The sequence below is a fragment of the Cucumis sativus genome, chromosome 7, assembly GCF_000004075.3.
Source record: "Cucumis sativus cultivar 9930 chromosome 7, Cucumber_9930_V3, whole genome shotgun sequence".
Classification (NCBI taxonomy): Eukaryota; Viridiplantae; Streptophyta; class Magnoliopsida; order Cucurbitales; family Cucurbitaceae; genus Cucumis; species Cucumis sativus.
This window is the reverse complement of record NC_026661.2, coordinates 13,577,108-13,649,196: the sequence shown is the minus strand read 5'-3', so window position 1 is coordinate 13,649,196 and position 72,089 is coordinate 13,577,108. Positions and strand designations below refer to the sequence as shown.

General features: G+C 35.0%; 3 protein-coding genes and 1 long non-coding RNA gene across 5 annotated transcripts; 2 read left to right on the top strand and 2 right to left on the bottom strand.

The window, feature by feature from the left end:
* The first annotated feature begins 6,988 nt into the window (after positions 1–6,988).
* LOC105436137 lies at positions 6,989–8,694 on the top strand. The gene is made up of 2 exons (XR_970060.2): positions 6,989–7,760; positions 7,844–8,694. It is a non-coding gene; the product is annotated as an uncharacterized LOC105436137 (long non-coding RNA).
* A 5,326-nt stretch (positions 8,695–14,020) lies between these two features.
* Positions 14,021–16,541, top strand: LOC101213510 (F-box protein CPR1). 2 transcript variants are annotated; one of them, XM_031889161.1, is made up of 2 exons: positions 14,021–14,184; positions 15,004–16,541. In XM_031889161.1, the coding sequence occupies exon 2, from the start codon at positions 15,102–15,104 to the stop codon at positions 16,341–16,343; it is 1,242 nt and encodes a 413-aa protein (XP_031745021.1). In that variant the 5' UTR covers positions 14,021–14,184; positions 15,004–15,101; the 3' UTR covers positions 16,344–16,541. The 2 variants fall into 2 exon arrangements, with proteins under 2 accessions (XP_031745021.1, XP_004139751.2); XM_004139703.3 differs by having other exon boundaries at positions 14,026–14,184; positions 15,071–16,541.
* A 21,081-nt stretch (positions 16,542–37,622) lies between these two features.
* LOC101216228 lies at positions 37,623–40,373 on the bottom strand. The gene is made up of 2 exons (XM_031888828.1): positions 38,912–40,373; positions 37,623–38,447 (listed from the first exon to the last, which is right to left on the bottom strand). The coding sequence occupies exon 1, from the start codon at positions 40,191–40,193 to the stop codon at positions 39,009–39,011; it is 1,185 nt and encodes a 394-aa protein (XP_031744688.1). The 5' UTR covers positions 40,194–40,373; the 3' UTR covers positions 37,623–38,447; positions 38,912–39,008.
* Positions 40,374–55,058: 14,685 nt separating this feature from the next.
* Positions 55,059–68,418, bottom strand: LOC101216474. The gene is made up of 3 exons (XM_004139638.3): positions 68,026–68,418; positions 61,955–62,035; positions 55,059–55,820 (listed from the first exon to the last, which is right to left on the bottom strand). The coding sequence occupies exons 1-3, from the start codon at positions 68,182–68,184 to the stop codon at positions 55,407–55,409; spliced, it is 654 nt and encodes a 217-aa protein (XP_004139686.1). The 5' UTR covers positions 68,185–68,418; the 3' UTR covers positions 55,059–55,406.
* Positions 68,419–72,089: the final 3,671 nt, after the last annotated feature.

The window sequence follows — 72,089 nt, the reverse complement described above, 5'->3', positions numbered from 1 at the left end:
AGATGACTCTGACTACGCCATATGACACTCATTCTTCGTTGGCGATTTTGGCATGGGCAAACTATCACGTTTCCCATCTCCATATTTCTCTGCGACACACCTTGTGTCTTCTCGAACACGATCCTCTCTTAGTTGCATGGCTGAGATTACTCTCAATCCTTTAGGTTGCCGAGGGGCTGTTTGCACAACGGTGGGGGTAGAGCCCGTGATCACTAGACATTTAGCTGCAGGCATCATGATCACTTGATGTTCGAGGAGGAACTCCCTTCCGAGTACCACATTAAAGTCATCCATTCCTACAACCATGAAGTCAACGAAACCGCTCCATCCTCCCAACTGTATCACCGCCCGTTTTACTACTCCAACGACGGGTAAAGTTGTAGAATTCACGGCCTTCATTTTTTCCGTATCCTTCTTCCAATGAAGGTTTAGCCGTCTGGCTTCTGCCACCGTTATGAAATTATGAGTTGCACCAGAATCAACCATAGTACTTCTTACATGGTTTTGGTTTATCCAGGTGTCCACATACATTATGCCCCCTTTCGTGCGCCCACCTGTCTCCCCTGCTCTCTTTTGAAGGGACGACAAGAGTCTTATGGCTCCCACTCTAACATTCTGAACTCCTTCTACTTGTCCAACTTCCTCCTCTGGTTGACCCGACGTGTCATCTGAGTCTGCAGCTAACGAGGCCTGAAAGGCATAGAAGGTAGCTTTATCTGGACATTCCCTCGCCCGATGTGGTCCATTACATATATAGCAACTGATAGGACGATTCAACGTGTTTGGATTATCACGTCTTCTCCAGGTGTTCCCCGTATTGGACTAGGAAGACTTGCGATCTCTATCGGGACTTCCATTTTCTCCAGTAGTCTTGGGGGAATTCGGTCGGCCGTTTCTGTCTCTTTCAAGTGAAGAGCTTTGACGACGTCTCGTCTCTTGAGTGTCATCAGACAGATCAAACAAACGCTCCGCTATTGCATAGGCTGACGCGAGGTCCTGAACTTTCTGTTCGTATAACTTAGTCCTTACCCATGGCTTCAACCCTTCAACAAAGCTGAAGATTTTATCCTTTTCGGTCATGTCGGATACATCTAACATCAGCCCCGCGAATTCCTTCACATACTCGCGAATGGTTCTAGTGTGTTTTAATTCTCGCAGCTTCCGTCGAGCCAGAATGTCGACATTTTTGGGGAAAACCTGCGAGCGGAGTTCTCTCTTTAAACTGTCCCACGTATCTATTGTGCAATGCCCCTCCTGAATGTCCACATACCGGGATCTCCACCACAACTTGGCATCTTCAGATAGATGCATGGTCGCCAGTGTCACTTTGGCTTCTTCCATATTAGTACTCGTGGCTTTGAAGTACTGCTCAATATCGAAGATAAAGTTTTCCAGTGCCTTTGCATCTCTTGCCCCACAGAAGGGCTTGGGTTATGGAATCTTTATCTTGCCAACTGTAATTGCTCCCCCAGCTGGAGCTTGATTGGCCAACGCTCGCATCGTAAGGTTCACCTTCGTGTTCACCTCTACGATTTCGTTTCTAACGACATCCAAGGTGGCTCAAAAGTCCTCTGACATGCCATTATCATTTCCATTATGTCTTTCTGCGAGTTATCTAGCTCCATAACTCGTTCCTCCATCTGGGCAACAGAGCCCGACGAACTGTCCCCACACTCATAGGTAACATTTCCAATTCTCCTGATTTGTGACTCTAACGTGTCAACTCTAGCCAACAAATCATGTATGGGTAATCCGTCCAGACAAGCGGACACCGCATCAACAACATCGACTCTCTTGGCAACTTCCTCAAGTCGTTCCTCAATAAATCGGATGGAATCAGGAACTTCCATCAGGTGGCGCATCTGCTCTTCAATCCCCACCAATCGTTCCTTATGGGTCTTACCCGCTCGTTTTGCAGTCGACGTTTTTTTGTCCAAACTGTCACTCAGCCAACTTTGTCTCTAATACCACTTGTCACAATCGTAGCGTTTCAACCTCGAGACGGACGATTGTGCGGCACTTGTTCTAACTCAATGAACAAGTCAGCCGATCAAAATCCAAGAGTTGTGGGTAAAGTCGATGTATGTCGTAACCTTCATTTGCGTTTTAGGAAAATTTTATTTATAAAACTCAGGAAAGAAAGAAATACATTGAAATAGACGTTATAATAAGCATTAAAGACTGTCAATTGCAAGAAAAAAGGGTTGTTTGCAAAGAGTACAACTAATGCTTGGGCGGGGATTCAACTGGTATGCCTCTCCTATAGTACATTTTGAACATTTTCTTCTCTAGCAGGCTTGCATATGAAAATGCCGAAACGTCACACCCAAGCTTTATGACCTAGAATGGAAAGCAAACACCTAAACTAGTTATGCAAAGTAAAGATGAGATAAACTGGGGGTAATCGGAGCATATAACCAAAGGTAAACACACTTTGGAAAAATATGTCTGTGACACACAGCAACCATCGATACTACCAAACCAGCTTTCTGCCGAGGCGAAACACTTGAGAGACTTGAGGAAATATGACCCTCAGACGTTTGATGGGTCACTAGAGGATCCTACCAAAGCTGAGTTGTGGTTGTCCTCGGTGGAAACCATTTTTAATTACATGAGGTGTCCAGAGGAGCATAGAGTTCAGTGTGCTGCCTTTCTTCTGAGGGATAGAGGTATTATTTGGTGGAGGACCACGATGTGTATGTTAGGTGGAGATGTGAGACAGATCACTTGGGATCAGTTTAAAGACTGCTTCTATACCAAGTTTTTCTCAGCTAACCTTAGAAATGCAAAAAGCCATGAATTCTTGGAATTGAAGCAAGGACACATGACAGTTGAGGAGTATGACCAGGAGTTCAACATGCTGTCGCTCTTTGCCCCTAAGCTCGTTGGTAATGAGCAGGCTAGAGCTGAGAGGTTTGTCAAAGGATTGAGGGATGAGATTAGAGGCTTTGTGCGAGCACTAAAGCCCACCACTCAGGCTGAAGCACTGTGTCTAGCAGTGGATATGAGTATTGGGAAGGACAAAGTTCGTGTAAAGAGTTTTGATAAGGAAACGTCGTCTGGTCAGAAGAAGAAAGCAGAGCAAAGATTTGTGGGAGTTCCTTAGAGGAACTTGAGGGGTGATCCTTTTCGCAGTTTCCAGCAAAGTCCTAGTGGGGCAGGGGACACTACTAGAGCAAAGATTTGTGTGGGAAATGCCATCTGGGCCGTTGTTTGATGGGAATGAGAGTTTGCTTCAAGTGCAAACATGAGGGACACATGGTTGATCGTTGTCCCTTGAGATCTACTGAGGCTAGACAGAGCAGTCAGGGAGTGAGAAATCCACAACGGGGTACAGTTTTTGCCAGTAGTAGATCAGAGGCAGAGAAGGCTGGCACAGTGGTGACAGGTACACTATCAGTGTTAGGGCACTTTGCCTTAACCTTGTTTGACTCAGGATCTTCTCATTCCTTTATTTCCTCATTATTTGTGACACATGCATGCTTAGAGGTGGAGACCTTAGATTATGTTTTGTCAGTGTCTACACCGTCTGAAGAAATTATGTTGTCTAAGGAGAAGATTAAAGCATGTAAAATTGAGATAATTGGTCATGTGCTGGATGTAACTTTGTTAGTGTTGGACATGCGTGACTTTGATGTAATCTTAGGCATGGATTGGTTAGCTGCTAATCATGTCAGCATTGATTTTTCTCGTAAGGAGGTGGTGTTCAGTCCTCCTACCGAGCCTAGTTTTAAATTCAAAAGTGTAGGAACAGTGGTATTGCCTAAAGTGATTTCAGCTTTGAAAGCTAGCAAATTGCTTAACCAGGGTACCTGGAGTATTTTGGCCAGTGTGGTGGATACTAGGGAAGATGAGATTTCTTTAACTTCAGAACCTGTGGTAAGAGAATATCCAGATGTGTTTCCAGAAGAGCTTCTAGGACTTCTGCCTCATAGGGAGGTCGATTTTGCCATTGAGTTGAAGCCAAACACTACTCCCATGTCTAGAGCCCCTTATAGGATGGCTTCTGTCGAGTTGAAAGAACTGAAGGTACAGTTACAGGAGTTGCTTGACAAAGGTTTTATTCGACCTAGTATGTCGTCTTGGAGTGCACCAGTACTGTTTGTGAAGAAGAAGGATGGGTCGATGCGTCTTTGCATTGACTATAGATAGCTGAATAAAGTAACGGTCAAGAACAGGTATCCTTTGCCCAGAATCGATGATTTGTTCTATCAGTTACAAGGAGCCACGGTATTCTCTAAGATTGACTTACGCTCAGGTTACCATCAGTTGAGGATTAGAGACAGTGATATTCCTAAGACTGCTTTTCGTTCGAGGTATGGACATTATGAATTCATAGTAATGTCTTTTGGTTTGACCAATGCACCTGCAGTATTTATGGATTTGATGAATAAGGTGTTTAAGGATTTCTTAGACACCTTTGTGATAGTCTTCATTGATGATATTTTGGTTTATTCCAAGATTGAGGCCAAACATGAGGAACATTTGCATAAAGTATTAGAGATTCTTCGAGTCAATAAACTTTATGCTAAATTCTCAAAGTGCGAATTTTGGTTGAAGCATGTGGCTTTTCTTGGCCATGTGGTTTCTAGTGAGGGAGTTTCCGTAGATCCTGCAAAGATTGAAGCGGTTACCAGTTGGTCTCGACCCTCTACAGTTAGTGAGGTTCGTAGTTTTATGGGTTTAGCAGGATATTATCGGAGGTTTGTAGAGGACTTTTCTCGTTTGGCTACTCTCTTGACTCAGTTGACTAGGAAGAAAATTCCTTTTGTTTGGAGCCCAGCTTGTGAAGATAGTTTTCAGAACCTTAAGCAAAGGTTAGTTACTGCACCGGTCCTTACAGTACCAGATGGATCTGGAAGTTTTGTGACTTACAATGATGCTTCTAAGAAAGGACTAGGTTGTGTTCTGATGCAACAAGGTAAGGTGGTTGCTTATGCCTCTCGTCAGTTGAAGAGTCATGAGCAGAACTACCTTACGCATGATTTAGAGTTGGCAGTAGTGGTTTTTGCACTGAAGATTTGGAGACTTTACTTATATGGTGAAAAGATACAGATCTTTACTGACCATAAAAGCCTGAAATACTTCTTCACCCAAAAGGAGTTAAATATGAGACAACGAAGGTGGCTCGAGTTAGTAAAAGACTATGACTGCGAGATATTGTACCATCCTGGTAAGGCGAATGTGGTAGCTGATGCTCTTAGTAGAAAAGTATCACATTCGACAACACTTATTACTAGACAGACACCGATACAATCGAGACTTTGAGAGAGCGGAGATTGCAGTATTTGTGGGGATAGTCGCCTCACAGTTAGCTCAGTTAACGGTGCAACCAACTTTGAGGCAGAAGATTATTGATGCTCAAAGTAGTGATCCTTACTTGGTGGAGAGACGTCGCCTCGTTGGATCAGGGCAAATGGATGAGTTCTCTATATCCTCTAATGGTGGACTGTTGTTTGAGAGACGTCTGTGTGTGCTAGCAGACACTACAATTAAGACTAACTTATTGAACGAAGTCCATAGTTCCCCATTTTCCATGCATCTTGGTAGTACGAAAATGTATCAGGATCTAAAATGATTTTATTGGTGGCAGAATATGAAGAGGGAAGTGACAGAGTTTGTTAGCAAGTGCCTAGTGTGTCAGCAGGTTAAGGCACCTAGACAGAAACCAGCAGGTTTTTTACAACCTTTAAGTGTGCCAGAGTGGAAGTGAGTGAATGTGTCGATGGATTTTATTACAGGGCTGCCTACAACCCTGAAGGGTTACAGAGTGATTTGGGTTGTTGTAGACAGGCTTACAAAATTGACACATTTCGTTCCAGGAAAATCCACTTATACTGCTAGTAAGTGGGCATAGTTATATTTAACTGAGATTGTGAGACTGCATGGAGTGCTTGTATCGATTGTTTCTGACAAGGATGCACGTTTTACTTCTAAGTTTTGGAAGGGACTTCAGACTACCATGAGCATGAGATTAAATTTCAGTACAACCTTTCACCCACAGACTGATGGTCAAACTGAACGTTTGAACCAAGTTTTAGAGGATATGCTACGAGCTTGTGTCCTAGAGTTTCCAGGTAGTTGGGACTCTCACTTGCATTTGATGGAATTTGCTTATAATAACAGTTTTCAGGCTACCATTAGCATGACACCATTTGAGGCTTTGTATGGAAAATGCTGTAGAACTCCTGTTTGTTGGAGTGAGGTTGGTGGATAGAGTTTGATGGGTCAGGAGTTGGTTCAGTCCACAAATGAGGCTATTCAGAAGATTAAAACATGTATGCAGACAGCGCAGAGTAGACAGAAAAGTTATGTTGATGTGAGACGGAAAGACCTTGAATTTGATGTGGGAGATAAGGTGTTCTTAAAGGTAGCACCTATGAAGAGTGTTATGCGTTTTGAGAAGAAAGGAAAGTTGAGTCCTCGATTCGTTGGACCATTTGAGATTTTAGAGAGAATTGGTGTGTGGCGTATCGTTTGACATTACCACCATCTCTCTCCGCAGTTCATAATGTTTTCCATGTTTCGATGTTGAGAAAGTACGTAGCAGATCCATCTCATGTAGTGGATTATGAACCACTAGAGATTGACGAGAATTTAAGTTATGTGGAGCAACCTGTGGAGATCCTGGCTAGAGAGGTGAAGCTGCTTTGTAATAGAAGCATTCCATTAGTAAAGGTTTTGTGGCGTAATCATCGAATTGAGGAGGCGACATGGAAGCGAGAGGATGAGATGAAAACTCGTTATCCATAGTTACTTTAGGATTAGAACTTTCGAGGATGAAAGTTTCTTAAGGAGGAAAGAACGTAACACCCTGAACTGTAAGGTATCTTACATTTAAATCAAATTGCATTTTAGTTGGAAGGTTTTTTTTAAAAAAAGAAAAGAAGTTAGGGGAGAAAAGGATTGGAAATGTTACAATAATAATAATATATATTTATTATTATATTATTATAATTTTTATTTATTAAAAAAAAATTTCCTTCTCTCTCTCCCTTTCTCTCTCACGCACGCCCCTCCCCCATTTTTTTTCTTTCTTTTTCTTCTCTTCTTTCCCTATACCCTACCTCCAGCCGCCCACCCCAATCCCTTCCTCTTCTCTTTTCTTCCTCTTCTGTTCGACACCGACCGTCAGACGAAGCCGGCAGCCATGCACTTCAACTTGCAGCCATCTTCCAAATGCGTCGCCTCTCCGTCCACCTGAAACTGCTGCTCGTCCAGATCTGTGAAGCTGCCACCATCCTTTCTTTTCCGTTCACCGAAGCTGAAACCCAGTCGTCGTCCTTCTTTCCTTTTCGCTCATCCGCCAACCACCATCACCGCCCAAATCTCCTCGTCCTGCCGTCGCCGCTGCACTATTCGCCTGAAGTCATCCTCCATCCAGGTTGCGAAGCCGCCACGCTACTCCTCTGCGTTGTTCCTTCCACCTCCGCACGCACTACAACCGAACCGTTCGTTCCCCCATAGAAACCTCCTGTGAGCCACGCGTCGCTCCTCCAAGCCGGCTTGCACTCCACTTTGTTGCACGATCTTTTCGTCTAGGTTCAATAACTACTGCCTCTTTTCTACTGTAAAATCGAAGTTGTTTTGCTGGTAACAAATTGAGTTTCGGTTATGATTATTTCAAACTTTTTCAAACGTTACGGTTGGGATAATTGGCTAAATTGTTAATGTATTCTTGAAGGTGTTGGAAGTAATGTTGGGTCCCCTGTATTCATAACCAAAATTGTGAATTTTGGAGTTCGGCTTGCCAATACTTGGTAAGCTAGAATCTACTTTGAGGAGAAATTTAGTGGAAGTGTGTATCGTGAAAGTAATTGAGTTTCATAATTTTTATGTTTAGGTATCTTTAGTTGGATATAGTTTATTCGAGAAATTGAGTTACCTTGAGGTAAGGGTTTCTCTGCTACTGGACTCAACCACCGTTATTTATATATGTATTGATGTGTATATACATAAATTGACGTAGACTTGGTGTCGAATGCATATGGAGATTGTCTGTAAGCAGGACTAGATTGTGTTGTATATAATTTTGGATGTGAACTTGTGACTTTGATTCGACTGGGTGTAGGTTGTACTAATGTGTGGCTTGTACTGGTGAACTGAGGGGCGTTATGACTTTGTGGTTTGATTGACTGATGTATTAAACTGTTACCAATGGTCTCTGGACTAAAGTGAGATAGGTTGACTGTTAGAACGTTAAGTGAGATAACTATATATGTTGAAGTAGTTGAACGGTGTTATAAATGACTGTTAAGAGGTTTAGAATGGACGGAGGGAAAAATTGTTAGCTTTTATTGGGATGTGTGCCTTGTAGGTGTCCTATGGGATTATCAATTATTATGCATCCTTCGGAAGCATTAGACTGATATGTGTTTCTGCAGAACACTAGACCGAAATGTACGCCCCTTGAGACGTTAGACATATCCTACGGGATCACAAGACTGTGACTGTGCAGGGTATCCTAATAGGACGTTAACAACTTATTTTTCCCTAACGGGACCAGTAGCGGGTCTCTTACTGAGTATCTTTATATTCACCCCTTTATGTTTAATTTTTCAGGCAAAGGTAACAAGAGTGGGAAGTGTGATTACCATAGGGAACATCTTTATTTTTCTTCAACATTATGTTGGAACATAGTTTACGAACTATTACTTTGGTAAACAGTGCTTTTAAAATTGTAGTTGTTTGAAACCGAATCCATTTAAAGTTGTTTTTCCTCGATTGTATGTTTTTCAAATGTCTTGGATTCATTTGATATCCATAAAGATCTTTTTTCAAAAGTTAATCACCTCGACTTAGATAGAAAAGTTGGGTCTTTACACTATTTGTATAAATCTATCAAAGTGAAGTTTAGTAAATTAAGAAGGTATATGTTGTAATCGATATCATCAAGAGACATTGATTATAAAAATAATATATGATATGCATATATTATATATAATCTTTTGCGGGTAGTGGATATAGTAAATTTGTGTACTTTTACTTCTCGATTATATTACAGACACATATTCGTGTAATTGATATATGCAACAAATAACTTGAAGTTCATTGATCTAAATATAATTTTATTTGACATGAGAGTCATTTTGGGTCAATAATGAAATTAATGTATGATTAGAAATATACATTGACATCCATTGAAGAACTAGAAGATTTTCTCACATAATAAATTGTTAAGGTCTCCTGTTTTCAAGAGGTTAATTACCAAACTCTCACTAGCAGAAATTGAAATTGAGAGTCCCATGCTTTTGGAAGAGATTTATGGTTTATTAATGCTTGGCGGCGCATTTTTTATTGGAAAAGATATACTTACTATTTTGTTTTGAGAATGCTAGTGAGTTTGCATCCCAAAATATTTGATAATTGATTGAGATAAGTGAAGGAATATCTTATAGCTTATGTTTGAATAGTTGAGCCTTAAATCTATATGAGATCATGTTTAAGATGATGGAATAATTAAACTTTGAACGGATGATATATTTGCTATGCAATTTTCTAGTTCTCATTAATGAGACAATTTTTCCAACATAGAGGGAGAAATTGAGAAAATGTTGGAAAATCAATTGAATGAAATGCATAAATATATTTTTTCATTTTGATCATTATACAAATTACTTTGAACTAGAAGTTCAAAAGATAATAAAATGTTACAAATCAAATGCATATGTATTTACAATTGTAAGAAAGTGACCGAGTTATAGTTGTTACAAAGACACCATCAAAGAACTATATCTCAGTGCAACAAGTTGTTAATACTACACGCTTGAACTGTGATAAACAAATGAGTTCCAAAGAGAAAGATCATCGAAAAATTAGTCAATTAATATCTCAATTAAGAATATGATATTCTAGAAGAAATCCTGAATATGAGCATTTATAAGAATCTTAAAGTAAATAAGGATAGTAAGGAAAAAAATATAACCATACCTAATAAATTGACAACATTTTTGCATACAATGTTGCTCATGATATTATTTACGAAAATAAGTAATATTTCATAAATAATATGTACTTAGCTAGACATATTGAACAATGTCGCAATGACACAGAAAAAATTGCCTTATGTGAAAAGAAACAATCTAATCAAAATAAACTTATGTTCAAATCATGAGAACTAGTGGTTTAGACATCTAGAGAATGTCGAACATGCATAATACAAATAAGTATTTATAAGAAAAACAAATAGAAAGTGGGACAAATTCCATAATAATTATCTCAAAGAACTAGTATTGGTTATATGAGAGATACATATTCTCCTATGATAGATACAATACCATTAGATATCTAAAACATCTTACTGTGTATGGAAAGCTTAACATACACCTTATAGATGTAGTCATTATACATTTATATAAATATATTAATAATTATATTTTGGAAGGATTAAAGGTTCTAAATTTATATGATTCAACGATAAAAGGTATAAAATATTCCAAACGAATATCATCATCTTATTACATTTTTGTTGATACGAGCGTATAAAAATAACTCTTATTTGTCCATATGCTTTTAAAAGAAAACACAATTTGAGATTTATTATATATTATTGATGATTTGAGTAGAAACTCTTGAAGATATTTTAAAGGCAATAGTATTTCTCTTGAAAGAATTTGAGATTATACGTTCTGTCTTCGCTTGGAAATAAAGCATAAAGCAAATGAAATTGGACTAATAAATTATTAAACTTTCATAGGGTGGTTCATTCTCCTGGCCTTGGTAAAAAGCTTGACATGCATCTTAGGGATGTAGTTGCATCTTATGGATGTAGTTACAACATATATGAAAAATGAAATCTATATGAAAATCCCTGAAGAGTTTAAGATACCTGAATCATATAATTCAAACTCTTGACAATTATATTCAATCAAATTACAAAGATCATTATACGAATTGAAATAATCAGGACGAATGTGGTACAAATCGCTTAAGTGAATATCTATTGAAATTTTTTTATCAAAATAATCTAATTTATCCATGTTTTTTTTATTAAGAAATCACATTCAGAATTTGCCATCATAGTTGTATATTTTGATAATTTAAATATAATTGAAACTCCTCAAAAGTTTTCAAAGACAATAGAATATCTCAAAAATGAATTTACAAATTGATTTACAAATTGAGCATTTAGTTGATGAAATTTTTATGCATCGATTGACATATATATAATTTTTTAAAAAAAGATTCTACATAGACAAAACACACTCATTGAACATTCCAATGGTGATTCAATCACTAGATGCGAAAAATGATATTTTTCGACCTCGAGAAAATAATGAAGAATTACTTGGTCATGAAGTACCATACCTTAGTGCAATAGATTCACTAATGTATCTTATTAATAATACGAGACCTATAGATATAACATTTTTCAATAAATTTATTATCAAGATATAGTTGTTCTCCAATAAAAAAAAAATGTTTAAATGGAGTTAAGTAGATACTTTGCTATCTTCGAGGGACGATTTGATATGAGTTTGGTTTATTCAAACAAATCAAAGTTTGATTTAGTTTGATATTTATCTAACCCACACAAAAAAAGATCTCAATCAGGTTATCTTGACGATTTGTAAAGCAAATCATTACAACCACTTCATTGAATCATGTAAAAATTCTTGCAATTCATGAAGCTAGTAGAGAATTTGTATGGTTAAGCTCAATGACTCATCATATTTGAGAAACATGTGGTTTGTCTTTTAGTAAAAATTTACCAACAATATTATTGGAAGACAATATCACATGTATAAACACAAATCAAATAATATTGTTTGTAAATATAACTATTTATGTAGATAGCTATAACCTACATAGGTTACCAATCTTAATTCATATAACTCTTCCTCACTTCCATGTTGAAATACTCATCCACTTGAATTCCATAATATAACGAATACCATGACTTGTCTTATAAATAGACGTATATGGTGCCTTTGTAAGATACACCACAGTTGAGTTCAATTGTCTTCTCTTCCCTATTATTTTCTTTGTTCTTTATTTTATAGTACTTTAAACTTTAAAAATGTTAAAAAATACTTCTATTGTTAATTTGGAATGAAACCAAAAGTACACCTGATTTTTTTTAAAATTTCATAAATACCCTGAACTTAAAAATAATTAAAAAAAATATGATCTAATTAGTTTTAAATTTATTTGAGTATTAACATGAACACAAACCAATCTTTATAGTTATCGTTGTCGTAACTACTCAAACTCTTATATTAAGTTATCATTATCTAAAAGATAAATAACAATTGACATTTTCTATAAACGTGAAAAAATAAATTTTTATTAAAATAATTTTAAATATCAGTTTGTAAAATAAATGCACACTTTTTTAGGTTAAAAGAACTATTACTAATTAACTAACCCAAACCCATTATTTTTTCTTTTATCGAAATTGATAATTATATTTAACATGTTTGGTAGAGAATTTGTGTTTTATGTTTTCATATTAATTCTGAGGTAAAAGGAAACAACTCCAATTCTCTTTTTAAAAATTGATTTAATTTTTTTTTTATTGTATGAAGGATTTAATTTTTAATTTTTAAATTTTAAAATGCATGATGTTATTAAATACATACGAAAACATTTAGAAATATTTAGAATAAGGTTTTTGATTTAGGGTTTAATGTTATAAACTTAATTTATTTTTTAATATAATATGTATTATTATTGTATTATAAACTATATTATTATACAAATATTTTAAGTTAAATTATAAGTTAGTTTATATAGTTTTAAAAATATAAAATTTAGTATCTATGATTTATTATAATTAAAGTTTAGTCCCTTTCATTTAACGAACTCATGGTAAATAGTCATATTGGTACGAACTATTTAAGAGGGTTTTTCAAACAATAAGAATGATATACGAGGTTTTATCAAGTTGTAAAAAATTAAATTCTTCCTTTCTTCAAACTATATCGATTACATTTACAATTTAACCAAATTTTTAAATATAGATTACATTAAAAAATAAATTAAATAGTTTGTTGTCAATTAAATTTTAGTAAATAAAAAGGATAGTTGTCGACCTAACAATTAGATTCAAAATAATTAAGTATATAACAACATTTTAAAAAAAATTACAAACACAGCAAAATCTGTAAAAATCTATTAAGGATAGAAGTCTATCACTATATCACGGATACTTTCTATTATATTTGCAATTTTTTAAAATTGTTGCTATATAGTGAATTATTATTTCTAAAATTGCCAAAAATTATAACTACTCTAAATAAAATGACTAGTTTTGTAATTTATAAATATACAATTTCAAACACATTTAAACATTAAAAAGATAAATTTCAAAAATACCCGTGATTAATTAACATTCACAGCCTAATATATTTGAGAAACGATGGCTATTCATCTTAGATTTTTTGGTAGACGATCTTTACATTTCGCATAAATTTGTAAAATCTCAACTATTTTTTAAAATAATTTTTTAATACCGTTGAAATTTGGTATCTTGTTTAGATTTGGCTATTTTTTAGCGGATGAAATGTTATATATTTGGTGAAAGGTTTTTAAAAAGTAAATAAAAATTTGAAAAAAAATAGCACGATCTTGAATCAAATAACTGAACAAAAAAAAATTGATATGAAGGGCAAATGAGAATATTTAAAAAGTAGGAGAAGAAGAGAAAAGACAAAAAGAAAAAAAAAATACTGCAAAGAGGAGAAAAAGAAAAAAAATTGAGGAAATAAGAGAAAAAAGAGGATGATAAGAAAAAGAATAAACCTGATTTTTTTTTTAAAATATTAAATTCTATAAGTTTTTTCAATTTGTGTAAAATATTTTGGTAGTTCTATTTGCCAAAGTTAACCTGTAGATTTTTATTTTCGGACTTTGTACCAAACTTTAATAATTATTATCATCTAAACTGTGGACAAAAGGATGAAGTGAAAGATAAGGTTATAAATTTTGGAGTCGACTTGTTTTTGCTTTTTCTTTTCCAAATAGGAAAAAGGAAATAGGAAATAGGAAATAGGAAATAGGTGAAATTATGGGTCGTTGCAAGTCAATTCCTAAATATTATAATATTCATTCGCATGATGACATCCATGACGAACCAGTCTTCCAATAAAAAGCAACTGGGCAGCACGAACTGATCTTCTCACTCGTTCATCCTCATCAGACCCTCTTCCCGACGCCTTTCTTCTTCTATTCCTCTATCTTCAGGTGAATATACTCCTCATTTCTCTTACTCGGTGATTCTTGTTTCTTTTCTTTTTCCTCGATCATTGACTCCTTGCTTTGATTTTCGTTGTTTGACTCCAACTTTTTCTACTTTCTCAATTTTCCTTCCGATTCTTCCTTTTCTCTGATGTGGGTGTGTGTGATCGGGCTGAATTTTGGATTAATTGTTTCTCTTGTGTTTCAATTCCCTGCCCTTCTGTTGTTCTTCAGAAAACGTTTTGTGATGGATCGGAATTTGACTGTAATTTTTAGCGGTTTTGATTCCCTTTCTTGTTGTTTAGAACTGTGAGCTGGAAAAGGAGCAAGTCAAGGTTCAATGTGTTACTTTCCTGTTCACTGCTACTTAAATCACCTCCACAACCAATTGGATAGATTATTTAGTGTATTTGATTTTCAGTATAACACTCAACATCTGACTATTGATACTTTTAATGAAAAAGAATGACATTAAAGTGGTTCGGAACGAAGACCCTACCTCGATACCATTCTAAACTCAAAAGCTTATCCTAGTAGGTTATGGTATATTTAATCTTTAGCATATGACTAAACATCAACTATTGATGCTAATTAATGAAAAAGAATGACATTAAAGTGGTTAGGACCTAGGATCCTACTTTGATACCATTATGAACTCAAAAGCTTATACTCTTATGCTGGTAGGTTATGATATATTTAATCTTTTGTCGTTCTACTCGTGTCTCAAAGTTCTTGTTCTTTTAGAAACATGGTGTATAAATTGTACAGATAGAAAAGTTGTCTTGCAAACTAGGGACTAATGATAATGAAATCCAAAATTGTCAGTTTTGAGTTTTCATCTAGTTGAGAAGAAGAGAATTCAAAAGGTTGTTCATCTTTCCTTGGTTCTCAGGCCACATTTCTCTGGTGTGCAAACATCGAGTATGAAAGAGGAGTCAATTTGTAAAAGAATTGCAAGTATGTCAAGATCAGCAAAAAAAAGTGAATTGGTTAGGAATGTAGAAGAGAAAAGGAAGCAGCAAGAGTCTCTTATTCCCTATGTTCATGAAGACTGTGTTTCAAATATCCTCATTAGACTCCCACTTGACTCACTTCATAGATCAATGTTTGTTTGTAAGCACTGGTTTAATATCATATGCAGCCCCACATTTGTTGAGACTCATTTCCATCGTTCCGAATCAGTTCTAATCTTCACTGCACCAACTCGTTATGAAGAAACTTCCCACCATTTAACTCCATCACTCCCACATTCTGGAAAATCAAACACCCTCTCAATTGAAGCAAAGTATATGCAGTCTTCTGAATCTCTCTCTCTGTTCCATAACTTGGAGCCCACTTCAAAGAGATTCATTCAGTTTTTAGAATTTCAAGATGGAATTAGCAATGTAGGAGAGTACAGCTTAAGTTGCTTTGGACAGATTCGAGCGACCTGCAATGGTTTGATATTGCTTGATAACAAATTGAAGATAGGGGGATTGATAGTTATTAATCCAGTGACCAGGAAGCTGACCGCTCTTCCTCCAGGAACTTTGAATTCATCACATAATGAATCTTATGGATTTGCATATGACAATATTTCAGGCCGATACAAGGTCGTTCACTTGTTTCGCGATGCATTGATGTATATCAGTTGCGAGATATTTATTCTTGGTACTGAAAACTGGAGAGCTGTAGATGGGCCTCCTTTTGGTCTCTTTGGTTGGTTTGGATATAAACCTGTTGAAGCCATAGGAGCCCTCCACTGGATCCCACAAGTTAACCACAGCGATTGCATCGCATCATTGGAAATTGAGAATGAAAAGTTTCAAACGATACCACTTCCGAACAGTTGCAATAGGTATGATGGAATTGTTGAAATTGGCTCTTCTCTAAGCTATGTCACACACATGGAGACCCACACAGACATTTGGATCTTGAAGGGCTTGTCTGGGGAAATATGGATAAAACAGCACAGCATCAACATAGGTTGCAGAATGGATATGGTTCCGCTTCTAAGTTTCAGAATAAGAGGTGACCTCATTTTCAAATCAAAAGATGGTTTTTTTTACATCTACGACTTTGAATTGCGATCGATTACTAAAGTTGAGGATAAGAAACGACTCCGCGTGTCATCAGATTTCCTTTTTCCTCACGTCAACAGCATGGTCTCTTGGAGTAGCAGTTAGAAATCTCAGGTCAGTTTGTACCGAAGATGCATCTTGGGAGATATTATTATTTACTATATTAATCTGATTAAGCCTGTCTTATTCCTTTTTAGGTTCTGTATATGTATTGCTTCAACATCTTAGGTTCGGTGTATGAGACTATGAGCTGAGTTTAAAAACTATTCTTTCTAATCACCAATTTGTTGTCCCTTTCTTTCACTTGTTTCTGTATTAACAATATTTTGGCCTAAAATATGAGCAGCTGATCATACTTTCCCTAACACGTAATAGACGAGTTAGGCGACCTTCAACTGTTTACTCAAATGTTCCGTTTGAAGCCAAACAGAATTGGAAGATAAACTTGGTAAAAAGCACCTCTTCCAGTTCTGTTTGGCTTCAATTCTTCCATGTCTGTCTTAAGGCGTCAATAATCCATTTTCTCTGTTATGAATCTCCTTTAAGATGCTAACCACTTCCTATTTTCTATACTGTGTTCTACAAAAGCATTTTCTTTCTCAATTTTTGCATCATGTTCGAACCATTCAGCCGTGGGACCTGACAAAAAAAGGAAAAAAAAGAAATGAGAAGCGGGTAGGATATATGTAATCAAAAGCTAATAGTAGCCTAGGGGCTGGAGGTAGAGGAAACCCCCTGCTAAAAAGGTAACCGGAGTTTTTTAATCTTCCATGATCATTGAAGGGCCATTTGAGATAAGTCCTAGGTTCTTATAGTTAGGTTATAATAGTCGGTATTTGAGATGTAGATTATTTTAATTTGGATTATAGTAATATACGTTGGTGGTGTAAATTATTTTAGTTTGAGAAAAAAATAGTAAACACGGGCAAATAACAAAAATACGATAAATGTAAAATAGTAAAAATTATAGTAAATTGAGAGTTTTGAAAGTAGCTATGTTATATTTAGTTGGAGATTTCTAAATAGTATGTGACTGTTAAGAAATCATAGGTAGGACACTATATAAAAAAAATAGATGTAGTAAATGAGATTTGAACCCAAAACGTTAGGGTTTTAAAGTGGGCATAACCACTATAACCGAGAAAAAATAGAAAATTATTTAATATATGTTGTAATTTAACATTTCAAAATTAATATTAAAATACGAAAATCAAGAATGTGAAGAGGTACACATGACCCCGATTTCTTAATAAATTCACCCATGATTCCAAATGACGGGTAAGATGTTGCAATTAGAAAAGAATTTTGAATGTGAAAGAGCCCACCAAGGAGCCGTATTTGTAGGAGTGTCGAAAGGGGTTTAATTGAAGGGTTTTTCATGCTTTCTTTTCGTTGTGTCCATAGATGCAACACGAGCATTCTAGTATCACAGCTACAAAAAATTTTAGTCCTAGCTTTGCCCATCAAATTTCAACCATCAAGTCCTTCAAGGAGCAATTGAGTACTCTAGGGACAACAGTAAGGTTTGATCTTTGAACTTAGGTTGTTAAAATGGAATGCAGTAAATATTTGTAGAGACTTATAGTATGTCAAACGTTTCGTTTGGGGCGAATTACAGTACTTTGTTCTTATGCGAATTTGGATGAATGATCCAAATGAGGTTGGTTGATGCTCATGGGGCTTTCAGTATGTGTTAGTGTGGTTCGTGAGGGAAAAATGAATCAGTGAAGTGTCCATTTTCAACGGTGAAATTCATCCACCAATTTTATTAAAGGTAATTTTAAACAAAGCACAAAGTTGGATATTTTGTATATTTTAACATTTTTAAATTATACCTAACATAAGAATAAGATTTAAAATATTGACCTGGAGGGATATATTGAAATTCTGATTTTATCGAATATCAAATTTTGGGGATCTTTATGAAAATAGATAAAAATTATTATAATTAGTTGATAAATTGTGACATATTTAAACTATAATTGACCATTTTCATCGTCATTTTTTTATAAAGTAAGACTATTTAGGTGTTTATTATAAATGTTTGTACAAAAGTTGATGCAAGAACATAAATCTAAAAGAAAATGAAAGAAAAATAACAATAAAATTTAGAAATATTTTAAGGAGGCCGGTGCAAAAGAAATCCAAACTCATATTAATTCAATTTTTTGAGGTAAAATGATCTCAAGATTTAATGAAAAAAGTTTGAATGAGGTTAAAAATAAAAGAAAATTATTGTAAATGGTAAAATTAAATATAACTCTCCATTTAATCCATGTCGTAACTTTCATTCCACTGAATTCCATAATGTAACTTATATTATGACAGGATATGCGGTGTTTTTGTAAGACACACCACAATTGAATTCAATTATTCTTTACTTCCTCCCTTTCCTATTTCTTCTCCTTGGTTGTTTCATTCTCCTTATTTAGCTTCTTTGTTCTTGTTTTATAACATATTATCATCTATACAATTTTATCATTTGCAAAAGGGAGGCTATAAAGTATTAGTTTGTTTTCTTGTTTTATATTTGTGAACATTGCATTAACTATTTCATATAAATTTTATGCATAGTTTAATTGTTTGAGAATGTAATCTTTTGAACCTATTGCATGATGTAATTTTACATATTATGTTTACAAAATTATATTTGTTCGTTAAAAATATTGTTAGTTCATAATAAGATTGTTGTTTAATTCATCTTAATTTATTTATGATTTATGTGATTGTTTATGTTGATTCTTATTTCAATTATTTTAAGATATATGTATAGTTTATAGGTTCTTAATGGTTTGTGTCTATAATTTAATTGTCTACTTTCTATTAGTATAAGTTTTGTAATTATTTTTATGATCTAAATGTTTTTATCAATTTATCTAAACATGTTGTTTTAATATATTATGTATAAGTATGTTGTAAAGTTAACATTTTTGGTGTGTATTGTTGTCACAATTTTCCATAATATGATATTTATCTAAGTTGTTTTATAATGCATGTTTATTAAATTTCTAATATAAATAAATTTATTTGTTATAGTTTTACCATGTCAAGTCTTACCAAATTAGAATTTCTAGCTCTTGATATCAATGGTGATAATTATTTGTCATGGGTGCTTGATGTTGAAATTCATTTGGATGCCACGAATCTTGGAGAAACAATTAAATAAGGAAACACGACTTCAAGTCAAGAAAAGGTGAAAGCCATTATTTTCCTTCGACATCATCTTCATGAGGGACTAAAAATTGAATATCTTATGGTAAAAGGTCCCTGTAAATTATGGCAAAGCTTAAAAGAAATGTATGATCATAAAAAAAGTGTGATTATTCCTAAAGCTCGATATGATTGGATGCACTTAAGGTTGCAATATTTTAAATCAGTAAGTGATTATAATTTCGCACTATTTAAAATTTGTTCAAAATTATTGTTATGCAGGGAAAAAGTTACTGAAGAAGATAAGTTAGAGAAAACATTTTTCACATTTAATGTCTCGAATATGCTCTTGCAGTAGCAACATTGAGAAAAAGGGGTTTAAAAAATATTCTGAACTCATATCATGCTTTCTTGTGGCTGAACAAAATAACGAGTTATTAATGAAAAACCATGACTCTCGACTAACTGGAACAACATCATTCCCTGAAGTGAATGCTGTATTTTCAAACAATAATGGTCGAGGTTGTGGTCGTGGTCGTGGTCGAAGTCGTGACCGTGGTAAAGGAAGAAGTAATTATACCTTCTGTGGTAATACTCATTCAGATTCCAAAAAAACCACGCAAATGATGATCATACAGGAAAAACTCCACAAAATAATAAATTTAAAAGTGGTGAAAATCAATGCTTTCGTTGTGGTATGAATGATCATTGGACTTGTACTTGTCGTACATCCAAGCACTTAGTCAACCTCTATCAAGCCTCATTGAAGGAAAAAGGGAAGAATGTGGAAGTAAACTTTGTCTATCAAGATGATGTCTATGACCTTTCGAATATGACACATTTGTATGTTGCTGATTATTTTGAGTCTCCTGAAGAGAAAACTGATGTTAATTAAGGAGTAGCAAATACTTTCTTTAATTATGATAATGTCCAAAACTGATATTTACATTATGTTTTGGTGTTTTCTCTATTTAGCATTTTTTAATTTATTTAAATTATTTATATTTCAACGTTGGTTTTTTTTTACCATGAGACTTATTATAATTTTTTTTAACGAAGCGTTATGAACATTTCTCATATTTTGGCTTACTCAAATGTGAATAATGAACACTTATGTTTGCAGATAGTACAACTATGCACACGATACTTAAAAGTAAAAAGTATTTTTCTACATTGATAATGCTTGAAGCAAATGTCAATATAATATCAGGTTTTACAAACTTGATTGAAGGTTTTGGTAAAGCAAACCTTATTTTGCCTAGAGGAACAAAATTCACAATTAATAATACTTTGTTCTCCAGTAAGTAAAAAAGAAACTTATTGGATTTTAAAGATATAGGTCAAAATGGTTATCATGTTGAAACTAACAATAAAAATAATATAGAATATCTTTATATTACATTTATTGTTTCACATGAAAAGCTTATATTGGAAACACTACCTGCTTTTTTTTTTCATGATTATATTATACTCATATACAAGTAATTGAAACATATGCAACCATGAACTCGAAGTTCATGAATTTAAATATGTTTACTGTTTGGCATGATTGGGTCATCTAGGGTCAATAATGATGAGAAGAATTATTGAAAATTCTCATGGACATCCACTGAAGAACCAGAAGATTCTTCAATCAAATGAATTATCATGTGTTGCTTGCTCTCAAGAAAAATTGATTATTAGGCCATCACCAACCAAAGTGGGAGTTAAGTCACCTACATTTTTAGAACGAATTCATGGTGACATATGTGGACCAATTAATCCACCAAGTGGACCATTTAGATACTTCATGGTTTTAATTGACGCATCTAGTAGATAGTCACATGTGTGTTTATTATCAAGTCGAAACCTTGTGTTTGCAAGATTACTTGATCAAATAATCAAATTAAGAGCATAGTTTCTTGATTATACAATAAAAAACATTCGACTTGATAATGCTGGTGAGTTTACATCCCAAACATTTAATAATTATTGCATGTCAATTGAGATAAATATTGAACATCTTGTAGCTCATGTTTATACATAAAATGATTTTGCAGAATCATTTATCAAGCGTTTACAATTGATTGCCAGACCATTACTTATGAGAGCAAAGCTTCCATTATCTGTATGGGGTCATGCTATTCTGCATGTAGCGTCAGTTATACGCATAAGACCGACATCTTATCCTAAGTACGCTCTGGTACAATTAGCTTATGGCCAGGAGCCAAATACTTCATATTTGCGAATTTTTTATTGTGGAGTATATGTTCCAATTTTCCCACCACAACGTACTAAAATGGGATCTCAAAGAAGGTTAGGAATATATGTTGGATTTGAAACCCCATCAGTTATTCGATATCTTGAACCCCTAACGGATGATGTATTTACTGCACAATTTGCTGATTATCATTTTAATGAGACAATTTTCCAACATTAGGGAGATACTAAAAAAAGTGATCAAGTCATATATTCCAGCTACAAATGCTCTATCTAAAATTGAAATCTCAATTCAGCAAGTTCTTGAATCCGTGTTGCGACAAAAACGTGGTAGACCAACAGGTTCAAAGGATAAAAATCCTTGAAAAAGAAAAGTGATCAATAGTCGAAATGACTTAATTCACAATAGAAACATTCAAGAGGAAGTCTTGGATATAACTAATGGTAAAAATGTTGAAGAGACTCAAGTAGATAACAATGAGATCTCGATAAATTATATCATGACAGAAAAAAGATGGCATAGAACTAATATAGTTGTGGACAACATTTTTGCGTATAACGTTGCACATAATATCATTCATGAAAATAAGGATTGTGAACCTAAATCTATTGACGAATGTTGTAACGGAAAGGATTGGCCCAAGTGGAAAGAAGCCGTCCAAGCATAATTGAACTCACTTTCGAAACGTGAAGTTTTTGGATCTGTAGTTCATACACCTAAAGGTGTAAAACCTGTGGGAATTAAATAAGTATTTGTGCATACAAGAAATGAAAATAATGAGGTCACTAGATATAAAGCACGACTTGTTGCACAAGGATTTTCTCAAAAATCGAGCATTGATTATAAGGAAACATATTATCCTGTAGTGGATGCTATTACATTAAGATATTTAATTAGTCTGATTGTATGCGAAAATCTTGATATGCATCTTATGGATGTAGTTACAACATATTGTATGGATCTTTGAAAAATGAAATCTATATGAAAATCCATGAAGGATTTAAGATACCTGAATCATATAATTCAAAATCTAGAGAATTATATTCAATCAAATTACAAAGATCATTATATGAATTGAAACAATCAGGACGAATGTGGTACAATCGCTTAAGTGAATATTTATTGAAAGAAAGTTATCAAAATAACCCAATTTGTCCATGTGTTTTGTATATGTTGATGATTTAAATATAATTAAAACTCCTGAAGAGTTTTCAAAGTCAATAGAATATCTCAAAAAGGAATTTGAGATGAAAGATCTTAGCAAAACAAAATTTTGCCTTGGCTTGCAAATCGAGCATTTAGCCGATAAAATTTTTATTCATTAATCGACATATAAAGAAAATATTTTTAAAAGATTTTACATGGACAAAGCACACCCATTGAATATTCCAATGGTGGTTCGATCACTAGATGTGAAAAAGGACATCTTCGACCTCGAGAAGATAATGAAGAATTACTTGGTTCTGAAGTACCATACCTTAGTGCAATAGGTGCACTAATGTATCTTACTAATAACACGAGACCAGATGTAGCTTTTTCAGTAAATTTTTTAGCAAGATATAGTTCTTCTACAACCAAAAGACATTGGAATGAAGTTAAGCATGTACTTCGTTATCTTTTAGGAACGATTTGATACGAGTTTGATTTATTCAAACCAATCAAATTTTGATTTAGTTGGTTATGCATATGTTGGATATTTATCTGACCCACATAAAGTAAGATCTCAAACAGGTTATCTGTTTACATGTGAAGGAACTGCTATATCTTGACGATCTGTAAAGCAAACAATTACGACCACTTCATCAAATCATGTAGAAAATCTTGCAATTCATGAAGCTAGTAGAGAATGTGTATAGTTGAGGTAAATGAATCATCATATTCAAGAAACATGTGGTTTGTCTCTCAATAAAAATCTACCAACATTATTATTTGAGGACAATACTGCATGTATAACACAAATTAAAGGAGGGTATATAAAAGAAAATAGAACAAAACATATCTCACCAAAACTTTTCTATACACACGACCTTGAAGAAAATGGTGATATCAGTGTTCAACAAATTTCTTCAAAGGACAACTTGGCGGACTTATACACAAAAGCATTACCCACATCAATATTTGAAAAGTTAGTGCATAACATTGGAATGCGACGACTCAAAGAACTCAAGTGATGTATTCATAAGGGGAAGTAGAAATACTGCAATCTTTTTCCCTTGACTATAGTTTTTCCCATTGGGTTTTCCTAGCAAGGTTTTTAATGAGACAGTTATTAATATATAAAGTGATGTACTCTTTTTTCTCACTAGAATTTTTTTTCCATTAGATTTTTCCCTAGTAAGGTTTTAACGAGAGATTTATTTTATATAATATGAATATCTAAGGGGGAGTATTGTAAATCTAATTATGTAGATATCCATAACCTACAAGATGTTACCAATATTCCTATAACTCTCCCTTTAATCCATGTTGTAACTTTCATCCCATTGAATTCCATAGTGTAACCCATACCATGACATGTACGATAAATAGAGGTATGTGGTGCCTTTGTAAGGCACACCACAATTGAGTTCAATTGTTCTCTACTTCCTCCATTCTCTATTTCTTCTCTTTGGCTACTTCATTCTTCTTATTTAGCTTCTTTGTTCTTGTTTTATAACAGAAATAAAGAAAATAAACTAAAAGAAACCACATGGCAACCAACATGGAGAATTATGGAAAAATTGTCCAAAATGACATGTTTTGGGTTTAACATTTTAAAATAGCACACTTTTTGAAAATGCATTAATATGGTTCTTCTAAAGCTATCTCGGTCGAGGTCGTCGCTAGGATTTAGGTTAATCGTTTCAAATTCAAAATAGATGCTAATATGAAATTACCGAATACCCTTTTAATCGAAGCCTTCATCTTCACTTTTACATAACCAAGTGCTCATTCTGGTGGAGTTTCAACCTCTTTGCTTTCAAAATCATTGAGATTTACTAATTTTCTCATCCTCAAACTTTTTTAGTGCATCCTTAAGCTTCAATCTTTAGAGGTATTCCACTTTGAATGATTTGATGGTTTAGGACTGCATTTTAAGTTTTCTTATAGGCTTTGTTGTGAAATCTAAGGCAGTTGGGATATAAGTAGTTGGATGTTTGCATATCTGGCTTTTAGTTTCATGTAGGTTGAGTTCATTTGATGAATCTCGATGATTAATCCATTTGGGCTCATTAAGAACATCAATCTCAAGCGAGATTGGATGAAATTGCCCTGAGATTTGTTGAAATGTGTCAAACCCCTCCTAGATCACCTTCTCTTAGTCCAAGAGACGACTTCAAAGAAAAATATATTGTTCTCCTTCTAACTATACCTATTGATCCTACTAGAACAAGAATTGAAACTAAACTTAACCCTTAACTAAACATTAGACTTGCACACATATACCACGAAAATATGAAATATGTTTTACATAAATAAGTAGTATAGCCCATACCATAACCAACAAGGTTCAACAAATATTACATAGACATATACACTACGATGTACAAAACACAAAAACTAACTCTAACAATCCACAACTTACAAACTCTAACTAAACTCATAATAGACCATATGCAACACTAGCAATAGACATACTAGTATGAAACTTAAAATACTTTAACACATAAGTAGATGTAGTCAGACATCAAATCCACAATCTCTACCTTAAAAGTAAGAAAATATTTTTTGAAAAGAGTGAGCTAAAACTCAGTGAGTAACTAGCTTTTAAAACAAATTATGCTTTTAAATCAATAAATAAAAAACTTATCAAATACATTTTAAGCAAAGCAAATACATAATTCTCAAACTTTAACAACTTTCTCAAACATTTCTCTTTCTCTTGATATACCTTGAATCTTTGTAAACTATGAGACGAAGATATTGGCATTAGCAGTGTCCTATCTCACAATGGCTACTATGAGATGGAAAATTTAGGCATCTGTAGAGGTGTCACGCTCCCACCCCAAACACGTCTCTATGTACTGAGTGCGGACATGCCTTGGACGAACCGACGTTTCGAGGTGAAATGCCAGAACGTCTACGTACTTATTTAAACTTAACTTAAATCTTAGGCGTGATTATGCTAGTGAAAGCTTCTACTATGTGGTAGGACATCAGGTAATACGAAAAGTTAGTAATCCTTTTATTAATAAGCTACTACAACACAAGCGTACAACTTACAATTAAAATGATTACAAAACTTAAGCTAACTACTACTGCGCGAGACATCAAGTACTTCGTAGCGGCCTCCTCTTGCCTCGCCTGACGACACTTCTTCGCTTAACTTAGAGAAGAAAAACTTAAAACTTAAGCTAATAGCTTAGTGAGTGACATGAATTTAGAAATACGTTTTGGGGAATGCAATTGCATAAAATAAAAATGTTTTCATATTTTCATAACTTCTTAATGCCTCACTACGTGTTAAACAACACAATAGTCACACTAGCCTCTACTTATTCTTAATGCCTAGTGGTTGGGAAAATTGTTATGCTTTCTATCAATCAACAAGTGCTCTAGAGTCAATTCCACTCAACAATGCCTACACCCAGTTGATTGACATTATGGACTTAGTGAAAAGATAAACTACAGTGTTGTGCACAGTTTATTAATTTTAAGCAACAAAAATAATGTGACTTGAAAAATAGTGTTGTTGCCTATGATGGTGTACTGTATGTGCATACTTAGTTCTCCATGATGTATCAATGATTCAGGATCATTGCATGCAAAATGCTTCTCATGAATCTCTTCATCATGCGAGTGGACATGATCATTCATGCAAAATGCTCTCAATGTCCTCATCACATATTTCTAAATCCTTGTTGTACAAGTTTTCCTATTGCTTATCCAAGTGTAAGTGAAGCAATAGGTTTCTGGTCAAACACATAGAATTTACATCAAAGCTTAGTTTTAGGATTTACTTATCAATTAGACAGTATAAAATAATTCTATACAGTATGAAAAATGTGAGTTAAGTTGTACCTAATTGTGTATACCTAAAGAATATGTAAATATAATTTAATGAATGTGGTTGAGATGGTAAAAGCGTGAACTAACTTGTGTTAAAGAAGGGGCGAAGGAATGTCTAGTGTTACTAGGCGATTAAGCTAAATGAAAGCCTTGATGCAATATGATTTTTATTTTTGTATGTGTCAAATCATTGACACTTGAATAACCAAGCACGTCGTAGAAATGAATATTGAATGTGTAACACTTCGTCCAAAACACCGTAAAAATTGTTGTTCGCACCGCCTCCACTACCTTTTCCTATTACCATAACTCCGCTATTTTATGTTGTGCGTCGAGAATCACGCTCCAACGTGTGAAATCGTACTCCACCGACAATGCATCCACTGTAAAAGCGGACATCAAGTGATGGTCTCATTGCGAGTTTGAAGATAAATCTTGAGAAATGTTTGAATTGTCACGCATTTCTGCCATAACCTAAAATCGGGTTTAGCATAAAAGTACTTATAAGTGTAAAATATGTGTAAAGTATAAAAATGCTCAATGTCACTCACTCAAAATACCATACATATAACACATACATATACATACACCATAAACATATACACATAACACATACACAATAAACATATACATACATATACATACACATTAAATGTACACATAACACACACATATAATTAATACTTACACAAAAATATAATAACCCTACATATACATATACATACACCATAAATTATACCAACACATATACATATAACTATAAATTACACATAACTCATACACATATAATTATACTAACATATATACAATAAACATATACATTAAATATACATATACATATACATATACATTAAATATAAATATACATATACATTAAATATACACATACACATAATTAAAATTATATTTAAAAAAAAACACCTAAATGCACAAAAAAACGACCTCAACACGGTAATAGGACGGTAGTCGACGGTGCGGTGGCAAGACACGACAATGGCGACGATGAAATTAAACTATCTCTCGAACTTTCTCCCTTTCTCTCTCAAAGATTTGGATTTAGAATGAATTATGAGAGAAATTGTCGAATGAATTCGGGTAAATAGGCGTTGCAGGAAATACGTGACGTCGCAGTTTAGGTTCACTTATCACGAGATCTGCTCGACCACATCGCCGAAAGTCCAAAAATAAATTAATTACATTTGACCTTCGGCGACAGTAGAGGACACTGCGTCACGGAAGGTCAAGCAACAAAATTAATGCGTTGGACTATCTGCGACGTACGTCACCATTGCGTTGCAGAAAGTCGAATCATTTCGTTGACGTTTCAACTTTCAGCGACGTACGAGGACACAATGTTGCGGAAAAGTTTATAATTTCAAATGATCATTTCACTTTCCGCGACGTCAGATGGTGCCATGTCGCGGAAAGTGTAAAAACAAATTAAATATTCAGCTTTCGCAACATGGTGGCGACATGCATTGTCACTCATAGGTTGACTTATAAATTTGCCCAATCTTCTCTTGACCTTAAATTAGAGAGTTTAATTCCAATTTAATCCTTTAAGATTAGAAAATATCCAAACTTAACTAAAATATTTCAAAAACACTAGAAACAGATAAAACATGGTGTCGACCATGGCTAGTCGTTAGGCATAGACGATAGATAAGGTGCTTGACCGCGTGCCCCATACCATCTGGCTGTGTGTTGGCCATGCCATGTGCGTGGTAAACAGGCCAAAAAACCTCTCTTACCTTCTAGACACATGCAGACACAAGCCTCACATCTTGATGCTCGACCAACCTTCAACCTTTCCTAGGAAACTTGTTTGAACCCAAAAACTTCAATCAACTTTCCAAGCACTTTTAATTCAACCATCAAAATAGAAAAGTTCCTTCTATGAAGTTGCTTAAAAATGTATTAGCTAGCTTACCTTCAAATTTCAACTTCAAATTCTAAGTATTGTATTATGTAGTCTTAAAAGACTCCACACTACTAAGAATTCCATCGAAATTGACATTCTTCCCCTTTTTAAATGGATGAACACTCTTCTCGCATCTTCTTTGTCCAAAAGCCTTGTCTAAAAAACTAGACTCCTTTAGGGTTCTTTTTAGATAAATATGAGAGAAAACACACAAGTATTTTGAGAGTAGTACTAATCGTTTGAAAATGACCTATTTTGAGAGCTCTTGCGTGGTCGAGATTGACACCTCTTACTTTCTATTTTTTGAGTCTATGCTTGTTTTATACACTTTTTTCCACTCCATAGACTTCTTTTGGACACCCAAGGTCATTCATGACGTCAAGCAACCTAACTCAACTTACAAAGTCCTTCAACAAGTCAGTCACGTGCCCTAAGCCTTCTTGTTGCCTAGCTAATCTCACAAGACTTGTGCTTGCTCTTGGCCGCATAGCTCATCACGCGTTGCTTTTCTTGGCTTGCCATGATGCCTAGGTTTGGCTAATAGAGGTTCTCAAGGCACCTTTGGGTGCCTAGTGTCACAATCGTAGCGTTTCAACCTTGAGACGGACGATTGTGCGACACTTGTTCTAACTCGATGAACAAGTCAGTCAATCAAAATCCGAAAGTTGCGGACAAAGTCAACGTATGTCGTAACCTTCCTTGGCGTTCTTGAAAAATTTGTTTATAAAACGCGAGAAGGAAAGAAATACATTTAAATAGACGGTACAATATGCATTAAAGACTGCTAGCTGCAAGAAAAAATGGTTGTTTGCAAAGAGTACGCTTGGATGGGGATTCAACTGGTATGTCTCCCCTATAGTACATTTTGAACATTTTCAGCTTTGGTAGGCTTGCATATGAAAATGCCGAAACATCACACCCAAGCTTTATGACTTGAAATGAAAGACAACTACCTAAACTAGATATAAGACATAAAGATAAGATAAACTGGGGGTATTCAGAGCATACAACCATAGGCAAACACGCTTTGGACAAGTATGACCGTGACACACTCCCCCACTTAAATAGTTGACATCTCCGTCAACTGGCAAAGCTAGAATTCTTCGATCTTCTGCTTACACGCTTCACAGTCATTGGTACGTCTTCCATTTGTTTCTTCTACGAGGAGGTTCTTCCACTTCATCATGAAGTTGTGTATCCTCCCTGTGGGTTTTCTTCTTTTCCTCACTTCCTTAGCAAGAACTTCTTCAACTTCTGCTAGTTCCTCGTGTCCTCTCACGAGGTGGTGATCTTTGCATCTTCATAACTGAGTTTGTTCAGATCGCAGCTTCACGATGACATGACCTTCCACACAAAGGTCCAAGGGGTGATGCTTCTCATATGCCCATCTTTTCGACCGCCTCGAGACTCTCTCTAGACTAACTCAAGTGATGCTTGATTCTCGCTTCCATCTCTTGGTAATCTCACGAGTCTGAGTACTCTTGTCGACACAGGAGGCACTACAAGAAATCAGAACAATTACGACGCTAAAAACGTCGGTGAAAGGTGCGTCGTCGTTGATCATCTTTCACCGACGCATGAAATGTTACGTCGCAAAAATTCTAAAATTAAATTTAATGCGTTCACTTTTCGCGACGCACACAATGGTACGTCCCAGTAAGGCACTTTCTGCGACACAGAAAAACAAGACGTCGTGAAAAGTTAAAAAAAAAAAATTTAATGCGTTCACTTTTCGCAACGCACACAATGGTACGTCGCGGTAAGACACTTTCTGAGATGCGGAGAAACAAGACGTCGCAGAAAGTCAAAAAAAATTAAATTTAATGCGTTCACTTTCCGCGATGCACACAACGGTACGTCGCGGTAAGGCACTTTCCACAACGCAGAGAAACAAGACGTCGGGGAAAGTCAAAAATTAAATTAAAGTGTATGTATTGAAGTGATAATGGTCACCTTTCCGTGACGTGTGGCAGGCACACGTCGAAAAATGTTTAAATCATTAATTCAAAGACGTCGGGGAAAGAACTTTCCACAACGTGGCACCCTCTGACGTCGCGATAAGTCTAACCCTAATTTCGTATGATAATCTTTTCACGACGCGTCTATGCAAGACGTCGTGTCCTTGTACGAAATTAAGGTTAGACTTATCGCGACTTCTGAGGGTGCCACGTCGCGAAAAGTGTAAAAACAACTAAACGATTCGAGTTTTTGCGACGCAACGGTGACGCACGTCGCGGATAGTCGAACGTATTAATTTCATTGCTCGACCTTCCGCGACGTATGTCATCTGGTGTCGCGGTAAGTGAACCTAAACTGCGACGCCACCTACCTCGTACGTCGTAGGTACCTGCTTCCCGCGACATTTTTGAAGATGTCGCGAAAAGTCTTGCCTATTTGACCGAATTCATTTTACAATTTCTCTCATAATTCATTCACAATCCAAATTTTTTAGAGAGAAAGAGAGAAAGTTCAAGGTTGCCAAATTTTGCCGTTCCCGTCTCTCGTCGTCGCACCGCCTATTGCCGTCTTGAAATTAATTGCACTTGAAGTTTTTTGTTTAATTTTTATGTAATGTTTTAAATTATATAATTAATTTTTTGTATTGAACACATTTAATTATGTATTATTTCATTTCATAATGAATAGTATTTTCATTTTAATCAGTTTATTACATTGAGTTTTACTAATGCCTAAATAATGATAATAAAATTATTTTTAAATATATATATATATATATATATATATATATATATATATTCCGCGACGTCGGCGTCGCTAAAGCATTTTGTGACGCCGACGTCGCAAAATGCTTCGGCGACACAGACATCGTGGAAGCCTTAAGCGACGTAATGGACCGTGCGCGGGGGAAACCTTTCTCGACGTCGTGTCGAGATGTGTCACGAAAAGTATCCCCGACGCGCTTTTTGCGACGTGGATGCCGACGTCGTTCACGATGTCGCGGTAGCCTTCCGCAACGAAGTTTAGGGTTTTCGGCGACGTTTATGTGCGTTAGGAAAGACCATTATTATTGTAGTGTGACATGGACAAACTATCAAGTACCCCATCACAACATTTCTCTGCGACACACCTTGTGTCTTCTTGACCACGACCCTCTCAATTGCATGGGTGAGGTCATTCTCAGTCCTTTGGGTTGCCGAAGGTCTGTCTGCACATCGGTGAGGGTAGACCCCGTGATCACCAGACATTTAGCTGCAGGCATCATGATCACTTGATGTTCGAGAAGGAAATCCATTCTGAGTACTACATCAAAGTCATCCATACCTACAACTACGAAGTCAACAAGACCGCTCCATCCTCCCAACTATATCACCGCTCGTTTCACTACTGCATCGACGGGTAAAGTTGTAGAATTCACGACCTTCATTTTTTCTGTATCCTTCTTCCAATGAAGGTTTAGTCGTCTGGCTTCGGCCATCGTTATAAAATTATGGGTTGCACAAGAGTCAACCATAGTGCTCTTTGCGTGCTTCTGGTTGATCCAGGTGTCAACATATACTAGACCCCTTTTCGTACATGTATTTGTCTCTCACACTCTCTTCTGAAGAGACGACAAGAATCTTGTGGCTCCCACTCTGATATTCTAAACTTCCTCCACTTTCCCAACTTCTTTTTCTGGTTGACTCGACTTGTCATTTGAGTCTGCAGCTAAAGAGACCTGAAAGGTATAAAAGGTCGTTCTATTTTGACATTCCTTAGCCTGATGTGATCCATCACATATGTAGCAATTGAAGGGACAATTCAACGTGTTTGGACTATCACGTCTTTGCCAGATGTCCCCTATGTTGGATTGGGAAGGCTTGCGGGCTCTACCAGAACTTTTGTTTTCACTGGAAGCCTTGGAAGAATTCGGTCGGCTGTTTCTATTTCTTCCAGGTGAAGAACTTTGGTGACGCCTCGAATCTTGAGAGTCACTAGACAGATCGGACAAACGTTCAGCTGTTACATAGGCTGATGTAAGATCTTGAACTCTCTGCTCATATAGCTTAGTCCTTGCCCACGACTTCAACCCTTCAACAAACCTGAAGATTTTGTCCTTCTTGGTCATATCGGATATGTCTAAAATCAGCCCCGCGAATTGCTTCACATACTCTCGAATGGTTCCAGTGTGCTTTAATTCCTACAGTTTCCACCGAGCCAGAATTTCAACATTCTTGGGAAAAAACTATCAGTGAAGTTCTCTTTTTAAGTTGTCCCAAGTGTCTATTGTGTAACGCCCTTCCTGAATGTCAACATATCGGGACCTCCACCATAACTTTGCATCTTCAGATAGATGCATGGTTGCCAATGTCACTTTGGCTTCTTCCGTAACGATGTTCGTGGCTTTAAAGTATTGCTCAATATCGAAGATAAAGTTTTCCAATGCCTTTGCATCCCTTGCCCCACAGAAGGGCTTGAGTTCCGCGATCTTTATCTTGCCAACTGTAATTGCTCCTCCAGTCGAAAGCTTGATTTGCCAACGCTCACATTGTAAGGTTCACCTTTGCGATTTCATTTCTAACGATATCCAGGGTGGCTTGAAAATCCTCTATCATGTCGTTTATCATTTCCATTATGTCCTTCTGGGTGTTTTCTAGCTTCATAACTCGCTCCTCCATCCAGACAGCAGAGCCCGATGAATTGTTCCCATGCTCGTAAGTAACATTTCCAGTTCTCATGACTTGTGACTCTAGCGTGTCAACTCAAATCTTGTATGAGTAATCCGTCTAAACGACCAGACATAACATCAATGGCATCGACTTTCTTCGAAATCTCATTAAGTCGGGTTTCTAATAAGTTGATGGAATCAGGAACTTCCACCAGATAGAGCATCTGCTCTTTGATTTCTACCAATCGTTCATTATGGGTCTTCCCCATCTGTTTTGCATTCGACATCTTTCTGTCTCAACTGTCAATAAGCCAATTTGGCTTTGATACCACTTGTCACAATCGTAGCATCTTGTCACAATTGTAGCATTTTAACATCGAGACGGACGATTGTGCGACACTTGTTCTAACTCGATGAACAAGTTAGCCGATCAAAATCCAAAAATTACGGACAAAGTCAACGTATGTCATAACCTTGGCGTTCTTGAAAAATTTGTTTATAAAACGCGAGAATGAAAGAAACACATTTAAATAGACGTTACAATATGTGTTAAAGACTGTCAGTTGCAAGGAAAAGGGTTGCTTACAATTAATGCCTGGACGGGGATTCAACTGGTATGCCTCCCTTATAGTATATTTGGAACATGTTCAGCTCTAGTAGGCTTGCATATGAAAATGCCGAAACGTCACACCCAAGCTTTATAACTTGAAATGAAAGGCAACTACCTAAACTAGATATATGACAATAAAGATAAGATAAATTGAGGATATTCAGAGCATAAGGCCTAGGCAAACACACCTTGGACAAGTATGATCGTGACACCTAGCATGTTAAAATGCCCAGCCTTTAACACTTTTCCAAAAATCAACTTAATTCCTTTTCTTTCCTTCTCTTGGCCGCCAACACTAAGCCAAAACACTTAAGAAAAACTCTTAAACTCTTCCTTCAAGATTTTCTTCAACAAAACATCCTACTACAAATGACAAAAACTCCAAACTTTAGCTTCTTTCTAACTTAGAGATTCTAAAGGAAGAATAAGTATAGGGCTTACAGAAAAAGTCCCAAGATTGGTTTAGGTTTCAATTTTTATGTATCATGTGTTAGATCTCGAGGTAAATTTCATCCGAGATTAGCCTAAGATCTTACACATAATGCATTAAAAATCATAATCTCATGGCATCCCTATGTAAATGACCTGAGTTCCTGAATTTATGTTGTTCTTGATCGAGATTGGACCAAGATAGATATGAGGTTTTTAGATAGAATACTTATTTATCTCTATTTTATATGTTCTCTGTTTGGAAAATGCCTCTAGTCACCGTCACCAATATCCACATTTCAGATTTTCCCCACAAATTTGATATGTTGTTCTATTATCCAAGACCATCTTGAATATTAAAAATAAGTTAACTCCTAGGCAACTACATATATTTACAAAAACTACATTTGGTCATTTCTTGGATGTTAAGTTCGTGTTTAGTGGACCTCTATGCTATTACATTTTGTTGAAAGAGACTGAGGATGATTGGGACAATGATATTAGTATTAAATTGCTGTGTGGGGTCTCCTTCGGGCGAGAAGAGTTTGCCATAATACGGGATCAAGGTATAGGTCAAGACACATTGTTGCGTTCAAACAAGATAAAATCATTAAATTGAGACAATTATATTAGAGTGATAGCACAAACATGAATGGGTCCAAGTTGAATAAATATTACCCAAATCTTCAGCTTGAGTGTCATGAGGATGCAGTGAAGACATCCCTATTCTATTTTGTCGAGTTAACAATGATGGGGAATGAAACGAGACATCACATAGATTGAACCATGGTGGCCTCATAGATGATTTGGACTTATTAGGTACGGCTGAGGCAACTTGATGTTGGGTTAAGACACTTGGTATTTTGAAAGGTGCATTGAATGAGAAAGTTGAGATGTATAAGAAGAAGCCTGTGAATAAAAAGTAGTCTGAGTCGTATAGCTTATATTGATTCACGTTTGCTTTCCAGATCCCTAAATTTAGGGTTTAGGTTATTGACCTCTTCTATCAAAATGGGATCAGATTTTGAACTAAATATCAGCCCAACAATAGATAATTATCCTTCCTCAACCTTTGAGCTTCAGTTGGCCGAAGGCAGTGCTACTCCTCTTTCTTTGCCTAATGAAACCAATTCCATGTTCATTCTCACTGCAAAACTCACTAGTTTGCCTTTTTCTTTCTCATTTTTGTTTCTTTTTTAGTTCCTGTCTATCCTTTCTTTTCCTTTTTTTGGGGAGTTTTCTCTCATTTTTCTGTTGAAGGCTTTGCAACAGATGACATTGTTATAGGTGTTAATAGTAACTTGTTAGGAACCAAAGTCGCAATGTATGCATTTGTCTCACATTGGTTAGAATATGATGACCCATAGTACTTAAGTGACTTAGACTCTCCCACCTCAACAACTGGCTTTCGAGGTGTGGTTCTCCAATGTGCTTAAGTATCTAATAATGTTTTAGAGCCAATTGTCGACGTTTCGGAGTGGAACCAATGGAGGATTTTGACTGAGTGGTGTGCGATAGGATGACAGCTTTCCGATGATGGGTATTATTAGGAATAAAGGTAGCATGGGAAGACCAATGTAGTACTTAAGCCACATTTGAATCCTGAGATTATGAAGAGTAGCTGCTTGAGGCTCTGGAAACTGGCAGAAAGACCAATTTGGTTGACCGTAATCATGAAAAGGAGGAAGCCAATGCTGAGCAGTTGAGGAAGAAAATGCGGGGACCGTAGAACTTCATAAGATAGAGTATGCAGCACAAAATTCAACCACATGAGATAGAGAAGCTGAAGGGCAGTGAGATGGATCAAGATATTAACGTAGAATCCAACTATGGCTACTGTGAAAGGAATCAGACAGTAAAAGTAGCAACAAAAACTACTGACTGAGGCCACAGAAAAATGTTAATGAAGAAATCAAGGTTCCCAAGATTAGGAGTACGGAAGGGATAGAAGTGGCTGAAGTAACATCGAAAGGCACAGCCAATCATAAAAAAGAAACACAACTCAATGCTGAAGCACGTAATGGCGATAAAGCAACCATGATAAATAAGAAACCATATGTTAAAACACAAGCACAAGCTTCTATTGATCGAGAGGCACAAGTATTAGACTGAGAATTTCCGCAGCCAAATCAAATAACTCGACCAGAATCAGGGAAGCAGGAAACATATAGAATATTCAGGAGTTGAAATAGCTTGAAACCGATAAAGAACCTGAAGATATAGGAAGTCCATATTTTCACAGACCGGTAAATCAGCATGAACAAAAAGAAGCTGATAAAAAAGGAAGAAGTTTCCAAACAAAAGATGAGATAAAAGACGCAAGAGAAGAATGGAAATTAACACATGAAGACTCCAGCAAGGAAGCAAAACAAGAGAAGAAACAAGATTCAAAACAGTTTAAAATGCGCACTTTAATCATCATTGCAGGGTCAGCTCTTCTTGCCTCCGTTGTAATTGTAGCGTTTAACTTTGGTGAAAAGTAAGACGAGAGAAAAACATTAGGTTAAAAAAACTTCCCATAAGAAATAAAACTTTCACAATACTCCCAAAATGCAAATGCGGTCAAAATAATGTTAAAATAGCCACGTGGAACCTTCAAATGGTTAGTAAGCTCTAGAGGCTTGCGTCAAACTGCATATACAATAGCAACTGCATTGATTACACATTTGAAAAGAGAGTAGTGAGTTGGCAAAGAAAAGACAATGAGGAACTTTTGGCATTAAAAGCCTGCACCTAACGACAGCTAAACAATTATAATAGGAGGGACACAGCTATCTAAGCTTCTCTAACTTTTATGGGACCCTACCCATCTATGCAAAAGATGAATTATTGATCGTACAACCAGCTATATCAAGTTGAATGAAAAATAGAACAGTCAGATGAAGTCCAATCAATGTAATTGGAAACTCTGGATGGCGAAGGGTAAGGCGGTAACAATCATAAACCAGGTCTCTCTAGATCCAAACAAATAGTAAAAGAATTGGGTTAATCATAAATGTTGTAGAATAGAATTATGGCAATGTATGTTCAATGATAGACGTAGACAGTATACGCAAGAACCAAAATATGATGTCCATATTTTTCCATTTCTCCTAATAAACTGCTCTTTTCCCCATCCTGGTATAAGAGTGTCACCCATGTTCTAAAAGCACCATCCAGCATATTTCACAGATCTGATTGAGAAATTTTGATATTTGAAGCACTAGTTTTATGTAAGAGACAGGCAGAGTTCATTTCTTACAGAGACAATAGTTCATGACTTGAAATTCTCAAATTTCTAAAATCAGACTTCAAAATGTAATTCTAAGATTTTAAAGTTGTCATATTTTTCAAACCTTGAACGACAAAGGACGATTGGTCAAGGAAATAAAAAATGAGAAGCCGTAAACAAACAGGACACAAGTAATTTACCTGAGGTTGAAACAGCAAAAGAACTTAAATTTAACAAAAAAGTCAACATTAAAATAAAAACTGGGAGAGATGAAATGCACTGGGAGGTTATGGAATATCGAAGCATCAATTGAGGAAAGAAAAATCAACAAATTACCCTCTACTATTCTGATACAAGTACAGCCCTGTACCTAAATAAATGTCAAAACCTGGTCAAGGGCACATTTTTCTAAGTCAACAACAAGGAGCCTGACCAAACAATAAAATATTAGGTAAAATTATATGTTACCTTTATTAATAGCAAGTTGCTAAATGAATTTCAAACCCTTCTGGATGACATTATAATGGTCAGAATGCATGAACAGCGTGGACTTTATAAGAAGCTCCAGTTTCAAAGACGCAAAATTTTAAACATCAAGGGTAAGAGTAGGTGATCTGATGATAAAAAAAAGGGCAAGTAATATTTTCACAGAAAAATTGAAAATTTACCATCAGGAAATTCCATTCATTGGTTGTAAAGATGCGGAACAGAACTGAAGGGCTTCGATTTACCAGCAGCAAAGAACCGGAATCGACTAAGCTCACAGCGAACTCTTCTTCTGCTTACACAAACATTCTTTTAGTTTTCACGTGGCATGGATCCAGAGACTGAGGTAAATCTCATACTCCCCTTTATCCTTCCTCACAACCAAAGGTCAAAGCCACCCACTTCCTCAAACCCGGATTCAAACTTCTTGTTATCAAGGTAATTCATATTATTTTATTCTTCCTTCAAATAAATAACTAAAAGTAAAACGATGATACTTTTTGAGAGATACGTAGCGCGAGGGAGACATAGACACTGTGTGTGTGACCTCCCAAATGTCAGTTTCCCAGAAGCAGGGAAATACAGCGTACAACTTTGAATAGTTTCCCTGCAAAATGAAAGAATGGGAAAGAGTTTTACATAAAAGGTAATCCATAAGTCAAAAGAATTGGGGAAACAAATGGAACAGATAATATACGCAGAGCATTTAAAGATCAAATCCAAAGATTGGCCGTTGGGAAACAATCTCGTTTATCTTAATAAATCAAACAATCATTGCAGAGAACGTCAAGTCTGTATTAATTGCATCAAGATCCAAAGAGAATAACGCAGAATTCAATCAAAAGTTATTCCTACCCAATATAAATTGTTTGTATTTACCAAGTAATAAATATTACAGATAACAGCTACATCAACGAAGCTGTAACATAGACAGAAAATGAATTGTACAAGCTTCAACCCACCCAGAAAGGTAGAAAAAAAGTAAGCATTGAGGAATGTAAGAGTTCATTCATTCCGTATCTAATCTTCTTGCAGAATACACACTGATTAATACAAAGAAACTCTTCTTACCCTTTCGTTTATTTTACTCTCGTTCATTGTTCAAACTTTTCACAATTCTGGAAGCCAACTTTGAAGATGTCCTGTAATCTGCTAAATCTGACAATTTCTATTCATGCGTATTTCCTCCTCCTAAACAATCAAGCCCTTCAGTTCTTGAGCGTACAATTCGATGAAACACCTCTCTAATTTGACGTTCCAGAGGATCCAAGCCAATCTTCAAAGTTTCACAAATCTGAGATAGCTCCTGCACTCTTTGCCTCACCTCTTCTTCCCTTTCGTTCGTCAAAGGGAATTGTGCTGTATCAGTCAATTCATTCATAATATGCGCAAATTTATCAATCTGATGAATCTCCTTCAACAACCCACATGCATTTCTTCTTTCACGCCTTCTCGATTCTTCCAAAATCCGATCGTGAAGAGAAAGCATTGGCGCCGCCCATGAGAACTGTCTGGGAAGCGAAAAATGAACATGTAAGCCACGGTCCTGGCAAGGAATCGCCGCTATCAAAGCCCACGTTACAAACAGCAATACCATGTTCATGGTGAAAACAGGGACCGCAAGCCCATTTGTAAGCACAATCTCATTCGCCCTCGGAGCAGCCAAATTGCTCCCAATTGCCTGTAGCTGCCTAGCGGCTGACCAGGAGCGCGAGACACTCCATGAAAGCGAACGGAAATGCCCCAAAGACCTACGGTCTCTGGTACCATTATTACGTCCAAAAGAACGATTTCTCTGAGCAATAGCCGGAGAATTGGCATCATTTTCATCGAGCATTGCAATGGCTAAGTCAATCAAAGCCTTCTTCGCACGGCGAAATTGGCCCTCACCAAGAGTCTTCTTGTAACTAGAATTATCCAAAGCACTAAGCACAATCTCCAACAACTTCTGCCACTGCCTCAACTGCTCAATCCCATCTCTAATCACATTACAAACATCAAGCGCCTTCACACTCCTCTCCAAGTAATCCGAAACCATCCTATCGATCGGAGGTCTACAAATTTCCGCCTTATGCCCATTCAAAATAATCTTAAACTCCTCCTGACAGCAAATGAAAGCATCCAAAAGCTTCCTAATCCAGGAGAGCGACAAAATATCATCAGAAGAAGCCGACGACAAATCCTGGAAGCGTTGAGTGACCTGCTTCTGGAAGGAATCAAGGTCAGAATCCAAAACGATGCCGTCGTGAGAACTCCCTTCCATGGAATGAACTTGATCGCGGCGGAGACTGAAGATGGAACGGCCAATGTTGGTTAACGGCGAGGAAGAACCTTGAAAATCAGTGGCAGGCATTGTAACATGAAAAAGAAGAAGAGATCGAAATCAGGTGGAAAGGGAGGAATTGAAAAGGGGAAGTGAATCAGATTGTGTGAAATTGGAGATAGGGAGTAGGAAGAAATGGAAGAGGAGAGAGAAACACAGATAGAGAGAGAGAGAAAATTGGGAGTTGAATGATGAACCCTAACGGAGGCGGAGGAGGCTTTTATTGGAAGAACAACGGACCGCGTATTTACGGTTGTTGGAAATTGGAAAGTGGAAATGTCCAAAAAGGCCAACAAAAATTAAAAAGAAAAAACCCACTGCATATTGAAAACAAATAAACAACCAATATATACCCTAATAAACTAAATACTCCTCGCCTTTTCTATTTCTTTTAAATAATAAAATAATCAATACATTTCTTTCTTTTCTTTTCTTTTTATTTTATCCTAGTCTTCTAAGTTTTATTTATTTTATTTTGGTCTAATTCATTTTTCTATAATTTGAATTCTTTCCTCCTTGTCAATTTTATATTACTTTTCTTATTGTTTAAATTAATTATAGGTACTTACTTTACTTCCAAACTCTCATTTTTTTAAAAAAAATTCCAAACTATTCGTGACTCATTCTAATTTTTTTTCTATATTTTGTAAATGATTTCTTTTTATTTTATATTCTTTCTATCCATAAAACTTCCTTTTATGTTAATTTAATTGCTCTATGTTCAAATTCATGTCTTACATTTTGATTATGTATCAATTTTCAAAAATTTAAAAATTCTACTACATGAGTCCATAAACCTTATGAACCAAATTTATAATTTAACTTAAATTAAATCTATTAATTAATTGAGAAAATAATTTTAACTTTTAAGTTACATAAAATTAAACCTCCAAATTTTAATTAAGTGATAAAATCTAATGCTATTATGGAATAGTTTTGTAGTAGAAAAGATTAAGTAATTAGTTGAGTCCAATCCTTTTATTTGTGTTTTCTTAAGGTCTTTTTTTTTAAAAAAAAAATATCCTAGGTTCTTTTGGCTAATTCTGTAATTTTATTATTTATAATTATTTAAAGAATTGATTTATAAAAATCCTTGTAAAATAAAATAAACATAACTATAAGTAGTCAAGAAATTAGAAGATAACCAAAACTAATTAATCTTTCGTAAGAAGATAAAAAGTGCATTTCAAATATAGCAAAGAAATCAAAATTCTCTATTGATTAAAATAAAATTTAATTAATACAAATGTAATTATCAAAAGTTAAACTATAAGATAGCTCATCAATTTTGAAGATCTATTTATATTTATTCCACTAATTTTAAAAATATTTGGCATTTTTTTAAACTTTTAATTTTATTCTCTAAATTTTTGTCAGTAATTTTTTTTTTTGTTTTTAAAATTTAATTGATTTACTAGAAATTAATTTAAATCTAAATTTTTATTTTATGTCTAATATTAATAGAATGAATAAAATACAAATTTAAAGAGAATTATAAAAATGAGTAAAACGAAGTAGAGAGGATTTTCTTTTATTATAATTAGAAAAACTTGAAATTTAAATTAAAAAATAAATAAATTTACAATTAATTATATATGAAATTAAAAATTGAGTGTATTAGTGATTTAACTTTTAAGCCAAAAATAAATTAGGAGGTGAGTGAAAAGAAATGAAGTTAAATAGGATGTAAAAGTTGATGTAGATTAATTTATAATTTAAATTAAAAGTAATAAATTGATGGCGTCGTTTGTGAACTTTTACGCGCTGAAAACGCGGACCAAACACGCTCAGAACACGATTGGAAATCCAACGGCTGATATTTAAAATAGATCTACGCTTCTCGTCTTTAGCCGTCCATTGATCATGAGCAGTTTTACATTCCAATCATTTTCCAAACCCTTCTTCTTGTACTTAATTATTATTATTATTATCAACAAACTTTTCTCCTCACTCTTCTATTCCCCTTTGTGGAAATTTTCAATTCCATGGATCGAATCTTCCATTTCCTTTTTGTTTTATTAAAAAGAAAAAAGTGGGTTTTATAACTATTTTGTGAATTATACTTTAGAAAAAATATAAACATAAATTTTTTTTGTTAAATTAATTTAAATATTTTTTAACTTAATTCTTTGTTTTTTTTAAAAAATATAACTAGTTGTTGACTATGATGATATCAATCAATTGATTGTTGTGTTGTGTTTGGCAAGACGTGCAATGTTAGAATCTCACATTAGTTATTTTGTAGAATAGTGAGTGACTTTGTACCTATAAAAAAAAGTATACTTCTTTTTTTACGAATGTCCCACTTCAATACACTTTAGGAGCGTTTAGGGAAAGGTTGGTCATGGAAGGGTTATAGCTATGATAAAACTAGTGTTGTGATAAAATGTATTTAAAAAAAGTGTTATGATAAGATGTTTTTGAGAGAATGATTATGTTAGTGTTATGTTTTTTTTTATAATTATATTCTAAATTCAATACCACATTAAATTAAATATTTTATTTTAGCTTAAAAGTTGAAAGAACACCAAATTATGGGGGAAAAGAATTTCTAACAACGAATGTTTAATTTAAGAAGCGATTTTAATAAATACATTCACAATTAGTCTTGTTAAAACAATCTAGCTTTCAAATCAATTAAAAATTTTATTTAATTTTTGTAGGCAAAATTTATTGGATAGACTAAATTGACAAAATAATTTTATATATTTAATTAATCTAACTTATAATTAAAATGTGAGGTGTTCAAGTTTAAATTGAGTTTGCTTTGCTTATGCTCAACTTCTCTTCATATTATTTTGGAATTGTCTCCTCATTCTATTTAGGGATTTCTCACTCAAAAATGGCAATGAATCTTTCTATTGCTCACATTTATTCAAGATTAATAACAAACATAATTATTAATTATAAGTTATAATAAAATTAGTTATATATTCATCCATTATATGGACCAAAAAAAACTCCATAGTATGAATCTTCAAAATTTTATAATCTCAATAAAATCTCATTCCAAAAATAGAGCTTCAAACACACAACATTTCTCACTCTTTTTTTAAAATAAAAATGACTTCTAATTCACAACAAAAATTGTGAAGAAAATCTCATTTAACCCCAAATCCAAATCCCACTTGGACAATCCTAGAACGGAGAGAGGAAGAGGAAGAGGAATCGAATCTAGGGGCAACAAATCTGCTTCCACAAAGTAATTGAGCGGAACATAGAGGGATGATAGAAGAAGAAAAAGTAGATTTGGAGAGAGAAAGAGGGAGAACGATGAAGGCAAAGAAAAAAGAGAGGATTGAAAATGGAGGATGTTGATTTTGTAGATTAATTTTGACAGATAGAGACAAAGTGAGATTCTATCTTTACCTACAGCCCCAAAGAGAAAATGGGGTGAGTAAAACGGGAAGATTTGAAGGAGAAAAAATGGGAAGACAGAAGCGGTGAAAGAGGAAGAAGATGAGATTAGACAGAGGAGGGAAGGAAGTGGTGAAAGAGGAAGAAGATGAGATTGGACAGAGAAGGGAAGGAAGCGGTGAAAGAGGAAGAAGATGAGATTGGATAGAGAAGGGAAGGATGCAGTGAAAGAGGAAGAAGATGAGATTGGACGAAGAAGGTAAGGATGCATAAAATCGAGAAGGGTATTATCACAGTTTCAGGGGGTGTTGTGCATGGTGTGAAAATGATTTTGGGGATTATGGAAACTCTAGTTCCCCAAACCAGGGTTAGGGTTATGGTAACCCAAACCCACAGTGATAAACTAGGGCTCAAAGAGCCTTAGTTTTCGATGTATTGACTAAAACTAATACATTGTCTTTACATAATTCTCAACCAAATTACTCTATGTGATGAAGTGATTTATAATTCTCTAAGTTGAGAATTATGATTGTCGATAAAGACAATGTATGATTTGGATTCTTCAAACATCTTGCTAAGCTAGAATTTGTTGGGTTTGGCAAGATGTGGGATATGAAAATCCTACCCATTGGTTATTTTGTAGGAAGATGTTTGTGGCTCCAAACCTAAATGAATCAACCTCCTTTGTTTACAAATGTCTTTTCTAATTTAAAAGAGAAAAGGGGTATGGGTAATAAATTTTTTTAAAGAGTGGTTCTGTAATTGGGGATGAGGAGTACACATATTCTGTCTGATTGCAATAATCTTTCACATAGTAGTAGTTTTCTGGTCCGTGGTTTTTCTCCAATTTGGGAGTTTTCTTCGTAATTTTTTTTGTTTTTAAGCTTTCATTGATTTTTTTAAATTTATCTGTCATTTTGTTTCTTTCTTCTTTCTTCTTTATTTTATAAGGTGTGATTGTTTCTATATAAGGATTTTTAAGTTCGATAGGTGCAATCGATGTTAACAAAGTGCACCGACTAAAGAGAAAATAGTTATACATGAAATTGATGCATCATATGGGTATGATCAAGGAAGACCCATGTGGAGGCATTCAAGCTCACGGTCCCTTCAATTGGTTCACTTGATTTATATTTAAAGGTTTAATCACTCTATGTCGTATATATATCCTTTGATTGAGTGGTCAGTTGGATAACAAATATGTTTTCATGTGAGCATAAGTCCCAGGTTTGATGTCTGGCAACATAATATTTAATTTTAAGTAATTATAATAGGTAGCACTTTTAGGACTTTGTAGTTATACACGGCTAGTAGATAAAAAAATAGACTATTTACAACAATTCTACTGCAATTCGGGTATTCATAAAGCATTTTTCAGCTCCCTTCTTTTTCTCTCTATTCTCTTCACTTATCTTGCTTTTTCCCACTATTTTTCTCAAGATTTCTTCAAAAGCAAAGCTTCATTCTCGTTTTCCTTGCTACTTCAAGATTTGTAGGGTTTCCACCTATTTGGTGCGGGAGTTTTGTTGAGTTTTTCACTCTTAGAGGTCCTAATACGAGAGCACAAGTATAGTCTTTTGATTTTTGCTTGTTTCTTTTAGCTTTCCCTTGTTCTGGCTATGTATTTTCTTTACTATAATTAGTTTGGAGGAATGAATTCAAGTGTTTGAGCTCTTCTCATAGTTTTTTGAAAATATTTTTGTGGTTGTTTTTAATGAAATTTTTATTGAGTTGTGTGTTGTTTAGGTTGGGGTGGGAGTTTGGAGTTTAATTTTGAAAGAGGGGGAGTCGATTTTGCCTTAGAGTGCTCTAGCTAATTTTAGAGTTTCAAGTCTTAGCTTCATATTCAACAACGGTTTCTAGGCACTCTAATAATAGGAGAACTTCAACCATTCACTTAAGCAAGAATTGAGAAAATTTTAAAAATTTTCAAAAATCCATTACAAGCTTGAATTCGGCGAGGAATTGCAAGAAGGGGCAAGGAAACTTTGGCTAAGGATTCTATGCAAGGAAGTAAATTGATTGTGAATGGTTATTCTTACAAATGTTTTCAAAATAAACGTATTTCCACTATGTTTAAATCCTTATATATTCTCTTATTGAATTCCTTGATTTCCCTTGTGATCTCAATTTCTTAAAATGTATTTGAGCTATAAATAAATTGAATTGAATATAAACTTAAATGTGGCGATGAGATGATCTTTAGTACTCTATGCGATGAGATGTCTTACACTTGTTGTGTGTTTCGGTGTGAGATACCTTATCCTTACTGTGTAATATGGGATAAGATGCCCCATTTTTTATGTGTGATTTGGAATAGGATATCTCATACTTATTGCGGGATTTGGTATGAGATGTCTTTTACTTGTTGTGTGATCTAGCACTAGAAGACTTGTTATGCGTGATGAAGTTGGTGGTGAATTGTCGTTGCGTTGGGATCACTCCACACAGTTGCAACCTAGCAAAAGAGTGTGGTAAAGACTTGATTTGAGGAAAGGGTACAAAGATGTAATAAAACATGCAGAATGATTATGCAACATGATTTATATAATGTATTATGCAAGATACATTTTTATACGATATGAGCTAATATGAATAATTTGAACATAAGTGATTTTCATATGATTTTAAATGTTCGTTAATGAAATTGAGATGGTGTATATCGACGAAAGGGTTGGGATGATTTGATTTGGACTCGATGTTTATTTACCGAAACACATAATTAAGGATATAACAACATTTTTTTTTTAAATTGTAAATATAGCAAAACTATCGCTGATAGACTTATATGGTTGATAGACTCGTATGGTCTATCAGTGATAGACCATGTTGTAAATATTGGTCTATCAATGATAGACTTCTATCATTGATATAATTTTACAATTTTGGCTATATTTGCAAATTTTTTAAAATGTTGGTATATCCTTAATTATTTTGAATCTAATTGCTAAATTTGCAACTATCCTTATTTTTTTTTTTTTGGCTTAATTGAACTTTAGCCTAAATAAACAATATTTAATTGAACCAAAATAATTGATTTGATCCAATGGTCATGATGAAAACAGGTGATGCCATCAAGATTTGCCAATTTATATCTTCAATTTCAATTTTGGACACAAATAAATTTTCAATTAGTCACAAATTCATTTATTTGTATTTTCGTTATTAATTTGGTAAATGACATAACAATTTGTGATTGGTAAAAAAATTCTCATTCAACAGCTTTCTCCACGATTTGAAGACTCAGGTTGAGATTTAGGTTGTTTGTGTTTATATGTCGAATGTGGTCGATGTCATATCCAAATCCACAATATGACCAAAACGCCGAAGTAAAGCGAAAAATGATGTGATTAGCTTAAACTTTAAAATTTTCTGATTGCAAATCTTATTCTCAACTCGTTTTAAACTATCAACAAAACTTAAAACACAACGGTGGTCAACCTAAACATGAAGTATATTAAATACATATAAAAAATGTATACTTTATTAATAACAAGCGTTTGATACATAAGTACAACACTTTGACCAAATAACTAATGCTTGACTATTTCCAAAACGCATGGAGTCATCTTGTCACAAATCCTTCAACCTTTTTCTCTACTTGGCCTAAAGGCCTGATTCTAGAATATAGATTTTGAAAACGTAAGTTTAAAAGATTTAGTGAGGTTTTATGAAATCCTTTTCACAATACATTTTCATAATCATTTTTGCAAAATTAATATCGAGCGATTTAAACACACCAACAAATCACTTCATTTCACATAAACATTTCTTTATACTTAATAAATCATTTCGTAACCATTTCATTTCGCCAAGGATCTCGAATCACTCTCTACGCTAGGTCACATAACATCGAGTTTAGAGTACTTAATCATCAACATTTGAGAGTATCTTAATTTGTCCTTGTTGCTCAGACCACTAAGCATTATACGCTTCTTTCAACGCATAAGCGAACTTTATCACCACGTAGTCCTATACACTCATGGTGACCTTTAACTCTTCACGTGCACACAAAAGTTAACTCATTCAAAGAAAGTAACTACTGATTTGCAAACTATATCATAAACATTAAGATCAAATCATGCTTTGAACATCATAATACATTTTCATATAAATCTCTTTCATAAATCAATTTGAATCGAAATCACTAACTCAGATTAGTAGAGATTTATCCTGAAACAATTGACATAAAATCTTATAGAAAACACTCACAAAACTTTGCCAAAAATCCTCCTCTTCCTTCTCTTCTCGCGAAACAAATTGTTGTATTTAACACTTGGTTTTTCCTGTTCTCGCCAAAGCAAAACAGTAGCATTTTAGCTCTTTTTTTAAATTAAAAACTTTTGTGCTTACTTAATGACCAAGCCCTCTATTTATAGAGCCCTTAAACTATCTTAGTCTCTAAACTCTTCTCAGTTCGCCATCTCCTGTTTAAAACTTTACACGTGTAAATTCAACTCAATCATGCTTAACTCTTTAATCTTACACGTTAACTCCCGTAAAATTAGATTTGAAATTTTCTTCGCCAGGCCTTACTTTTCGCCTAATTCTATACTGCAAATAACTTTAACCACTAAACACTTCTTGCGAATAACCTTATCGTGTGGTTATATTTTTACTACAAGAAACCTTCCTCGTAAACTAACCAACTTTTACTCGACCAAGTAACTGTCAACCAAGTAATTATTATTTTAGTTAACGATCTCCAGGTAAGGGATTTTCCTATTAGACCCTCACATTAAAACTGCATGCATGTTCTATATTATGTATTAATGTAGTTAATAGAGAGATGTATAACTAAGATGTTATTACCGCGATACTTTATGATTGAGGCATGCTATGTTTAGATAGGCTATGATTGAGCTATGTTGACTAAATTATGATATTCATGATATGATCTATTTATATAGGGCTATGATGTTCTGTTAGATTTACCGTTAGAGTTGTACCATATGGGTGTCTCACGGGATCACCACCTATTTATGTCTGTGTGGCCAGTTTTATGTGTGATTCGATGGGATCACTTACCACCTGACTCTCTTTTAGGGTGTTTCCTTCAAGGTCATCGAGAGTCTAGATGTGTCCTTAGGGGATCACTGGATAGCGTGTCTTCGGGAGCACAATAGTTAAACAGTACCTTCTTGCAGAACTCTAACGGGAGTTTTAACAAACACCTAGCGAGACTAATAATGAATCCCTTACTAGTATAAATTTGTACTCACCCTTTTTATGTTTAATTTTACAGGTAAAGACAAAGGTGTTTGTATAATTTTACTAGTATAACACCTAGCGAAGTGACTGTAGTTCACCATAGAGAACAATTTAAGTTTTCTTCCACATTTTATGTTTTGTTATTTTATTTTCGTAACTATGAGTACTTTAAAATTTTTCCTTCTATTTTGAGTAGGGTCCAATTTAGTGTTTTATTTATTTATTATATTCTTTCTTTATATACTTTATTATTAATTTTAATTGAATATTTAAAATGTTTTCTTTAAATTTAATATTTTCTCTTATCTTGAAAAAAATAAAAATTCTATATTTATTTAAATGGTAATGACCTCAGTTCGGTAGAAAAGTTGGATTGTTACAGTTTGAACCAACTTATCTGATCCTAACATTTGAATGTCAAGATGACTTGTAGAAAATTGATTTCTAGGTAGGTGGTCATCATGAAACCTATGACCTTTTAGTTAGTTATTGAGATCATGTCTCTATTTTTATCACTAAGTTAACTCATGATGGTTGAGGTTAGATGTTTTATTCACACACAATCATACATTGATTCAATACTTTTCAACAAAAATATATGGGTGTATACTTAAAGTTTGATTTGAACTTAATAATAAGACGTAAAAAGAGTAATTATGTGGAGAATTTATGCATTTCCACATCTTTGTGCAAGAAATTGTATCATTGGCGACTACAACAAAAGTCAATTGAATACCAAATTAGGAGGAGATCTTAGAATGTATACTTCTCAAATGTTTAAATTTTGAAAAAATTAAGTGCTCGTCCATTATTCAAAGTAGTTTTTAAAATACTTCTAAAGTTTCATTAAAACCTTTTTTTTTTCTTTTATCATAAGACCAAGTTTTAATAAAAACAATTTTTTGAAAGAAATTGTTTTGGAAAAAAAAGGCAGAAAATGATGTACTTTTCATATTTTTATCAATCTATATATTTCTTTTATTTCAGTTTTGTGATTTTATTTTCCTCCATAGTTTGTATTCCAACACAAGTGTATTCTTAGAACATTTTGATTTATCCTTTAATAAATAGCATTACACATGCTCTTTGTTAAGTTGTAATGGAATTTTGCTTATTTCAAGTTTTGTTTCTCACTATGAGTTAACTTTTTCTTTAAAATTGAAATATGTGAATGATTATATTTAGATAAAATTTGGTTTTTATAAAAGAAATTAGTGAAAAATAACTTAAAATTCAGACATTTTTTAGATCCTAATAACTATAAGGAAATTAAAAAGCCTTAGATCTATCTAAAGAATTGTGTTTGAACTGAATAAGTTCACATTCTCAATAAACATTTGAGGATATTTGGTCAAAGGTGAAAGAATATGGATGTTTGAATGGTTCACAATGAATACAATTTGAGTTAATTACGTCAAATGCATATAATTAATTTCAATTTCCTTTTCAAACGCTAAGAGCTATGCTGTTGTAATCTAATTTATAATTAATTTTCATTTCAAACATGAACATTCATCCAAAAATTATATTCACATGATTACAAGAATATGCGTGATATACAAGTAGAAAGAAAGTAGCAACTAAAAATTGAATGGAGCCTAGCCCAAAAGTATAATTTTAGGTTCTAAATATGGCCAAATGGACACGACGACCCTCGACCACCTCGATTCGTGGTTGAGACTGACTCTAATGAAACACAAAACCGAACATACTCCTAAAGTTGAGTTGAAAACCTTGAAGAATACTCTAGATTAAACTTTCTTTATAAACACATCGTAACCAATTTACATGACGTACTTATAAGCTCTCTCTAGTTTTCAACACTCTCGTTCTCTTACTTAGGGATCAAAATATGTGTAGCAAGCACCATAGCGATGGGAGGAGAAGTAACAGAGAGTGTGAGTGGGTCTTTGATTTGGCGCGTAGATGTAGAGAAAGAAGTGAATGTGACGTTGAGAGGGTCGGAGGGAGCTTTAAATTATGGAACCACGTTTAAATTTACCTAATTACCCTCACTCTAGTAGACCCCCATTAACCAACGGAAAGCGTCAAATCAAAATTATTAAATTAAACTTTTTGACATTTTCTTAATCGGATCATCATCATTGTACGGAACAATGACCGCGGGACCCACCAATTCAATTTTTCTTCAACTTATTATTATTTCTTTCTTTCTTTCTTTCTTTCTTTTTTATTCACATTTTAGATAAATTTGAATAGTAGATAATGCGGATATATTTCAATTATGTGATTTTTCTTCATTTAGTTTGGGATAAATCCACACATTTGAAATACCCATAGAATGTGATTTGTGTTGTAAAGTGAAAAAAGAAAAAAGAAAATAGTTAAGTAAAATAGATTTGAAAAAACAAAAGGATTATATGGAAGAAGTTATAGATTTTGATGACACATTCCATGCATATTTAATAATTAATAGGGTGGGCGTGGGGCGTGACCCCAACGTGTGTGTTGTAATGAAATGTGCATTGATATTTTTTTTTTAAAGAAAAAAAGGAAAGAAAAGGAAACATACAGCTGTGTGTTAAAGTTGGTACACAATAAGATGGGTGGAGGAGGTCTTTTATTTAATATTATATAGATAGAGACTTGTGGGGGAAATTCAATTAAAACAACAACAACCACAACATCCATCATCCATTCAAATAAGGTTTTCTTAAATAAATAATACAACCTTATTTACATCTTATACAACAATTTTAATAACACACAAAGTCAAGTCCACAACCTAAAATAACAAAAATATCATGCGATTAATCGATCACACATGTGTGCGAAAAGTTTGGTACATAATTCCTCAGATATTGGTACATGATTGGTAAAACAATCTTTTGGTACGTGATCTTTTACAAAATCTAAATGATCTTAGTACACGATGTTGTACTAAATCTAAATGAAACGATTTTGGTAATGAACGTATAGTAAAAAAAGAAGAAAAAATGACACAATACTTGATAATAAAAAAAAAATAAGGAGATGATGTCAAAGATGAAAGATGATAAGAAAGAAAGAAATTCTGGAAGAGGAGACGAAAAACCTGCAAACAAGAACATGTGTGAATATAAAGAAGATGACAAGCATTCAACGAGAAATTCAAAACCAATAAGGGCAAATATGAAATTTATGAAAATACAATAATAGTTTCATGAGCTTTTATTTTTTCGTTACATGGACTAAAAATATTTTTGAATTTTGTTAAATACATATATAAATTAACCTACAAAATAATTTATATATTTTATTTATTTATTTATTGAGAAGGGCATACACAAGTAATTAAGAACAATTAATCGCACTATAATTCGCCATAGTAAGCTATAGATTGAAGTAAGGAAATCAATAGCTTTATAACTTCAATCTATAGCTTTATAACTTCAATCTATAGCTTTATGATAGTGGAGGGTGCCAAACAGTGTCATGGTGCCTCCTAGCTTTCAGTGTTAAGCTTTGTACTTTTTTAATCTTTTTGTCTAATTGTTTCGATAGAGCTCTGTTTTAGCTCTATTTTCTTTTTAATGTTTCGATTTTACTTCTTTGATGTTCGAAACCTATAAAATAATCAAATTGAAAAATAAAATTATAGAACAATCTCGAATTAAGTAAAATTAGATAACAATTTTTCAGTGTTATCACCATAATACCCGATAGTATATCTCGTTTATCACCTAGAAGATATGTTAGATAATTTTGTGAATAACAAATATGCTAGAATTGTTCTACCATATCACCTACATTTAGGAGATGTTTAGGGAGTTGGAATCTAAAATAATGTAATTACTATCCAAACAAAATGATTTTAATATTACAATTTGAGTTCAAAACGCTCAATCCCAACATAAATTTTGAATTACATTACAGTATTAAATTGTCTTTTCCTTCGGCTTCAATAGTTGTATTGTTGTTAGACTATCAAAAACTCTACCTCGATGGAATGTGACATCCTTTAGCCCTTCCGCCCACACCTCCAAAATTTTATGTATTGAGAAGTTAAAATTTTATTAGACATACAATTGAGACTTGGAGAGAACATGTGATTGTAGGGATCTAAAAGCTCCAACTTGAATAGGTTCAAGTCAGGTAAGAGAAGCTATAACAAAGCACAAATTGTTGATGATTTTGTTGTGTGTGTGTTAATTAGAAAGACTCCTAACAAAAGCTTTTAAATTTTAAAAATATTTAATAGATTCTTAACTTTCAAATTTGAATTTTAATAGTTCATACATACAATTCAAATTCAAAAGGTGTTTATTATACACCTAAACTTTCAATTTTGGATTCAATAAGTTTTTAGTTTCTTAATTGTGTTGAAAGATCCATAAACTTATTTGTCTTTCTAAATTTACAAAAAGGTGAAAGTTGGTCACATTTATACCACTAACCAATTAAACTTCTTTTAGGGGTGTATAAATGTTACAAATTTTAAATACATTTAGGACCAATTATCTATGGAATAAAAAGTTTAGCAGCCAAAACCTTATTAAACTCAATGAATGTTGAGGAAACACAAACTTGTGATTTAACCTTTTTTTTCTTTTTCTTTTCAAATTAAAGAGGAGCCTTTCTTGAAGCCAAAAGACTATTTAACATCACAAAACATCAAATATGCTATAATGTAGCTAAATAAGCATAATGGCAAATGGTCAAATGACTTCATTCTTACATTTTTAACAAAATTATTATGATTAGAGGAATAAATTCAAGACAGAAAATCCAATAATTGTTACTAAGATGAACTTGATCACCATCCGCCGTAAATCCAAAAAAAAAAAAAGCATTCTCATCAAACTCATTCAAAACCATAATCATAGATCCAGTTGAAAAAAGAGTTTAGCTTTCGAAGAAAACCCTTCAAGAATCACATCTTCTTCGTTTGTTTGTTATTTGTCGTTCTTGCTTCATTTCTTAATACAGTTTCCATTTTTCATCTTCTTTGTTGGAAATTTTCTTCTTTACTTGAGATTACTTTCAAATCACCATCTTTGAATTCTTCTTTTTCTTCTACTTCATAAGCATGATTCTTGGCCCAATCACCTCCAACAACTACATGGAACTCAACAAGATTTTCTCCAATTTTGTTTTCAACATTTTTTATTTGAACATTTTCAATCGCCATTCCTTTCTTTCTTTTCCGAAGTATATGAAATCAGTTCGTTCTTGAACTCTGATGTGTACTTTGAGATGTTTTTCCCAATGAATATGAGAGTTCTTTTGCTATTTTTTTTCTTTTTTTACATTCTGCAAATGCTATATGATCAAAGTAGTCATTTTGTTGGATTCTTGAGTATGTTTTCCATCTCATAATAAGTATACGACCGATTCTTTGATTTTTTTTTTTAAATTAGAAATCAACAATTCTTTGATTTTATTTTAAAATTAGAAAATCAACATTTCTTGTTTGTGTTTCATAACCAAAAGAGTAATTTTGAGCCTTTCTAATGATTATTTAACTTGCTTTCTTGACTTAAATTTTATAGGGATCCCTTATATATAAGTGGGTCGTTTGGCAATTAGTACAAAACTCAAAGTTTCCTCTCACGATCAACAATCACCAAGAATTTCCCAATCTTCCAGCAACTACAGTCAACATTTAGTCTAGGCAGTTGGTTTGGTATCAAATTGATATGGTTGAAGTGTTGTAAAGAATAATCTTCCAATAACTAATTTAGTGCATCTTTTATCGAAGTGATAATAATTGTTTCATACATTCATAGAAGTTGATTACAAGGGAAGGTAAAAAGTAAATTGGCCTTAAAATAGTACTGAATTAACTCATAATCCTCGTACGCCAAAAGGCTTCTTCAAACTGAGTCACTTCTTTTTCAGTCACAATTCAAGAGCTAAAAAAATTAAATAGAACATTCTTACCAGTATTCTCATGAAATAGTTAGCCTCAATTAGTTATGCATATACCATTGACTAAAACATTAGAAATGCATATACCATTGACCAAAAAATTGGAAGCTTGATTATCCAGTTGAACTCAAAATTATAAAAAAAAACAAAATATTACCAAAGGACTTCCAATACAAAAATGGCAGGAGAAGAGATCAAAGAAGAAAATTTCTTTAGATCTAAGACTCTAAATCCCTATTTCAAAGAAAAGAAAACAAAACAAAAAACAAAAAACAAAAATAAAATACAAAACAAAAACATGGATGGATGCATCATGTCTCTATCTACTGAACCCTCCCCTCTTGTAAATATTCAAAAAGTAAAAAAAAAAAAGAAAAAAAAAGCATCCTATCTGTACCATAGGCATAGTTGCCCAAAGAATACAAAGACATCTTCAAACCATGGGTTTTGAAAATATGAGAGAGGAAATGAACCCTAAACCATATTCTATAATTTCTCACTCAGCAGATCCACACACTTTGCCAATCTACAGAAGATATTGTTCAGTTCTAAAAACGAGGGGTGGAAACAAAGCACTGTTTGAAACAACAGCATAATAAATGACAAACGGTATTGGCAACTTCCAGTTTTCTTTCCTTTTTTTTTTTTTCTCCCCTTTCAGGTTCTGTTATGAAGAAACCCTTTACAGATAAAAGACCTAAAGAAATTTCCAACAAAAGAAAGTAAACGCCATTGGCAGCCAGGAACTTGAGCATGTGTTGTCACAGGCTGATAAAACTTAGATATGATTGGCGATCTCCAAAATCAGTAATGTGAATCATGTGCAGGACTGTCTGCATGCATGTCCATCGACGAGTCGTTAGAGCTGACTGAATTAGGGTCAGTGTTTTGATGCTGAAGAAAGTTGGGTTCATTGTTTCGAGTGGCACCATTTCCTCCCGACATCCCGCTGTTTGGGTAGTGAGCTTCCTGAGCAATGTGATACTGTTGCAAACTTCGGCGAACAGGGCTAGACAGAGCGTTTGAGAAGACTGAACTTTTGGAATGATTCTCAGAGTGCTCGGTTCGACTACCTTGTCCGGTGGTTGCTTGCCCAGAAAGACCTGAGGCTGGAAAGCTTGAGTTTGTAAACTGCATTGTTGGTTGAGCATGTTGATGTTGGTGGACTGCGGGTCTTGGGGACATCGACGGTTCCTCTCCACAGTAATCCAACTCGTTCTGCAGAGTCAGAATGGAATTCAGAAAACTCATACAGCTAAAGATAAAATAATAATAAAATGAACCTTCACTAAATTCGGTGAACTCCAGCAAAATTACAGTCATTTAACTCTATTTTTCAACAAACAAAAAGAAAAAAGAAAAAAAACGTTTACAACTCAGTCCATCCCAGCTTATTTATAGCAATTAGAACCAACCAAAAATTTCTTACCAAATGAACTAATGATTTAGGGTAGTGGTAATACATTCAAAAACCAACCAAACAGATTCCACTTCTTCACTAATCTACAAATTCCAAGTTCTCCACTAGCTTCTGCTTGTCAAAAAAGATGACCTTGCACAGGATACTTACTGCATAAGGTCAACTAGAACTTGTACAAACCAAGCAAGCTGTGCCTATAATGAACAGAAATGGACAAGAAGTGACAACCTTGTCCAATAAAAAAAGTAGGCAAAAAACCTCTCTTCCATACATACGTCACAGAGTGGGCACAGAACAAAATTGACAATGAAGAAAATGAGCTTTACAATAACCAAAATATTGATCTGTGATGAAAACCAAAACATAAAACGTGAATGGACAGAAAACAAAGCCCAGGGAGCTCAAATTGAGAAAACAATGCCATGAAGGATAGCGAAAGGAACCAAGTGGACAATGAAAATCCTAAGGTTGCAAACTTGAGTGATAGAGCTAAAAACTCAAAGTAATGTGTGTTGTCGAAGGTGAACAACAATGGGACAATGATGATGATGGTGATGGAGGCTAAGAGGCCATGAGACAATGCTAACGGCCGAAGGCTAAGTTAGGTTTTGGGGACCAAAGAGCCAAAGGATGAAATGCTCGGGAAAGAGAGAAAGGACAGAGGGAGAACACAACCAAGTGAGAGCAAACAAACAACAGCCACATCAAAGACAGCTCGGTTGAGGTTGAGGGAAGAGAAGTGACAAGTTGATCACCTTCAAGTTGAACCCTTGAGAACTGTTAGGATCCCACCTAGCAAAAATTATCTCAAGAACAAAGGATGAATTCAAGAATAGTTATAGGACTATTTTATTTAGTTATTCAGTTAAACCAATGATTCTTTATTGTAACAGGTAGCAATAATCATTTCATCCGGCATGCGTATTTTTATTTTCCAATGAATTTACATCTCATTAATGGAAATTTTTTAATGGAGTGGGTAATAACTCTGGTTGTTCGCTGTTCAAGAATTCTGGTTTAGGCAGTTCATACCATCAAAACATTATGTATGGATCTAAGATTTCAATTCTTCCATGTTTCAGCAGTAGTATATTGTTCCATGGAGCTAAGGTCCAAAATATGGAAGAAACTGGTGCAATCAAATATGAAAATATATGAGATATATGCTAGAATACCACAAGAACAAGTAACCAAGTAACCCCTAGCCTTTCAAGAGGGCTAGACTATCGCTAATTTCCTTTACAAGGAAATTCATCTACAAAATTCTTCACTCCCTTTCCTAACCCCTCACCTTCTATTCATAACAAAAAGACTTAACCAACATACTAAATATTTACTAGTATGCCCCAACCAAAATGTTAGGTCAACAATTCTATTGAAATATTCTAGAAGGGGTAAAAAGGGGAGTACAAATGAAAGTTACAGGGGAGGGGACCACTAGAGGAGAGTGTTGGTCATCTATAAATAGAATAAAGAATGTAATTAGGGCAGGCTTTTAGTACTGATCAGTAGTCTGGGGAATGATAGGTTAAGCTCATATTTTGTAGCCTTCGGGCATCCTTTTTCTCGGTAATACTAAAGTTAATAAGGAGATACCTTACACAAACACCGTACTAATATTCTCCTAATAATTCTACTATTTCTATCACTAGGAGCCTTACATTACTCCGCCATTCAAAACACCTTGTCCTCAAGGAGTGCTTACACAACATGATCACACTACCTTAGCACACCTTTTTTTAAAAATATAAAGTAGTAAATCCAAAAACCACCGGCATCTTTGAAAGGAATGTCCTCAACCTTGTTAAGCAAACTGGGCTTCAATTAAAACTGACCCAAAAGCTCAATCGCTAAGCCCAGTTCAGGATGTATGGCCCATCTGATTAAGGTTAGCTTCCTTCACCCATTGTTCTTCCAACTTCTCATCATGGATGCCTCCTTTCCTCCCCTTCATTTTACATGTGTCTAGCCTCCTCCCACAATGAGCATTGTTCCTCTTGAACAAAATGAAATAACTGGGCCTGTACTCTCAGCCCAAACACTTCGATCTAATGAATGCTACTTCTTTTTACAACTACCGGCCCCACCCCTTGCCAAGTCACATGGATAAGAAATTCTTTTTTCATCTCCTCACGTATTTTCCCTTTTTTAAACGCCTTTTTTTCCTTCCATGGTCATCCGTCTCTCAGAAAATTTCAGCACCCCCATCTCCTCGTCCCCCTACTTTCTACTCCCGCCACAGTTCTGCTCAACCTTAGTTTCTCTGTCCGCCAACCTCTTTTCCATGGTGGGTCAGGTTCTAGATTTAAATTGAGACAACACTCGCTTAGAACCCCTTTTTCCTCTGGACCCCATCAGTTACCATCTTCCTCACAGCGCCAATTGATAATGGTTGGTTCGTTGACTATAAACTACAGCACATCGCGAGAAGCAGATGCCCAATCGGTGGTGGATGATACATTATTCAAGGGCATCGGCGTGCCTAGTGAAAATGGTTGACGGTATGTGTAAGGAGCTATATCTCTCAAATATCATCATTTGGGTTAGTTTCTTCCCATAAGCACTATACCACATTGGGTCAAGTCTTAGGTCAAATAACAACCCGGCTGAAAATCCACTTTTCAAAATTATCATGTTTTTAACTTTGAGAGATAATGGACCTCTTCCACGAAACTTATAATCAGCCCATTAAACCATAGTCCTTCAACCCCTTGATAACCCCAAAATTGGGCCTTTACCCAATCATCATAATCGGCCCATTATGGAAGGATAGCCCAACTACTAATACCCAGCTTTTCTCCTTGGGTCGTAGATGGACATCATCATCCATGTTCCTTTCTAGTCCAATTAACCTAGAACTAAAAAGGTCCTGATTTCATTCCCTTCCCACCCAACCGATTCACACATGGATTACACTAGGTAAAACTTTCCATTTCCCTCGCATTTTTGTCGATGCTCATTTTCTCTCCCCTTGCCCCCAGATTTTGACAAGTTGATCGTCCCCATCTATCACACAAATCACCCCAAGATCCACGTCTTCTGCCATTTTCAATGCCTCCAACCGTCGTAACTCGATCTCAACAGCCATAACCAGCACTTCCATTCTCATTGACTTTTGATTCTCTTCTACAGCGTGGTCACCGCAGATTTCGCCTGCCAATCTCTTTGCCATTCAAACTCATGACTCATCTATCTCTTCTTTTTTCATTGCAAGCCACTGTCCTTTGGCAATTATCAAGGCATACATCTTCCTTGGGCCGCCGGTGACCATCTTTTGTTCATTTCCACCTCGATTCTTAGACCATCTGGCTGCCGGTGTACTTTCTTTTCTCCGCCTTTCCATCTTCCATCCGCTGCGACTTGATATTTCCTTCTTCCATTGAGGCCAACCGTTCTTCTTAGCTTTAAGCCACCAACATTTCTTCATTCATCGATCCATGAACTTAAGCTCCTTCAACTTCTTCTTTTTCATCTTCTCTATTCAATTTACCCCTTTGATTGAGCCACTGCCACGACCCTTGCTCTGCACCTTCCCACAAATGGTCTTCTCCGTAACGAGCCTTCTCTCCTTTTCGCTCTGTTGACCGCGAGTTCACCAGTCTGATATTCTTCCTTATATGTCTCCTCGGATTGTTCATCTTTCTTGTACGGTTTCCAACTCCGATCGAAACATTGCTGCCTCCAATGCACTGTACAAATGATTTCTTCGTGTCCAAGACATCATCAATCTTCAATCCACTGTTGGTTTTTTTTTCCATTTCATACTCGACAGTCTCATCTATCGGATTTTCTTGCACTTTCTTCCACCATTTTGTGACTGTTCTCTGCAGTCCACTGGCTCACCCCCATGTCCATGGAGTTTCTCCTTGTTCTTCCAATTCTCAGTTGTAATCCTTACTCCACTTTAACACTTGAACCCATGACCCACCTGCTTCTTCCATTTTCTCTTAATGTTTCATTCGAGTGTCATCTGAAGTTCCTAATTCTTCAATTCACTGACACAGGCTTACTCTCTCACACTTCCTCCCTAAGTTTTTCAATACTTTTGCAGAGACCCCATATGATTTCTTTCATCCCTGAAATTTCCTTCTCATTGGTCTCCATCCGATCCTTTATTTGTTTCTATGCCATTGCTCTGATACCAATTTGTGAAGATGCCACCTAACATGAATTATCTCAAGAACAAAGGATGAACTCAAGAATAGTTATAGGACAATCGAATATGAAAATATATGACATATATGCTAGAATACCACAAGAACAAGTAACCCCTAGCCTTTTGAGAGGGCTAGACCCTCCCAAATTCCCTTTACAAGGAAATCCCACAACAAAATTTTTCACTCCCTTCCCTAACCCCTCGCCTTCTATTCATAACGAAAGGACTTAACCAACATACTAAATATTTACTAATATGCCCCAACCAAATACCCTACTAATACTCTCCCAATAATTCTACTATTTCTATCACTAGGGGCCTTACATGAATACAAGTGCCCCTTTTTCGTTTTGATTCATCCACATTAATATACTCTACGGTTTCTAACTTACTTTTTACAATACACAAACTGTAAGTCCTCTACAGTTTCAAACTTTATTTTACAAGGCACAAACTCTTCTCATTGATATAATAAAAAGATACCACAAATGTTCAATGAAATTCCTGAAGGAGTGAAATAAAAGAAGAAAAAAACAAAGAAAGCCTACAACTACAACTCTGGGAGAGGAAACAAAAGCAATCTAAACCATACAAATATTGTTTAGAGAATAATGAATACACAAATTACAAAGGGAAGATCATTTTGAAGCGAAAAATAATCATTCGAGGGAAAGAAACATATAACTTAGGAGGAAAGAGGATCATCAAATATTGTGTGACATCTAAGTCTACATTCTCTCAAGAAGCTAAAATGTGTTTGAATATGTTATCAATTCTAGTTGAAGTGCCTTTTAGTAATTTTCTATTCAAGTTCTATCGAGCATCTAGGAGGATGTGAATTTTTTTTATGAGAAACCAGTAGGCATTAACAAAAAAAGCGGGAAAAGCCTAAGGGCTGGGAAAAAAGGAAGATGTAATAGAAGAACCTTTGAAGATAAGCCCCTGCTCTTAGTTAATAATTGTAATATTGTACAAGTTAGTTCTTCTTTATGTACTCTTAGACACAAGGCTCCTTTTTTGTAATTACAGTCTTGCTTACATTCTCCATAATTGGAGGCCTTTGATGTGTTTTTTTGTAAGAGACAAATTTCATTGATGCATGAAATTACAGGAAGGCAATAAGCCAAAGGCAGCGGATTACACAAGACCTCTCCGAATTGGCAAAAAGAGAGGAAGGACTATCAGAGCTGTAGAAAGATGTACATTTGCACCAAGTCATAGCAAGAAAGATAACATGGTCAAAGACCCTATCAAAAGTGTTTTCTTCTTCTTCGAAGAGGCGGTGGTTCCTTTCCATCCAAATCACAAAAGGTCCCTAATCAAATGTATCCACATGGATCTTTCACCATCAACGAAGGGATGGCCCATGAGAGTGTTAGAAGGCAGGGCGATGACACCGTTAGGGGGCTTTGATGTGTTAAAAAAACTTCAGCACATGTATGTGTTAGATTATCAATTGACCCAAAAACATAAGTTGATGAATGAAAGTAAATTTAATATTATATTAACACTCTAACACTCCTCACTTGTAGATCTAAAATATGTAGAAAACCCAACAAGTGGAAATTAATATTAATTGAGGAAGAAATGACATTAGTTTGACACCGGACCTCATTCTCTAATACCATATTAGTTAACACAAGGTTTCATCTCAAAACTAATTGGCAATGAGAGGAGCATCACATATATGATATATCTTATAAACATTGTAAGGTCCCGAAGAAAAACTGACTAAAATGTTCAGACGATGAAAATGAAGGAAAAATGCAAACCGACCCGTATGTAATTGAGTACATCAGTTGTTGTCACTCTAGATCCACCTTCTTGTTGTCTAAACATCCACTGATAAAGCTTTTCCTGAAAACAGCATCAGATGAGGTTACAAATGCTAATAAAACAAACTAACAACATAATTTGTAAAGATATCATATCGCAGTAGCAAAATAAGAACCAAAGAAGAGAATGCATATTTGTAAATTCTGTTAAACAAGAAACAACCTTTTCATGGTAGATATAAACAAACAGATACACAAGAATAAGACCTCCAAAAGGAAGAGAGAATAGTGAATAGTAAAGCAAACAAAACAAGGGAGGCAAAACCTACCTAATAAATCCAGAAGACAGCCCATAATAAAACAAAACTAAAAAGAAAAGAAAATAAATAAAACCTAATAGCCACCAAAAGAAAGATCTCAAATGGAACACCTCTCCAAACAAACCTAACCGCCAAAAGAACCCCAGGAGCCCAAAACGGAACTTTGACAGGAGCACATCCCTACCAATAACAAACCAGTCCAACAATAAAAATGCTAATCCAAGCACTTTGTCCACACTAGTCCCCTTAAGACTGCTGACTACTAAGGAACTACAGTGATTCCCAAATGAGCAAAATAGATTTTGTTTTTTAGTGAACATAACAAGTGTTAGAACTTGCACTTTGCTACACTAATACTCTAGGAAGCAGCAACACAGACACGCAACCAGTGACACCACATGATACAATAGATGACAATTTCTAGAAAGGTAGGACACGACACGTTAGGGACACACTATTTTTTTTATTATTATAATAATACTAAAAGATAGAACCAAAATACTTTAATTCTTTTTACAAACTAAAATTACTTAAAAAGTTGCTTAAAAAAAGTTTATTTAATTATAAATGTTAATGATGCATGATACTCAACAAATTACTGTCCCCTAAAACTAAAAGGACAAAAGCCCAACCTATAAAAAAACCACATTAAAAGGCCTAACAAACACTAGAACAAAGAAACCCTAATCTCTTATTCTCCCTTCAAGAGCCATATTAAAATAAAATAAAAAAACCCTAACATCTCATTCTCTCTTCAGCCATCTTCTTCTCTTCCCCCTTCGTTCTCCCCTCTCCCCCAACTTTACTCTCATCCCCAATTTCGTCCAGACCTCCTCCCTTCACCACTGATCTGCTGCTGCTATCGCCACTGCAAGCTGTCACCATCCTGACAACTGCCAATGCTCTCTAACAGCCGATGACAATCGTGGTCCTCTAGTAAAAAAAAGGAATGAATAGAAGGGAAAGGAAAGGAAATAGAATATGGACTGTTTGAGTGTGTCACCTGGTGTCAGATTATTAAAAAAAAAAAAAGACATGTTTCTTTGATCTAACAAACAGCTTTCATTGAGAAAGAATGAAAGAACACACGAGCATGAAAAAAGCAGCCCACCAAAACATACCATTAGCAAAAGGGAGACCATCTAAGTAAAATGTTATCTACATAACAATTACAAAAAAGATTCAAAATCGAAGCCCAAAGGGAAACATGAAATCTAATCAAAGACCAAATCTCACTACGCTCCCTCTCCCTCTCCCTACACCTACAAACCCGCTCAATCCTTTCACCCCAAATGTCACAAACAATAGCACACACCCCAGCCACCCAAAGAAAGTCCCCCTTAAACTTTAAAGGGCGGATGGAGGGAAGGACTCCACGATTGTAGCTCTAACACTCCTAGAGCCAGCAAAACTGACATTGAACTCTTGCAAGAAGAGTTCCACACTACCCTCGCATAATGGCAATCTCGAAAAAAAATAATCAAGATCTTCCTCCACCTTCCAACAAAGAATGCAGCAAAAAGGGCTTACAAGCAAAGTCCTCTTCCTAACAAGCCTATCCACAGTGTTAACACGCCCAAGCAAAACTTGCCAGATAAAGAACCTAACTTTTTTGGGTACCGTAGCCCTCCATACCACATCAAAGACTGACTTAGACTAGGGAGAGGGATCTAACAAAAGACTAAACAAGGACTTACACGTTAAACCTCTACTTGGATTAGGATTCTAAACACGAACATCCCTTCTCCCCTTCCTAAAAATACATATCTCAAGCAAGGAAAGAAGATAGGCCACTTCCGTCGCTTCCATATTTGGTCAAATTACGTCGGAACCCAAATGAAAAAGACACGGGATTCACCAAGCTATCCACACAATCCAAGACCATGCAGTTTTTTAACGAGGATAAATGATAAATATGAGGAAATAAAGAACAAAGGGAACTCTCTCCCACCTAATGGTCCTCCCAGAAATACGTATCCTTACCATCCCCCACAAAGCGACGAGTAAACCAAGAGAAAATGAAAAGCTAAAAGGAAATATCCTTCCAAAGATTTTGGTGTGTGCCTTTAACCCCCTTTCGACGTCCATTCAAAGGGATGAGCGCCATGCTTACTCACAATAATCCTATGCCATAGAGACTCAAGTTCAAGAGAAAAGCGCCAAAGCTACTTAGCCAACCACGCTCTATTGCGGATTCTTAAATTGCCAATCTCTAGCCCTCCTTGGTTATGCCCCACCAACTCCCATCTCAACAAATGGGAACCATGACCTTTGCCAACCCCTCCTAAAGGATATCTCTCATGTACTTCTCCATCCTTTTGCAAACCAAACTAGGGATTCTAAACAGCGACATATTAGACACCGAGATACCACTCATAACAAAACTAATAAGAGCTAATCTCCCAGCTTCTGAGAAAAACCTTTTCTTCCATCCCGCCAATCTCTTACGAATCGAATGGGATCCCAAAAGGACAGCCTTCAAATTGTCCCCCAAAGGGAGCCCAAGATAAAGTGAAGGAGAAAAGAATAAGACATGTAAAATGATGTCTGACACGTGTCTAGAACTCCATAAAAAACAATGTGTATGTGCTTCCTAGCTAATACTAATAGTTATAACCAGAAACAATGGATCTTTTCCTGCAATCGCAAACTAATAAAACCATATCCACTTAACAAAGTGTAATTCTTCATAAAGTTAATTGCAGCCTTAAAAAATAATTGGTTAAGAGCTTCCATATCTTCTTCCTTTATCATTATTAATTTTAAGGAAACCAGGCTTTAATTGAGAAATATGAAAGATGATATGAGGTGAGGACATACAAAACAAACAGCTCAACAAAGAGGCTTACCCTACAAAAATGGGTTTTCACTCCAAAAGAATTACACTAAGACCTCCCAAGTTCTAGAAATGATTAACAAGTTCTTCCAACAACTCACCTTTTTCAAAACACAATATTTTTGGCCTCACAGTTGAGCCCCATAACACAACATTTGCTCCTATTGATTCTCAACCTAAGCCTAAGATGTGGTTTAAGATTAAGAAAGAATCCTCTTTACCATAACATGAGAACATCGTATTGTCGGCAAATTGAAGGTTGGATAGGGCCACCTTATCTTTCCCCAGCTTGAAGGGCTCAAGAATATTACCATCAACACATTTATAAACGATTCTACTAAGGAAATCCACCACTAGAAGGAACAAAAAGTGGGAAAGAGGGTCTCCTGTCTAAGACCTAGCGAGCCCACCACTTTACTCCTAGGACTTCCATTAATAAGGAAGGAGCAACTCACGTTCCTCAAGTATCCCCAAATCCACATGAGCATAACTCATAAGCTTTCTCAAAGTCAATCTTAAAAATCACTTCTTCTTCTCCTTTAACTCTGCAATCCTCGATGGATTCATTGGCAAAGGGGGCTTGATCTAGAATTTGTCTCCATTAAGCTAGAAAGGCCCATTGCAAGTTTGAGATTGTTGATGGAAGCACTCTTTTCAATTGGTTGGATCCTACTATCAGAATCTTGTTAACACTAGTGATAAGGCTGATAAGCCTAAAATCCTCAGCATTGTTAGCATTCTCCTCCCTTGGAATAAGGCACACTGCACATGAAAATGTACACCATCGACTTTGTTCAAGACACCCATCTTGAGAAAACTCCTAAAACACTTCAACCAAGTCCCCTTATAATAACTCCCAATTGTCTTGATAGAACGCCATGGAGAAACCATCTAGGCCCAGAGTTAAGACATATTGCTCCCATAAACAACATGCTTAATCTCTTCCACATTGAAAGGTGCAAATAGATCCTCCATCTCCCTGTAAAAGATAGGACTCCAATCAATTCCTAGGAAAGAAGGTTTTGGGGACTACCTCTAGCCCATAGAGATTTTGACAAAAATGAAACTACTTCATACTTTGATGTCCTTATCACCCCTCTATGGAACCTTTGATTAGAGGGCCAATCCTATTTTGACTCTTCCTCTCAATTGCAATTCTATGAGAGAAGGAAGTATTGCAATGTCCTTCCTTAGCCCAATTAACTTTCTTTTTTTTTTTTGCCAACTACTAGTTTCTAACCTTATAACATCAACAAAATCAAACTTAAGAGAATCTTTCCCTTCTTTCAAAGAGGCATTCAGCTGAACCTCAAGATCCTTCTCATCTATCTCATGAATCTTAAAAAGGCTGGATTCTTGTTCACTGTTTTAGGAAGATCTAAGTGGTGGTGGCTTAATATTACTTGCTGATTTCTATTTTATTCTCCAGTTTGAAGGTGTTCGACCATTAGGAGAAAACTTTCTTGTTAAGCTTCTTGGTGATGGTTCCATCAAGAGATTATTTCTTCCGTTTTTAGTTTGTGAAAATTCGAGGAGTTTTCTACCTAGATCTGCAAAATTCTAGAGATTAAACTTCAATTATCACAATAAAGAAACAAAAGGGGAATTCTTTTTTTGTGGATTCTATCATCATGAATGATTGAAGATTAGCATTTTTTTCATATTAACAAAAGAACTAATTTAGCAAAGAGAATAAAAAAGGGAACACCAAGAAGGACAATAAATCTTAGCCAACTCAAATAATCTTCTCTTTCCTATTCTTGCTCATTCTTATTCAATATCTTATAATGCTTCTCTGTCCGTTAGCCAAATCCTTCAAAATATTGATTTGAAGAACCTTGGCATTGTGAATATCAAAGCTAGAAAAGTTACAGAAAATCCATTTATGTTCTATTAATTTGTTCGTCTCATCAAAAAAAGCCAAACAAATTCATCAACCTTTTTTTTCCTGGTATTTCTCTAGTCTCCAATCCCCATTGTCTTTGGTAGTTTGACTTATCTTTATATATATATATATAAAAATATAAGAAACAATCTTTCGTTGGTTGTTTGACTTATAGTTATATTTATATATATATATATATATAAGAAACAATCTTTCGTAGGTTGTTTGACTTATCTTCCTAAAGTATTTGTATTAAAAGGGCCAAAATCAATGTGATTCAGAAAGGTAAAAAATAACTAAACAAGAAAGGATCCAGTGCACAAAATACCAAGTTTAAGCTTTGGTAGGATTTCTAAGAAAGTTGAGAATATGGTTTTAAAAACTACAAAATGTTCATTGATCAAGTGATATTAATTCACCCGTTCAACTATAAGTATCATTAGTAGCGATTATCCTGCATAAGTTTTCTAAGCAGGCCTTGACTTTTCTTTGCATGAAATGAAGGCTAAGTTTTATTTCACATTATATAACCATGCAACTACGTCTTGCATCTTTTAGAGTGAATACGATAGAATTCCCTGTGCTGCTAGCCTAACCACCAAGCATCCGCTAAGAACGAAGGATAAATGAGAAACATTCAAATTTGAGATAAAAGGACAACACAGAACATTCGATTCTAGTCATCCCTTAAGCAAAGTTAACCACCATAAACAGACCCCCTCATCACAATGCACAAACGGTATAAATTCTCCATCGAGAATCAAATGGTAGAAGACAGAACAAATAACGATAACAAACATTGTAGCCAAATTGACAGACAAATACGGGCTTTCTATACTTTCATCATATATCACGATTCATATTACCTTAATTCTCAGATTACCTGAAACTATCCAGAATCGTCAAAACAAATAGAGATGAAAAAACAAACAAGCAAAAACCACGTCTAAATAAATCAATTTCATGCACACAAAAAGAGAAACGTGATAAAATCCGAAAAGGGGAAAGGGGGAGCAGATGAAATTCCAGACCATGGCGTGACGTTCACCGGCTTGAAACGAAAGCTTCTGGTGGTTCATAGCCTGGGTGTAAAGCTGGGAGAGAGAGTTAGCCGCACTGCAAAAAGAGGCGTACATGGTCCGATCTACCTCGTCGAGGCTGGTGGCGATAGATTTCCGCTTCTTGGCCATGATGAAGGAATTAATCTTCTTCTCCGGAGAGTAAAGGGTCTGATTCCGGAAGGGTATGGCGGATTTTTCTTTTTTCTCTCACAGTGAAAATGAAGATTTAGGGAGAATTGGGATTTGGGGAAGGCCAAAAAGGGACTGCTAAGAGACTCGGGAGGCTTTGCATTCGTATAGAAGAGAGTTTGTAAGGTTGAGTGGAGGAAAAAGACTTATATTAGCTATCGTGGCAATGCTATACATATGATTATTTCTTTAATATGCTCCCTCCCTTTCCCATGATATCAAATCATGTGTCCAATCAAAAATATAATCTATAATCTATAATCTATAATCTAATATATAAATGGTTGTTTTTATCAAACTTAATTATTTCAATGGACAAAATTACTAAGAAAAAGAATAATTACCAACCAACTAAAATTTCATCATCTATCCGTAATAGATACTAAAAAGTTCTATCTATGTTACTGATAGGCACTAATATATCATCTATTATTTATAGATTTTAAAATTTTACTATAATTTTAAAATACTTACAAATAGACACCAATTTGTTGATTGTGTTATTACACTATAGAATAGCATTTTGACTCTAAAGCCAATTCTCCCTACTTATGTAGCGCTACGAGACAGAAAAATCATGTAGCCTTACGACATTATGAATTTTATCAAATTCAACTTTGCAACACTGAGACTAGAGTCATGTAGCATTAAAGGCCTTGTCATCACGAGTGTTTTGTTGTGAAAAATAATTTCTTTATGCTACTATTCTACGCACTAATTTCGTACAAGTTCTCTTTACTAAGCCCAGTATAACTTAATAATGTTTTTTCTTGATGAGAACGAAGGTCGAGCACAAAGACTTTGTTGGTTTAGCAAACTTGGAAATGGTTTAATGATCGACTCTCAACAGATCTAAATGATCAAAATGTCATGGATGCAAAATAAGTAACATGCATATACAATAAATTGAGGAGTGATAAATAGTAGGTTGCATAATGATTAAAGCAAGATGGAAACAATGAGAGTGAAATGATAGGTAAAAGTAAGGTTGGGTGCTGAACAATCATCGTTCATATAAACCTTCACTTACATCATGATTCATGTTCTTAACCATAACAAAAGTCTCACCTCTCGATGGAAGAACCACACAAGCCATGTCGCTATGATGCATCCTTGAAGGATCATAAGGTTGCCTTTATCTCTAAAATTACTTGCTACTTTGTTTAGCGATATCCACTATCATTCTCCCAAGTAGTTAACTATTTCTACTTGTAAACTAGATGAAAATAAGCATAAAAGTCAATACCCATAAAAGAAAATGAATTTTAGCCTAAGCTACATTTGACGAAATAGTGATATGTTCCACCCAACCCTCAAGAGATTTAGCCACTCATGGTGGCTGATAAAGTAAAAGTGGAAGCAAAGAAGATGAAAAAGTTCATGAATAAATATATTAAGAGCAGTAATGTAAGAGTACATAAATAATTCAATGGAATGGAAGAAATATGAAAAGTAAGAAAGAAAATTAACGAGGATGAAAATGTCAAGCTTTTGATAGTCGCTTCTTGCTTCCCGCCAACTTGGGTGGTGACTCTTGCTTCAACTCAACACGATGAAGACTGTATGAACGATGACAAGGTGGAGGAATCGAAGCCTCTCTCAAGCTTATTTTTTATTTATTGTTCCTCTTGTCTCAATTATGATTTGAAAAATTGAACTTTCTTTGTAAATCCTAGTTCTTGAAACTCCCTAAAGGTTTTAAGTGTTAAGTGTTATGAGAAGTTAAGTGTTTGTTGTTCTTTGTTAGGTGGGAAGAAGAAAGGAAATTTGGCTAAGTATTAAGCTTATCCTTGGCAGCCAAAAGGGGAAGAAGAGAGCTTATTGTTTGAAAATTTGACTAAGTGTGGAGAGGTTATATTATAAGATAGTAGGCATTTTTCTCATGGCCTAGGCGAGAAGAGAAGTTGTTGGTGTAGAGAACCTCCAAAGGACAATCTCATGCATGGAGTTGTTTGGCTTTGGGCGTTAAGGCTAGGCAAGATAACCTCTTTGAGGTTATCTAGGCGTTGAAGGCTAGTAGGCGGCAAGCCTTGTAATGTGTGGTTGTGATAGTGAACTTGGCGAGGAGATCTTGTCTATGCAAGAAACAGTTAGGTTGCGAGGAAGTCATAGGCTTGCGAGGGTGTTTTATGCGAGCAAGCTTAGGCGAGAAAAAGACTTGTGGCCAAAGAGGTTGTAAGTGAAGGGTTTTGCAAGCAAAGGTTTGGCGTTGAGGCTTGGGCGAGAAGACATGTTCTTGGTCAGAAGTTTTAAAGTTAGGTGATCTAAGGTGTATTTAGACGTTTTAGGCAAACGATGAAGTGGTTTTCAGGTGCCCTAGCATGCAAATGGTAGTTTCATGCAAGCAGAAGGTGGCAAAGTCCATTTTTCAGAAAACTCTATAAATAAGCTCACTTCAAAATTTAAGTTCTCTCAATTCTCTCGTGCAAATTAAGTGATTCAAGTTGGAGAAGTTTTTTTTGTGAGCCTATTTTCAAGTGTGAAGCTTTCAGACAAAAATGATTAAGGAAAGGTTGAGTTTGAAGATCAAGAACACTTGAAGGTCGGTTTTCGAAGGATTCTAAGCAAGGTTGAGTTTCAGGAAGTTACAAAAGTCAATTCTTCAAATTTGAAGCTGAGGTTTTGAGGTAATATATTTAACTCATTTTTAAGAAATCTTGAAGAAGGAAGTTTTAAATTTTGAGTTTTGGTTTAAAAGTTATGTATTTTTAAAGTTGATAGTAGTTTTTTTGGAAAATTTCAGTGTTCTGGGTTGTTGTTGAGTTTGGCTAAGCATCAGAGTTGAAGGATTTGTTCTGTGTGCAAGGAAAGTGATAACGTGTATAAATACACGGTATTATAATACTTTTTATTATAATAATGAGGTCAAAACATATAAGAAGATGTTCAGAATGTGTATCTTATGTTGTAAATACATAAGTATTTAGAAATGTACTTTACATAAGCATTATGCCTATTTTATGTGATTGTCATGTCTGAGTGCAAGATAATGAACAAAGAAAGAAACTAGTGAATTGTAAGAGACATCTTGCGCAAGGGCTACGCTATAGAAACTCATCAAACAATTAACATCTCCAGGCGAGGAACCACATCATCATGTGAGGAAGGCTCACTAGAGGACAAGAATGATAGTTGGAGTGATGTGACTTCATAAAACTGGAGTCAGCGTTGACAATTTCGGAGGAACATAAGTTTTTTGCCTAAAAGTTGCCTATAAAAGCACTTGATCCCCACTAAGAAAAAAGGATGCATGTATGGGCATAAAGGTCTGAATAAACCTAAAGAGAGGAGAGGCCTGCATAGGCTAAAACCTAAAGAGTTGGTGGCAAGGTAACCTCACCACCGTGTACAGTACTCCTTCATTTTCTCCGACCAGATTGTAACGTGAAAGCTTACAGTTTGAGAGGAGAAGAGTTCATCCTGTGTTCCCCCTAACTTGTATTTTATTTTCTTCCTCTTTCCATTTTACTATTTCTTTACATTGTATTTAGTTATATTGTACATTGGCTGAAGATCTTCATTCTTTAATACAATGTATATTTATACACTTTCAATCCATTTATACCTCTACTGTTCATCTGTCTTTGTATTATTCGTAGTTTAATTTTATGATTTATTCGCGATAAGTAATAGTTATTTATAATGTCTTAGTGTGTTAATTGAGCTACATTCTACAGTTGGTCAGTGTATGTCGGCAACTACCCGAGAGGGTGAGTAGCAAGGACGTTGCTAACACACGTAAGAGATAGTTTTCTCAACCTTGCGAGAGGACTTCCTTCATTTGTATCTTGAAAGGCGAACAAGTGTGGACTATAGACACCAAGAAGTTATTGTCCTTAAATGCG

Coding starts and splice junctions, on each gene's coding strand:
- LOC101213510 (XM_031889161.1), top strand. CDS start 15,102: ATGAAAGAGGAGTCAATTTGTAAAAGAATTGCAAGTATGTCAAGATCA.
- LOC101216228 (XM_031888828.1), bottom strand. CDS start 40,193: ATGCCTGCCACTGATTTTCAAGGTTCTTCCTCGCCGTTAACCAACATT.
- LOC101216474 (XM_004139638.3), bottom strand. CDS start 68,184: ATGGCCAAGAAGCGGAAATCTATCGCCACCAGCCTCGACGAGGTAGAT. Junction 62,036..68,025: donor CCGGTGAACGTCACGCCATG/GTCTGGAATTTC, acceptor TGCTGTTTTCAG/GAAAAGCTTTATCAGTGGAT. Junction 55,821..61,954: donor ATGTACTCAATTACATACGG/GTCGGTTTGCAT, acceptor CTGACTCTGCAG/AACGAGTTGGATTACTGTGG.